Below are 65,752 nucleotides of genomic sequence, written 5' to 3' on the forward strand. Positions count from 1 at the left end.
GTTCCTACTGTGTCACCAGAGATAAATCCATTAGTAGGTTTTAGGCAGTTTTAGTAAAGCATTAGCTACTTTAAAGATTCACAAACTGTTACTACCATCGGTCCTCACGGCTTGAAGTTGAGCTTGCAGTTTGGGGTTTGAAGTTGTTTAATTCCTCCCTGTTCCCCGTAGTGTTTTGCTCTGCTACCACTTGACCCCCATTTCCCTGCAGTAATCAGGTCAGCACACGGAGCAGCGCTGCCTTCCTCCCACCAGCCCTCCAGTCTCGGTGGGTCCCTAGAGCTTTCGCTGCTTATTCCTTCCATTTTCCCACTTTGTATTGTTTAAAAACAAGCAAGCAAGAGCTCCCTGGAGCCAACCGCTCATTTGCTGGCAAGGGCTGCCTGTTAATCAATTAAAGCCCTGCAAATGTATTTGCAGCAGAGTGGATGATTAAGATGCTTTCTGTCTCTAATGCATACTGGTGGGAGGCTTGCCTGCATGTGAGGGACAGGTGTGTTGGCCTGGAGTTCCTGCAATTCTGCTTTTGCAGGTATTAGATACCTGTCTTGGTATAAAGAAGCCAGTTGATAAGAAAGGTGAGAGAAGGGGAAGAGGTTTAGCAAACGCTGGTGTTTGCCTGATGGAGATTAATACCTGAGCACACTTGCCAGGGCAGGGTCTGGCTGATCCGCTCTGAAGCAGCTCTGAGGGAGCATCTCCCCAGGGACCATCATGTGCAGAAGGGACCCTCCCTGAGGCACAGGGGCATTTGGGAAATGGAGTGATGTGGAGGATATTCAGGAAAATCAACAGAAAAGGTGCTGATGAAGGCAGCACAGAAACACCATCAGAAGTGTATTTGTACCCAGGCAAAAATTAATCAGTGTCAATAAACTGGGGCTCATGCTTGTGTTTTCACTCTCTGCTGTCAGAGCAAACCTCAGCTGTCGGAACCTCCTGACCCTTCTAAACATCACTTTAATTTTCACCACTGGTCTCCATTTCCAGGCACAATTTTTGTTCAGAGCCTCAAGCAGGGGAAACAAAGTGACACAAACCACTCCCGTGCTTGGCCAACGAAAGGTGCTGGGACTGGTGAGGTGTGCATAGTGCCCTTGTCGGGTCTGGGTGTCATTTTGGGGACTGCAGTGGATTAATGAAAAATCTTTCTAAAACACTGTGCCATAAACTGTAGTGCAGTCCTTGTAAAACGAAAATTTCATTCATACTTACAGTTATGGAAGTGATATATCCAATCCCTGAGCTGACTAAAAAAATCCATCACCCTAGTAAGTTAAACCAAACAAGTCTTTGCACCGGCACGATTTACTGAAATGTGATTTGATAGATAGATATTAGTGTTTTAAAGGGCTGAGAGTGATCGACTCAGGTTTGATATTTAGTTAGAACTGGGCTAAAGCAAGATCCAAACCTGGCCCCAGGGTAGGAGCCCTATCTGGGGAGGACTTTGCAGTGTGGTGCTTTGGGTACAGAATTATTTTGTGGATGGAAATGCTGGGGTAAAAGGAAAACAGATGGGGAAACAACTGAATTTGGGAGATGGAAACTCGAGGCATCTGCATAGCTGGGAGTCATACAGTGCAAAACTCAACGCAGCTGGTTTATGCAGGTGTGGGGAGATGAGTGATCCCCAGGAGAAGGGACTTGGGGGGCCCTTGTTATTTTAATAACAAGGTTTCATGCTGCCACTTAGTTCATAAAATAAACTAAAAGTGCAGTGGCCAGAGCGGAGCCTTGCCTTACAGCTACCACCAGAGAGCATCCTTGTATATATTTCTGTGGAAACAGCACCGAGCTGGGAAGTAACCCATCTTTCACCAGCCTGTCTCTTTTCAAGTGCTTCCCAGTCAGTTAAAGATACAATAATTGAAACTTGTCTATCCATCATGTTAGCAGACAAAACAACATTGTTTCTCTTCTCTTTTTCTCCAAAGTGCTATAGCTTGATCCGTTTAACAATGTGAACAAAGGCGCTAAGTCAAAAATCCCACTTAAATGTTTTCAGGTATAAAAGCACATCATCTTTGGGGAGGGAAGGTGCAAAATTCATTGTTTAGAAGCATTCTAGGGGAACACTCAAAAGGCAGAAAGAATACTAAGAATACAATATGAGTGCACAAAATATATTTCAGATGATTAAAAAACCTGCCAAGAAATCTGAATGATGCCTGCACATCTGCAGTCCCCTCATCCCAAGCAGCTGATGTATGTGTCCAGTGAAATGGGTTAGGGGATTAAGATTTTACTCCTTTTTGTGCTTTCTTGGAGTATGAAAGCGTGCTAAAACTAGGTTTGCACTTTGTTAGTCCCTGTAGATGACAGGGAAAGGGAGCAGGGATGGTCCGTAGCTCTGAAGTGCTGTGTAAATGATTTTTAAAATTTTCCCGAGCATGCTTTTTACCCTTTTGCCATCCAGGCTCCCCAGAGGTGGGGCAGCTGTCTTGGAGCTCTTCCACAGTTTTCTAGGTGCCCTATGCAGTCCTCATAAATAAATTTTTCTCCAGAAATCCTTGACTGGGCTGTGGCAGGTGTCTGTGTGGGTGGGTGACACCCAGGACAGGGCAGCTCCAGAGGGCTGGGGCAGGGGCAGCTCATGGGCTGCTCCAATGGGCCATGAGCATCTTTGCTTTGCAATGAATAGCTTTCCTTGTTTCTTTCTCTTCTCCCAGGGCTTTGCTGTTGAGCTTTTAATTTGTTTCAGTCAACAAAAAAATGCAGATTTGTTGGCTACAGGTCTGAAATGTGGCAGCTCCTCCAGGCTAACAGGGCCCTGTTGTCCTAAGAGGGCCAAGTAATGAAGGGTTCACCAGAGCTTTCTGCTTTTTCAAGCCAAGCTCTGCGTTGCTCCCAGGTTCTTGTTTTGCTTGGTTTTGCAGCAGTGTTGCATTGGGTTTGTAGTTTTACGTATACATTTATACAAACCGATTTAGCAGAGGATGCTGGAACAGGTCTAAGGTTACCCTGTGGAAGAGCAGAAGACAAATGTCTTGATGCAAATCATTTCCCTTTCTCAGTTGGTTGGGGAAAAGGGAAATAAGTAAGTAGAGAGAGGCACCAGCAATTTTATAACTGCCTGAGCACCAGGGGAACCAGCACGCTGTGAGTCACAGCAACACTGCTGCTTCCCGCACTGCCATTAGCGCTCCCATTTGCAAACATTAACCAGTGGTTTTAGGGAGGTTTAAAATTAGTGGTCTGTTAGTTACTGTGCTTCCCTCTCTGTGCAGTCCACTGAGGATACCACTGCCGTTATAGCTCATAGACACTGTCCTCAAGATGACTTACGCTTTTCGTTCTAGGTGATTACAATTCAGTTAACTAAAACACAGTCATTAACTAAAATGTGGTCGTTGCATCCTCAGTACCTCATACCTGTCATGCTTGCCACCTCCTCCGGGTGTTGTTCAAGTTCATTTGTGATTTTACTGAATACCTGGTGGAGTGGGAGGGGGTCTTTGAGCTGCCCTTTCCCCAGTGTGGTCCAAGCTATGAAAATGCTTCAGCTAGGCTGAAAGCAGGGTTTTCTTTCAGCTGAAGTGTTTGAACTGTGAAGACACAGATCTACCACAGACCAAGCACACTTCCAGAACTCCTCATCATGCATGGTTCTGGTCAGATGAGCAAAGATTCAACATGTGGCTGCTGTATTTTAGGCTTTTCTGTCTTCCTTACAGAAGTTTCATCTTCAGATGATTTTCTGAGTTAATTCCAATTCTGTTGCAAGAAACTCATAAAGCTGCTATTGCTCAGTCACTCTTGGTGTTAATAAAACAGGAGGATAAGCAAAGTTCACGGAAATGGATTACACTGGAGAAATGGAACAAGAAGTCATTTCTGAACACTGTGGGGTTTTTAAATCTTCTTAGTTCAAAGATGGGGAAAACAACCTGTGAAACTTCATCCTGACAAAGATAGCTGCAGATTTAAGGCTATGGAAAAGAGTCATCTCTCCAGATGTAGGTTGGCATGTGGGTTCACAATCACAAATATGAGTTATGATTCATCCCAGTGTACTGGTGATGAGGGGAGAGAGTCTATATCAGGACAAATGCTGAATGACAAGGGACAGCTCACAACTTAAAGAACATGGAGGAAGAGGTCATATGAGTTTGAATGCCTTAGTATTGCCAGGCACGTGTTCATTTACTCAAAGAGAAGAAATTTCAAGTGATTTTCAGAAGGGCCAATATTCATTTGTGAGTAAACAGTTTGTTTTAGGCTCAGAGCAGCATCCTACCAGCCTGTCAGGTGCTGTTCCAGAGCACGCTGCTGCTTCTGCAGCCTTGGGTGCCTTCGGAGGCATCACACAACCATGTCTGGAAAAAATCGATCCCACCCAAGAGGCATCTTGTGCCAAGTACATGGTAATTTTCAGGAAACAAGTGAACAGTTACAAGGCTCCTTAAAAACAGATTGTGATGTAAACGTAAACCCCTGTGATTCAAACTGTGGAACATCTAATTATTTGGGGCATAGGAAGAATTTTCTCTGATATTCACTTTTTGCTCTAACTTTAATCTAGAAGGCTGCTGCCTTGCACTGGAATGCTGCTTTAGGGCTAGGTTACAGAGTGTGGAGAACCATCAGCTTTGGCATTTCCAGGAGTGCAGCACTGTGCATGCACCATCAGCAAATATGCCTCTGTGCTACCCTTTGCCTTTTGTTTGAACTTACAGTCTGAAGGTATTTTTTCTCACTCTTGAATCCCATGAAAGATAGAAGTCCAGAAGACAGACACCCTTTTTTGATGCTCTATCTTCAGAGCACCACCTTTGCATGCCAGCAGCTTAGGCAAGCGGTGTCAGCCAGCTGGGACTTGTGTCACCCATAGGAATGGCCAGCTGGAGAGAGAAGAGGGAATATAGCTAGGGAAGAGTTGGAGCCATTTCATCTGGGAAAAGAGATGTAGGTACTTTTATTGGTGGTGGTATAAAGCATCTGCCTTCCTTTTGTCTGTCCTGGGTCCTGAGGTTGCTCTGAGCTCTGGGCAGCTCCAAGCCGTGGCCGCCATCCCAGGACTCTGCCATGCAGACTTCTTCTCCACCGAAGCAAAGGGATTACTGGCTGCTTTGAATACACTCATGAGAAGCAGAGAGTTAAACCCAAACTTCCATCTGTTCATAATGAAACATCTTCAGCAGCTGAATTTGACTAATTTAGTGATTACTATCAGGAGAGAATGGTCTCTCTGAGTCCTCCAGCTGTTCCAGCATGGAAAGCCTCTTGCCTCCCTGTAAGGGGTTGCAATCATTTCCTCTGTGTTTTTAATCTATTTTTCTTACACTAATTCAGCGAGTCCACTCTGGCCAGCTGTTCTTCAGGCCTCTTGGCCCACATTGCTTACACAAGGCTGCTGGTGACGAAGTTGGATCAATCTTTCCAACAATTTTGCATCTGTCATCGGTTCTTGGAGTTGTTCCTGTTGTTCTCAATATAAAGCTGATAATTTAGCAACACCAACCCACCTCTCCCAATGATTCACTAGCCTATGAAACCTTGTAACTGTGCTCCAGTTTCTCACTTGCCAGTCTGGCAATAGTCATTGAAAATATTGTACAAGTGACACTTCCAATAAATTAGCAGTAACTTAAAATCTTGGTAGCAGTTTACAGATAAGGTAGGTTTTGCCTAGCATGTTCTTGCATATCTCTCTAAGCTCAGATGTGACATTATCTGAAGCTCATCTTCAGTGAAAGCTGCCTGTCTTCCGGTGGCGAGGGAAACTCTGTGTTGTGGACAAGAGACCCTGAAATGGTCCTTAAGATGTCCTTGGGGTTGTTTAGCCTGGAGAAGAAAAGGATATTTGGGCCTTTCAATACTTAAGAGGGACTTACTGTAAAGATAGGGACAGACTTTTTAGTAGGACTTGTTGCAATAGGACAAGGCATAAAGGATTTAAACTAAAAGAGGGTAGATTCAGACTAGATATAAGAAATAAATTTTTTATGATGAGAATGGCAAAACACTGGAACAGGCTGCCCAGACAGGTGGTAGATGCTGCATCCCTGGAAACATTCAAGGTCAGGTTGGACAGGCCTTTGGGCAACCTGGTCTAGTTGAAGATGTCCCTGCTCATTGTACAGGGGCTGGAGTAGATGAGTTTTAAAGGTCCCTTCCAACCCAAACCATTTTTCTACGATTCTGTGTCCCCAGAAAGACAGGATAGATCAAGAGGTCCTGGTTCCCTTTCACTGGCTTCTTTTTGCTCACCAGTGGCTTCTTTCCTAGGCCCACTTTGTGGAAGCAGAGAGAGTTCAAGGCGTCTGTTCAAAATACCCCTGACTGTAAATATTCTCCCCTTTCTCTTTGCTATTTATCAAACCTCGGAGGTGGTCCCTGATTTCCTGGTCTGGTTTCATTCATATAATTCTCCCCATGCTGTGCCATGTTTTCTGCTTGCAGTGTCCTGTTGTGCCCCTTTTGCTTCCTCTCTGGTTTTGGGCCCTGTTTTGCAGAGGCTTTTGGCAGATATCACAGCAAGGAAGCTCCAGCTTTGCTCTCTTTCTCATTTCCAGCTAGAAATATGGATGAGCATGCAGCAGCTTCTGTTTTTCTGTGCATTGATGTTCTCTTCCCTTCCAGTCAATGGGAAAAGTCTGGCTATAGCTTTCTGGATGCTGTACTGTGCCTTAAACCCTCCCAGAGATGCTGAGGCATTGGTCCACGCTGTAATCACTGAAGGATTACAACCAGTGTCATTCCACATTAGAGGGATTATTAAGTAAAATTGGCTTATAGGATCCAGCATGCTGGCGGCTTACCCCAGCTGAACAATAGCTGCATGTCCCTTCTGCACGCCCGCCCCTGCTCTGCCTTCCTGCCAGGCTTCCTATTGATTTTAAATTTTACTATGGACTTTTAAAGCACTCAGGGGCTTGGGGTTTTCCTGCACTGTTGATTTATTGCTTTCCTGGGAGCTAGGACAAGTTTCAAGATCTTCCTCCATCAGCCTGTTGTCAGTGCCGAGGTTTTGCCCACAGATTTCAGCAATGAAAGGCCCTGGGTCTGGCATCCCTGGTGCTCAGTCAAAATTTGAAGGCAGTTTGTTGTGACAACCTGATTCTGCTCATTATAAACTTAATTCAGAGCAGACAGAGGTGGTTGCTGCATCATATTCGATTCCCTGCTATGGCTGGCACCAGAGTCACAGGCAGCGTGGGGTAGGTTCATGAGAAGATGCTGCCCAGCATCCCCCAAGTTTTGGATAAATCATTAAATGCTGTTTTGGCCTTTACATTGTCTCTGACTGCCCAGCATGAGCAGTGTGCTGAGTAGCATGGAGAGACCCTTTTCTGAGCTCATTACTTCCATTTTTCAGACCTTCTGGAGGGAGAGGAAAAGCATCAGGCTTTTTCTGCCCGCCAGTCACTGGATGAAAGAAGTCTTTGAAAGCTTCAAAAAGGTTAATGTTGCCAGGGAAGGGCTGATTGAGGATGTGTGAGGCTTGGCACTGTGAGAGAGTGCTGTGCTGCAGTGGGTACCCAGAAAAGTAGGTAAAAGTGCTGCTGCTCTGGCTCAAGTTTACCTTTAATGAACTTATGGTCCTCCCATTTACATCACTGGGATGCGTAACTTGGTTTTTCTTATTAATGATGAAATAATTGGTTACAGCTCAGGGTCTGTGTCCATTAGCACATCTGCTCAAAGACACTCGTACTTTCTGATACATGCTGTGCGTACAAGCAACGTATTTGTTCCGTCTCTGGGTACACACATTATCTAATACACCTCATCTCCCCATTCGAATTTTAAAAAGAAAACTAATAAAGAAGATTATTTCACCATGACAATAACAATGCTAATTGATCACCCGCACAGCAATATCCTGGGGATGCTTCTGGCTGTTGCCTTGGTGAATTCTTAATCAAGTATGTTAGGGCTCTCTATTGTAACAGAGTTCCTGCCTTGGGTAAAGACCCCCTTTACTTGGCCAAGTTTTAAACTTTCATCTTCAGTATTAGCAGAAAAATTGTTAGAATTAAGTGTAGCCCATTTTTATTCTGACTTGCTACTACCAAAGCAATAACCTCTGCTCCTGGCTCCACTACCAAGCCAGATTCTGTGCTTGATCCAGACCTGATCCATGGTCTGTGCTCATTCCTGTTTTGTCTGTGTGTGACCCAGGAAGGTTAATTGCCTGTAGCAGATGGGTTGGGGAACTGGAGGGAGAGCACAGAGAAAGTTTAGTCACTGCTAAACACAAGCAGAGATGCCAGAGCAAAGCAGGTGACCTGCTGGAAGCCATGGAGGAAATGTATGACAGTTTTAAGTCTTAGTTATGAAAATGATAAAACAGGGTTAAAATTAATAAAAACCAAAAGAGAACTGAGATGACTCAGGTCTTGCCCAAGGAATTTAATTTAAAACTGTAACTTTGAGAAGGGCTAGGTTGTTTTGGTCTATGTTTGTGTAAGCAGCCAGCATGAGGATTATTGCAAGCACAAAACTCTGCCTGGTATTCTTCCAGAGGGAGTGTGTGAGGCTAGAGCTGCATAAGTCTCCTCTGTTGTGTTGGGGAGCTCTGCTAAGCTGCCTGACACTGCTTCATCCTTCTGGACATAGGGAGCAGCTTTCCATCATCTGCAAAAAATTAGAGGTTATATGAAAAGCATAATGAAGAAGATCAGTGTAAGTAAATTACTGCACCGATGTGTATGTTGTAGAACATGTGCCCTGAGCAGTTGTGAGGCCCTCCCCACAGGTCAGGTACTGCAGGGCAACTTGTGCTGCACACCTGTATCTGAGTGGTGACCAGACACCCAGCACCTGTCTCTCTGAGACACCCAGAAGTCTCCAGCAGATGTTTCATACCCTCCTGTGCTGTGAGAGGTATGGGCAGCCGTTATGAATTGAATCTTGAACCTAAATGGAGCCCCACAGCCCTCATTAAAACCTGTACTCGTGACAACTTCTGGATGTGCTGTCAGTTTTGTCAGCTCACCACAGTGCACACACATCACTCCGAGCCAAGTGCACGTATCAGCCCTCTGGAGAAGTGCATGTGCTGCCCAGCCATGGTGGGGATGCTGGAGCATCCTGTGGCTCTGAGGCTGGACCAGAGACAGAGTTTGGAGAGGGGACAGAAGTGCACAACATCACCCTCCAAGCTTCTTGAGTCTGGGGTCTCTGAGGAGATTTTCTGAATGAGAACTGTATCTACTAGGGTCTGTTCCCGCTATGATCAAGGGAAAAAGGCTTGGTGTCCTTGTGGTGTAAATAGGTGAAATGATGCATGTACCAGGCTAATCTCTTCTTCTTGCAGCACTAGTCTAACAAAGAGCAGTTACTGCAGTCCAGGGGGCAAGTCATCGCAAGACTTTCTTCATGTCTTAGCAATTCTCATCAGTCCATTGAGAAAGTCCCAGGAAAGTCCTGAATTTCATCACAGAGATAATGATGGTGCTTTCCCTTTTCCTTCTCTAACTCTCTCTTACCCTTCCCCTTCTGCCCAGCCCTGAGTTGCTGCTCTTGGAGGGAGCCTCTTCCTTGTTTTGCCTTATGCCAAATTTTGGTGTGTCTTGTGGGCTCAAGGAGTGGTGCTATTGTTTGCCTGGGTGCTCTCAGAGGGAACGAGTGGTGCCATCAAAACCCAATAGTACATGTAGCTACAGCATGATTGCATCTTGCTTGTTCTCTGTGTTACAAACCGTATGCAAAGGGTGAAGCAAATAAATGAATAAATCATTGGCATTGTAACACTGCAGACAACTGGAAACATGATATAAATACTAAAGGCTGGATCTACGCTTCCCAGCAGTGTTTGATGTGGGCCACAGAAACGCTACCCCACAGGATTTCGGGTCCCTGAGGACTTGATTTACGCCAGTGCTAGAGATCAAAAGCCAGGATGTGGTGTTGCACAGCTATAATAACTGCTGTCCAAAATTTGTTCAGCTCCAGGTCTGGTGAGACAATGCTAAAATGTAGCCATTGGCAGACCTGGAATTAAATTACTTGTGTTGGCTGGCTTAGGAAGGGGACTCACTGTTTTCATCACATGCCAGTATTGATTTAGCCATGTATGGAGGAAAGTAAGAGGCTTTATAAGGCTTTATGAATTGGAACCTGAGCCCTGCTAGATGTGGCATTTATCCTTACAAAACTCATCTTCCAGTTGTGAAAATAAGCAGGGCTGGATTCTCATCATGCAGCCCAGGACAGCTGTAACAGCTGATGAGAGCTCCGGATACTCCGACCAGAAAAAACTCATTGCATAAAGCCCCAGACTGCCAGATGTGTTGTTAATAGGTTCCTTTATTTACTTTCTTATATTTGCTTATGACAACCATTAAGCACAGCCTGGGGACTGGCCCTTACTAGGATGGAGTGAACCTCTGTTTCTACCCAGACAAGAGTGTCTGTTATTTGCTGGTTAACCAGACCAAGGGCAACCCTTAGTTCTAAGGAGACCAAATTGTGGACATGTCTAGCGTGAGGCCAACCTGCAGATCCATACGATGTTCCTGCACTCAAGATCCCCAGCACAGCGTACTTTCTGCGGGTCTCTCTTTGCTGGGTATCACAACTTGGGAGAACATTGTGAGATTTTTTTCTACTGGCAAATTTGAATCCCTGCGTATTCTGGATTGTGCCCTCAGGGAAACAACATCTAAACTGTAGATCACCACGTATTAGTCTATGGTTTCTATAAATATGAATTTAAATAGTCTGTTATCTCAAAGCACTGTTAATGTTATTATTCCCACTTGTTAGATGCACACTCCATACTGAATATGCTCCAAATCCATTAGCTTCCATTTTATGTTGCATAAATTTGTAGTCTGCCCTTTCTAAAGATAAGATGAAACCTGACTTTAAAATCTACCAAACAATTGTTCCAATGTAGCTTAATTAGGAACTTGCAAGGATTTTGCAAGCCTTTGAGATGGCTTGAAATGCTTGAGTCATTTTATTATAGGATTTGGAGCTAATATTCCAGATTAATAATACATATGAGCATTTATTAAATTCTAGGCAGCACTTATAAACAAAAAAAATGGTTTACCATATCCGTAACAGTGTCAAGGAAGAGAAACTTGTGACTCAGACTCTTCTCTCTTCTCCTTCGTGCTGAGTCACAGCTGAAGTTCTGGGGGAGGCTGAGCTCCCTGGGAGGAGGACAGGCGTCATTTCATGGGCTGCTCTGTCACTTCTGAGTTTTCTTCTGAGGACAAATAGATGGCAACCTTTAGATTGGGGTGCTCCACTTGGGCTGTAGAGAAGGAGTCTGCTGTCTGGAAGGCAGCTGCTTTGTACCTTCAGTAATGTAATTTGCTATTAAAGTGTTCAATACAGGCACTAAACTTTCAAGAACCAAGAAAACATCCTTTGCTAAAGGAAACAATAACTATAGCTTGATGTGTTTAGGAGGGGAGATGATCTGAGTAGACTGATTCCTGATTGCTCTGCTATGCCACAACAACCCGTAGGGCTGATTTGGTACAGATCTCTGATCTCTCCAGAACTTGCTGGGTTACACACAGCAACTGATGTACAAATGAATGTGGGCTTTTATGTTAGCGCATTAAGACTCAAGGGTCTCTGGTTTATAGACCACTGCTAGGAACACCTTATTAACAGGCCAGAGTTTATATGCCACTAGAAAGAAGCAGAACAAGTTTCCCTACAGGGAGATTTAAAACTTTCTTGACTAAGTCGTCTTAACTTCATGAGATCAAAATTTCTCCAGATCTAAGTGAGAGGAACAGCACCAAAAATACGATGTACCGTCTATGCCTGTAGAGATTCCTAACCAGGCACTGAGATGCACCCCTGCCTGCTGGAGAGAGGCAGAAGGAAATAAGTAATATGTGCCAGACAAAAAAGGAAACTTCTAGCTTGAAAGTGGAGCCTTAGGAAGCAAATTGAAAACTGGTGTAAAAATATGGCAGTATGCGGGACCATTGGAGAGGTCCAGCATCAGCAAACCTGTGCAAGTGCAATTAATCCACAGGTTGTTCTCCAATGCCTGCAGGCACCTTCATTAAAAGCGCAACACGAGGCTGGCTAGGGAAGGGCAGGCTTTTCCATAAAGACATCACAAGGCTTGCAATAGTGACGAATGCAAATGTATTTGGAGAGCCAAATTCATCTGTGTGTAAAGGCTGTGTATAAGTCATCAAATTAGAATTTGTGAGACACATCAACCGCGAGCTGGCTCTCTCCATGGGACTAAATTTCCTTTAAACAGCTTTCACGTGGTGCGCAAACTGGAAACAGGCGCGTTAGTGATGCTCACAGCGGGGCCTGCAGAGGAACAGCAGCAGTCAGGATGACTCAGAATAACAAACCTTGTCATCCCGGGTGAGCGTGAGCAAGCGGCGAGCCAGCACGAGGAAGAGCTGGGGAACACCTCTCAGAGAGCAGCAAGGCAGCAGCTGGGGCTGGCTGTTTTCTCCTGCAAGTGAGATAAGGAGCCGTTTGGAGGAAAGACTTTTATTCTTTGCTAATTCATACTCCGAGGCTTGCACAGTACATCAAAGAGTCCCTGTCTGAGGGCTGTTCTGAGTCCAGAGTTGGGAAGGGTTGGTGGAAGAGCCAGGGCACAGCACCACTGCACATGCTTCAGCTTGTTTTATTTGTGCTGTTCAAAGCCTTTCCAGCCCTGTCTCTCCCCTGTTGCTTGCTCTGTCTCCCATCCAGTCCATCAGAAATGTCTTGGAGGGTTTTCATCAAATGATGCAAAGGGCTGGGACCTGCTAAGCTGGTCAAAGCCTTCTCCTGAGGTTTGGGAGAAGCCAACGCAGAAATTTGGTGGTATCTAGCGCGCAGTGAAGGTGCACTAGGGAACAGCCATCTTGAACTTTGTCTACTCAATTAACATTGACATCATGAAGGAAATGTAGGTTCTACTGAAGATGGTGCCAGGTGTCTCGTTTTAGTACAGCTAGGTCAAGATCTCCCTTTTTATGTCTGTGATCAAATTCTTTATTCAGTTTCTGGGTGTTGCTTTTATCCTCTTGTTATATTCAGCTACAAGATCAGTGGACCTGACTGTGTCAGTTGCCTTTCAAGTCTGTAAGTCAGGAGATGGTAGACTCAACCCAAATGCACTCTCCCCAGCTGGATTGGTACTTGGGAAGTATCCTCCTTCTATCAGGATTGGCTTTGAGGTTCACTGAAACCTTTGGTGTGGCCTGGTGATTTCAGTGTCTGCCCAAATATTTAAAACCAAGTTAAATAATTGTAACATCCAAGGCATAAAACTCCTGATCACCCACATTCTTCTATCTGGCATGTCTCTTGTCACAGCTGGATGAGTCTGGTGAGCAAATCTGGTTTAGTCTGAAGATGAGTCTACATTGCATGAAGGACTTACCTCTGCTCCTGCCCATTCAGCATCACCCAAGACAAAAATCCTTCTGCAGCCATCCAAATCAATCTAATTATAAGCAACATAGAATGGTGCTTTAAATAAATCTCATTTGCATACCGAGAAAAACTTCTCAGCTTACTGAATATGGAAATTACCAGTGGAAGATTATTTATTGACTCAGTATCAAAATATCAGAGGTTGGCTGGTGCCTTTGGGAAAATCTATTGTGATACAGCAATATTTCTCACTTTCCCATATATAATATGATCTGCCAAATTTAATCCAGTTTTGTATTTGATGGTCCCCAGTAGCATGAAAAGGTGAAGCTATTGTCATATAAACAATGCCAAGCATCATCCCCCATGAAATTTTATGCGACAGTTGAAAGGTGACGAATTATCCCAAAATAGTTTGGGGGCTTCACAGTTCAAGCAACCTGGCAGTTTATAACAATGCAAATATTTTGCTGCTCACTTTGCTTCTGTTTTCTCTTTTCAATCATAAATTCAGTACCAGTATTTCAACCTAGGAGGCGAGAGAATGGAGGGGTTTCATGCCATGCCACGTACTATTCTCAGTAACAAAATGCTGTAGAGTGATATTGTGGAGGCAGAAGCAAGTATTTGCCAAGGGCAAATCCTTCGCTCTTCACTCACTGTTGATTAACCCAAAGTCTCATCTGCTGCCATTATAGGGTAATTTTGGCTAAATGCGGCCAAAATGAGGGATTTGTCCAAGGACATATCATGAAGCAAATTGCAGGGGTTTTTACCATGCAAAAAAATAGCCTGCTTTTTTGCTTTTCCCCTGCCTTCCTTGCTCCTGAGATGCTGTCTTATTACGTGGGCACATCATCACTAAGGGAACTCCTTGTTTTTCTTGTCATTATCTGCAAAAGGAGTCTGATGTATGTGTAGGATGTTAAAAATGTGTACATTTATTGAAAATTGCCTAAGATGAGCTACTGTTGAGAGTATTTGAGTACAGCCTACAAAGTGCTGCTAGTTCCCACTCCAAGGAAAGAGGTAGTTGTGTGTTCCTGGTTCCTCCAGTTTCTCTCTTGAGCAGTGTTGCTAATGGTCACCCACCTTTGACATCTGGGATCTGGCTATTTTTCTTGTGAAAAATCCCTTTTTGCTCATATCTGTGCGGGGGTTGCGCAGTTAATTCCAGTGAAGGACAGTGGAGTCAGCAGGATGCAATGGAGAGATCCTCATTACAGAATGGTTGCCACTGCTGGGCTTTTTTCATTCCTTAACCAGACCTGCATCAGAGATCAGTGTTGTCTATCAGTTCAAATTTGTCAGGTGCTGCACATCTGCAGCACTGAGTACATAATTTAGTAGACTGAAGGGCTTCCAATTTGCCTGTAATTAGACCAGTTATCAAATAAATGTTTTGTTGGTCTCCATGACATGTGTCACGGGACCAGGGGACAGAAGGACCAGGCCTCTGCACAACATGCACAAAGATCTCATTGTGTTTGGAGTAGGCACTGTGTGAACATGGGACAGAAAGTTTATTTTAGCTGATACCCAATGCTTATGAATATCCCCTTGATGTGCTTTTATAAGAAAGGATGGCAGATTTTCTTGAGATACTGGTTACCTTCTTATGGGCTTGAGGGGAAGGCAGCTTTTCACTGAGCTGCTTTGCAGTCAAGGTAGGAGTAAGGGGTGCATTGCTTTGGATGTTAAACAAGTATAAATGTAAATCTTTGTTACAGGCATGAGTAATGTCTGTAATGAGTAATGGGGTTAACGCAACTAGCCACAAAGAGGAGGGTGAAACTGGTGAGCTTCTAAACCTATGATGTGCTAGATGCCAGTTCTTCGCTGTCAGGTTACCAGCATTTAATTTGAGAATTGCCAACAAGCTGATGGAAGAGTTTTCTGTGGGTTTGTTGTTCTGAAAAATATTGTGAGTTTATCTTGAAAGCAGTCCTGTACTTTTAGTTCCTTCGCAAACTGTTCATTGACAACATTCCTATGTTTGTGCTTTCTTTGCTTAGTTTCATAATTAAAGAGTATTTTTTTCTAGTCTTTCACAGTTTGCAAAGGGATGGAGTGAGGACCAAATACTTGGTTACCCTACCGCTCATGCCTGAGCACCCTGTGGTGCTCCTCATGGACCCTCCCATGGTATCATGGCCAGGCTCTGTGAGGGCTGGCAGTAGGAGGTGGGGGCTACAAAAGCAGGAGTTCTCACTGCTTCAACTGTGGCACAAGACCCATTTGCTTGCAGGGACCAGGGAAGGTTGCTTGGATTGGGGTGGCAAACAGAAAGAAGTACACCTCCAGCCCAGGAGCAGACTGACCCTCAGACCCCTTGCATTGAAGGCACAGGGCTGGGAACTAGGGGTATGAAATGCTTTAGTTTCCACGAAACCAAATACATGTTTGTTATTTAAAATCATTCTCCATCATTCTGTTTGTTCTGTTGTTGTTCTCAGGAGATTACTCCCATCTTGGACTTAAAGATCTGGTGAAAGGGAAGGATTGTTAATTATATACTCAATACCCTTTTCTCATATGGCAGCAGCTGGCCTGTGCTTTGATAGCACCAAAAGACCCCTCTGGCAGTGCTTTCGGAAGGGGTTTGGTTTGGCTTTTCTCCTCCCTGAGGAGGCAGTGGCCAGTCTGCTGCGGGCACAGGAGGGAGGCAATGCGCAGTCCCTGTGCCCTGCAGCTGGCATTGTGGTGCCTGCATATGATGGGACATGGCTGAAACCATGGAGCCTGTTGGACCCAGAGGGTTCATCTTGTCAGGATTTATGCAGCTGTGAACATGGGCAGAGTCAGGCCTCTGGCTATAGAACCATTAAACAATTTTCATTCATCATTTTTGGCTGGCTCCAGAGCCCTGTTAAACAGCTTTTTCCATTAGCTTTAATGGGTGCAAGGTTTAGTTTGGTGCTTGAAGCTGGGATGCAGGGAGGGTAATGGGGGGTCCTGGCTGCAGCCATCACCTCTTGTCACTGCTGCCCTGCATCTGCTCAGCCATGACACCTCGGGCATTTGGGACATGGTCTCTGCACCAGCCTGTGTCCCAGTTGCCAGCCCACTGCAAACAGCCTCCCTTGCAAGGGACGGAAACCAGCCATGTCTTGTCCTTGTGCAGGACTGGGAAATCCTGGAGGCACTGGGAGACCTGCTCCCTGCCCATGGGGAGCTGGTGGAGACTGAGCTGCAGCCTGATCCCAGCAAGGCCCAGACTGGCTTCACCCAAGCGCGGTGCTTTGGAGAGGATGAGTCTGAGCTGATCCAGCCCAGAGGTTTCACTGCAGGAAGGATTCTGAGCAGCTAATGAAATGTGGGGAGTGGGCTGGGGGCAGGAGGTGAGGGTCTGCAGAGTGATTGCCTGATCAGAGCAACTGTAACCACCAAAGACTAAGCATCTTTTCCCATTTTAGTTATGAAAATCAGACCAAAAATCCTGAAGGCAAAGTTAGCGTTAGCCAATTATGAGATGTCTTCAGCTAAGCGAGCCAAATATCTGTTCAAATACCGATATCTTGTGTTTTCAATGTAAAATGGGAATAGCTGTGCTGTACAAAATATAAGACAAGAAAGGCGTATTATTGTTTTAATGCAACCTTTCCTAAAAAAATTTGTATTCACACTGTATCTTAACAGAGGGATGTGGGAAGCAGACAAAAATTTATCTTCTCCAGAGAGTAATACATCAGTGCCTGGTTCACAGGAACATTTTTCAGACATCTCAAGAGCACCATGCACAAAAATATACATACCATGAATTTCCTGAGCAGACAAGGGCTAGCTGGAATGACGACAATGGTAGGAAGAGCACAGACCAATAGCAGAAGCCTGGCAGAAGAAATCAAGATTATTCCACTGGAAATGCAGTGAAAATAGCTAGGAAAAAGTTTGTCTGCTCATTAGGCAAATTATTTGTATTTCCTTTGCTGCCTGTTCCCAACATGCCTTTCATGTAGAGTTCAGGTTTTAGGATGCTCAGTGCTCATGAGGAACCCTCTCTCAGGGAAGCACCTCACTTCCCCTGGGTTTGAAGAGTCCGGCTTCTGCCTCCAAGAGAAATTCGAGCTGGTGGAAACTTTTGGAGGGAAGTATCATTGTCAGAAAGAGGCCAGCTGAGGTCTTTTAAAGAGCATGTTGCAAGAAAACACAACTCCTTTGTGGGACTCGCACCCCTCCAGCCTAATTTCCCCTGACAAGACAGCGGTGGCAACAGGGTTGTTGGACCAGTAGAGTGATGACTGTTTTCTTTCCCTTCCTGTAGACTTTAACAACTGCTCTCTCCCTTTTAAACAAATCCACACAATAGGAGACAAGTTGTCAAGAAAGATTAAATCAGTCTTTCTACGAAGTATTCCAAGTGCAGACTCAGCTTTCTCATCTGAGAGGGCTAATTTGTCCCCAAAATGGTTTGTGCCATCACCTAGGATGGTGGAGACGTGGTGCTGGGATGGGAGGAGATGGCATCCCCCTTGATTAGCAGGCCATAGGCGGCCTCAACACACTTCCATTGTGATCCTGTGATGCGTTTTGGGTACTGTCTCCCAGATTTTAGTGGAGCTTTCTTTTGTTCCCAGTGGCATTGTTCACATCAGGGCTCAGTAACGCCAAGGCATTTGCTGGCTTGCCCCAGTGCTGCCTCCAATGAGTTGTATTGAAGCAAAACCAGTCAATAGTGCAACTCTAGAGATTACTGAGACATCCTGGGCAGGCAATTGATGCAGGCAGTGAAGTTGTGTCAGGTCTGGGAAAATCAATGCACAGGAAGGGGAAGTGCTCTGCAAATCTGATGACTTTTTCACTTGGCCTTTGCTTGTCCAGGAGAGTGATCATATTGAAGGGGCCTAAATCTGGAAAGGCTGGGAAACAGTTATCCAAGATAAATATTTAACTCTTTGTTGCATTTTTCCTCAGTGGATATACAATGTGTTACAAAAGGTTTTGGTGTGACTGTCACATTGCAGGTGAACCCAGTGAAACCTTTCTCGGGCCTGTGCAGGGAAGCCTGGCTCCACCACAGCAAGGGCAGGGCGCAGGGCTCTGGCATGATCCCTGGGCCACAGCCTGAGTTTGTCACCCTTTGCACCCCTCTGACATGCAGGTCCCAGGCCATCTCTCTCCTCTGTTTTTTTTCACTGACCCTTCTGCAAACATGAAGACATACCTATAAGCATTAGTCTTATGGCATCGTGTACAGGCTTTACTGGGACACTTGATTTTTCCTCTTGTAGTGTAATTTTCCTGCTTTTCGCCCTTCTAATAAGAGTTATGATGAATAGACAAACATTTAAAAGAAACTAAGCATGGGTGGTTGACTCGTTTGCTTTGTCGTAACAAACCAGGAAGGACCAAGCTTGGTGGCATGAGGTGTGGAGCAGCAAGTGGGAGCTTCTCCATGAGAGGTTTGGATGTGTAGTGTGTGACAAGAGTGATCAATGGACAGGGTAGCCTGAATGGGCAGCAAGGTGGGGTGGGAGAAGAGGAGGCCAGTTTACTAAGCTGTGTCCCTCAAGGGCAAAACAGTGTGCAAAACCAGATGAATCTCCTGGATTATTTCTTGGGAGGGTGTTTGAGGGATAGGGAATATCTCCAGACCCACGTGGGTGGTACAGAGGAACCTCCCCATGCCTCAAAAGCCAGCCCAGGGTGTCTCCATGTGGGGTTAACCTGGGGTGGAGGAGAGTCAGTGAAGCTGTTCCAGTGTGCATCTTCACTGTTGCCAAAGAGGACTGGAGGGTACGGCAAACGTGCCAGCACACTGGATAGCTGGGAGCTGGTTTTCTCCCTGGAGAGGCTACAAGCTGCCTCCTGAGCAGGGAGGGCTGGTCCTCCAAGGGCTCCTGGGCTGCTGCAACAAAGTCCTTCTGAAGAAGGATGCCCACGTGCAGGGCACCCCCACAGCCCACTCTGTCTGTCCCAAATCAGTGGCTGATTGCCACCTCGTGCTGTCTGCTTAGTGCTTATCAGGGCAGCTGTGTCTCTAGGCTGTAGGAAAAAATGATTTTGTAGCACAGTGACGAGTCTGCAGGAAGTGTGGTCTGAACCTGGCGGTCAAAACTCAGCAAAGGGAAGAGAGTTTTCAGTCTCCTTTGGATCTGTGTGGGCATCCAGGAGCTTGTATCACCGCCTGATATGAGCCCCAGGAAGCAGAGGCTTGCCCCATTGTGGGAGATGTTTCTTTCCCACATGCCACCTCAGTGATTTGGGCTGTCACAGCATGAGCAAAGGCACAGTTTAAGTTGGCTGGAGCACACTGAGGCTCCTGCGAGATTATCTGGTCAGCAGCAGCTCAGCAGGGATCCTGTGATAACAAGGATGCTGTGATTTGCTGCTCCTGCTGCTGGATATCAGCATAATTTTAATGCCTTGAGGACAGTGTTCGATTAGGGAGAGAATTCCAGAAATGGCAGGTTGTACTCAATTGGTGATGCAATTAGTAATTTAATTATAAATTGCCTAATGCCAGAAGTATATTGTGGCTAATAACAGTCTGTGCCTTGAGAACACATTTAGATCCCAGCTCTGACCCTGGATAGTGCACAGCTCCTCCAGCAGGCAAAAAAGCCCAAATCCTGGTGGACCTTCCACTCAAAGGAAACCCTGGCTGGGTGTATGGCTGGTTGTGTAATTCCAGCAGCATGGGCTGGCTTAGTATTACAATGCTCTTCTTGCTTCTTCCTTTTCCTCCTTGAAGTCCCAGCTGCATGGCACACTGCCATCAACCCCCTTCCCCTCCTTTAGACCATGGACTTTCTGCAACTAGGGAATGTTACTGACTGTGGGTCTGTGTTGTATGCTTTCTTAAGCCTTAAAGACTGTGAATGCTTCAATTTCTACATGGTACATTGCAGAGATGGCGCCAACCAGCTGGTCTCCACCATTAGTATAATGAGCAGCGGCAAAGGTGTGATAATCTTCCTTGGGGCAGGAGGGGAGGGAGCAAGGAGACCAGTAACTGGAGAATGCACCTAATAGTGTGACTTGGGCATTTTTTGGTGCACTGATTTTACAGCAGGAGATTTATGCTTGTATGGACACTCATTGAAATAACTGACTCTGGCCATATGCCTCTCGTTACAGGATTAAGGTCGTGGTTGAAAATTCTGGCATGAAGAATACTCCTGTTTTATTTAGCTCTAAGAAAAAATATTTTTGACCATATGAGGAGACATGAGAGCAAAGATGGCACTTCCTTGCATAATTATTAAATTATCATTATCTCATAAATGCAAGCTTCTAAATAGCGTAATTGGTGTCTTTTTAAAGCAAACATTTGTTATATCTTACTCCAGAGTTTCCAGTACGTGGCTTTAAGTTTCTGTAGCTTCATATTCTTCCTCCAGTCAGCTGAATAATTAAATAGCTGAGTTGGAGATTTTATTATCCAGAAAATCTGCAATTTAGCATTTGTTGCACAGAAAATGGACACGTTTCTTTTTCAGATATATTTGGACGCAGTAGGGATCTGAATGTCTAGCGATTTCATTTATAGAAGTTTTCCAAGTGTTAAGTGATATTAAATTAAGTGAAATGAAACACTTGGAGTCTAAATAGTTCACATCTCTGTATAAATGGCTGCTTCTGTTATTGAAGCATGCGAATTGCAGGGTTGCCCCTACATTTTCAGCATGGTGAGTGAGTGAGTATTTAACCCTGGGACACCTACTAAAGATGATGAGTGTCAGTGTGCCCATGTACTACTTTTCCATCTGCGCAAGGTAAAATGCAGGCAAACCGCCTTTTCATTTCTTCACCTTCACAAAATGCCTCGCAGCTTGCTTTCTTCTGGCCTATCTGGAGCTCTGTGCTCTTGACATTATAGAATAATTTTTCTTTCAGAAATTATTTGTATTACAAGGCCTGGCACTGGATCTTCGATAATCCAGTGAGCAATATACTGAAATAGGAGCTGATATTGCAGAATGGGTTTGACACAACCCCATTGCCTTTGTCTTCAGAGAGGGACATGCACCAATGGCAGAGGCAGGGAATAAGTGCTGCCCAGGACAGGGATGGGATGAAGGGTTTTCGCTCAAGCTTTGGGTTTTATTTTAAAAGCTGCCTCAAGTGAAGCTTATTAAAGGCTGAAGGATGGAAATGAAGGACTAGACTTTGGGGAGCAGTAGGTACACAGTTGCTCTCCTTGAGCTAATGGCTGTGTCACAGGGGAGGTTTACAAAAATTAGTACTTGCTGGTTTGCATGTTAGAGAAGTCTTTGATATTTGGCCCTCAAAGGCTGAACCCCAGCATTAGCAGAGGTTTATGGAAGCTGCAGTGAAATAAATCTTGTTACTTCACAAAGCTGATTGAGTTTGTCTTGATTTTAAACAGCATGGTGTGTGGTACTCTGTTCAGGCTTAATCCATAGCCTATTAAATTCACTAAAAGACTTCTGTGGATGTAGGCAGGCTTTGGGTCAGGCATTCCATGTGATAATGGTGCCTTTTTAGCCCACTGTTGTCATTCAGAACCTGTTTGTTGCAAAAAAACCCAACAGAATTGTAGGACGTATAAGCATCTCTTGTCACTCTGTTAGCTCTAATGTTTGGGGAGTTACCTACACTATGTTAGCATGTAACAGACAGGGAACAGTCTATTGAGAACAGTATATCCACAGTATAAACATTGCTTCCATATACAATGACTGAACATAAAAAAACCTGTCTTGATTTGTTAAAACTGTTGTCAGTTAAATTACTCTTCATTGACCACTGAGTAGCCTTTTGAGAAGGGTACTGATTTTTGAGTCTGAGCTGAGCTCCGCTCCATGTTGGTTTATGAAGCAGGCTTCCTCAGCAAGCCTTGTTGGGACGTCTTTTGAACAAACACCAACCAAATGGTGCCCCGTGGGTTTCTTCACTGGTTGGAGTCTTTGAAGCCACTCATGATACAAACTAGTGCTGGTTGCTCTTGGCTCGGAGATCAGGGTCTGTCAGCACCTGACTCCCTGGTATGAGGCAGGTTTGCTCGCAGATGGAAGAGGGCATTGCCTGGGACCTGCTGGAGCATCCAGCTCATGGCCTACCTGCTTGGAGGGGAGGGAGGCTGCAGTGGTGGCCATCCTCAGCCACATCTGCAGTCTGAGCCAGTTCTCTGGGAATCTTGCCCCTTCACAGAAATGGTCTTCATGACTCAGCCTCTTTTTTTGCATCCTTTTTTCACTCACCAGAACCTGTGTAACTGCCAAACACTCTTCTCAAAACCTTTGGGTTGTCCCCACACATAAGATTGTTGCGGTAAAAATAAGCGGTCTTAAAGTTTCCATAAACCGGTTGCTCTGGTCCATAGTAAGACAAGGAAATGCACTGACAGAGGCAGAGCCATGCTTGCGTGAACTTGTGTGAAGTCTTTTCTTCACCACTCTGGAGGGGTTTTTTGTGCTTAAGTCCATGTCCTAGGAGGATTTCCAGTCCCTGATATATTATCTCCTTGGAAAAATGAATCTCTCCTCCCCTTGTATACACAGGCCTCTTCAGTTCATCTGGCTGTTAAGTGTGGTCCGTCTGCTACAAAAGCATACCTTTTTCTCTGCTCAGATGTCTGAGTCCCCAGAAATCTCGTGTCTACCCTTTTTAGGGTTTGGTGGTGTCCAAACCTCCTCCTTCACCTTGGTTTCTCTGTTCTGTGGTTTGGGCAATCCTTACCTGGGCCACCCTGCTTCAGGAGAAAATTTGCTGATTCTTAGACAGAAACCACTGTCCCATGGTTTCCTCCATTGAATGGGAGTCACTAAGATTTACTCATGATTTGTTATCACGATTTTGAGAAATGCACAGCACTGTCCTGCGAGCAAACACTGACCACAGACACATTTCCAGTGAAGGAGCTGAAAAAAGTCCTCAAGTAATTATCTGTCTATATGGAAATATTATTTTCCCATCTCAGAAGCAAATCAAGAGGGAGAAATCAGGGTGCTTCCTGCAAGCAGGGTGGGGACAGGGCAGCCACATGTCCAAGAGAGCTCACAGGAGGTCTGGGGTAGCATCGTACCCTGAACTTGAGGTTGTCCTCAGTACCCTGCCTCCAACCACACCACCTGCCTGCTTACAGTCCAATTGCCTTTTGGAGATCACTGGAAACAGCATTTATTTCATTCCAGCACATTTAAGTGACTGAGAAGTCTCCGAAGAGAGTTAAACCGTTTAATGCGTCTCACAGGACCTACTGGCAGGTTTTTGCAGTCTCCTTGGGAAGCCGTGGCTGCCAAGGGACTGTGGGAAGCAGGTGGGTGCCAGATGGGGGGTTCTCTCAGCCTGGGCTCCTCCCTGGGGACACCAGCTCCGCTCCCTGCGGTGCCACCACCGACCGCTGCTCGGGAGCAGGAGGTGAGTCCAGCTTTGTCCCCATGCTTTTGCCATGGTACCTACTGATTTTCTTGTTTTGCTTGAAATGATCATAATTTGTGTAGAGAACACTGGCTGCGTGGATATTTTTAGGGGGATAAAATTACAGAGGTGAACTGGGAGAATGGATTGAATAAAGGGAGTGGTTTTCGGCTGCTGTTCCCTTGCAAACAGCTCCTGCTTTATTTATAGCTGCACGTATGTGCGTGTATCGCTGTGTGTTCACCTCTTTCCGAAAATCAGATCAAATTTTTCTGGCATATATGATTCCTAGTCAATGTTTCCTTATTCATCAAAGGACCGTTGCATCATATTTCTTGTCTAAGTCATACCCAGAAATGCATGAACCAGAGATTTTTTGAGCTGAATTAAGATCAAATGAGTAGGAGGTGCAGCTATGAGACTTTGATGTAGACAAACCAGGAAAGCTCTCTCCATAGTGAGGAGCTAGGAGCCACTCTCTCCTTCCCAGCACAACTCAACTCCCTGTTCTTATAAACTGCTTAAATAACTAATAGCTTTAAAAGGTGCACCCATGAGCACCTATCGGCTTTCTGATCACTTCAGAGCTGTCCATTTGACTTGTAATGAGTTCTTTGTGCTCTGTCTCCATAATGCTGCTACGGGAGTTGTAATAGTAATTAATAACATTACAACCTAACATGTTTTATGACCACTGCTAAGGCTAGCCAGGGAGAAAATTGTATTTGGATTTTGGCCCACTTATTTTAATCAGGCTTCTGAAGCACTTTTAACTTGTTTAAATACCTGTGAGCCTTCATCTAGAGTAATGGTTTCTATTAGTCATGAGAATGTATTGCAGTCAGTGACTGATCTATAGAGCAAGTTGCGTGGCTGGGGAAATGGGTTGAGCTGTAAATACCCATAACGCTGTGGTCAGCAATGGGCCCTGAAGGGCTGTGCAGGGCAGAGATTTTGCTGGTGACTCAGGAGTGCCCGTGATGTTTCTTTGTATTTTATACAGAACTGGGAAAAGAAACTGAAAGAGAAGCCCACGGTGGCAGGGGTGTAGGGGAGCAGCTCAGGGTTTGCTTTGCTTTGCAGGATTTCAGGTCAGGGCTGGTCTGCAAGGGAGGTGGGAGACAGCACCATAAGTTGAGTCAATCACAGATCTCTTTGCCATCCCCAAGTAGCGCAGACACATTTTTAAAAAATCCCAAATGGTGCTCCGACTCATGCTGGCTGAGGAGCTGCTTATACTTGAGTATCACGTTGAAAACCTTCATCAGTCAACATGCAGATGAAGCAGATAAGCAGAGTCCGTCTCTTTGGACTCCTTCAGAAGCCAAACAAACAGACAAAATAATACGCTCTGACCTGCAAAAATTGAGTTTTCTTGCTGTTTATCTCTTTCCTGGAAGAGGTGACCTTGCACATTTGCAGTGCTTGCTGCCAGGGCTGCGTCTCTTCCTCACTGGCTTTCCTGTTCCTCTTTGCTTCTCTTCTTTTTGCTCCTCTTGTAAAGCAGCTGGGGCTGGGTAAATGCTAGCAGAAAGGCAAGGCAGCCTTATTTATATGGTATTTCCCTGTCCCAATTGCCCAGGGCACTGTGCAATTACAGAACTCAGACACTTGAAATAACATCTGGCTAAAAAAGAGAAGCAAAGTGTAACTTAAAGTTCACAGTTCCCCCCCAAAATAAAAAAACAGTTAATGGCTTGTCTAGAAAAATCCACCTCTTTATTGGCTTTGAGACTTCAAAGAGGCCAGGCTAGGCAAATGCCCTGAGATGACCACTTATACTAGCAGTGCTGCAGTTGTGCTGTATCTTGAATTTCTTCTTCTTTTATTTATTTAATTTTTTTAAAAGAAATTAAATTAAGAGAGCTCTTTGGTGTATGTCCTTTTGGTCCAGTGCAACTTTCCCCAAAGGAGTTGCATGATCTCTTGCAGGCTGGCTATCACAGCTAGGTTTGGAGAAGAAAAATTTGTGGGAAATTTTGATGAAGAAAGAGCCAATATTTTGCACGATGCTCAAGGCCATTGCCCAGAGTCTGTCCTCTGCCTACCTGCTCACAGCTTTCCTGGGGCTGAGGGGACAATAGGGACAACAGCAAGAACATAAACAATATGGAGACAGAAAACAATTTTCTGGTCCCACTTGTGTGTTTGTCTTTACCCACTGCCAAACACCAAAGGGTTGCAAAGACCCTCTGCTCAGTTGGATGGTTGCAATGAAATAGGAGAGATGGATGTTGGTGGTGGCAACAAAGAGCTTGGACTGTCCCAGCAACAATTTCTGCTGAAAATCAATGTGCTAGACTCAGTAAATGTTGCCTAAAGGGAATGGTCTGTTCTGTGTTCAATCCCTGCCGTGCTGCAAGGTGGGGTGAGCATGGTGGGTTGGGCATCCCAACAGCCCAGGGGGCTGATGATGTCCTGAATCTCTGCAGGTTTTGCTTCTTGTCCGAGGGGTGTCTGTGCAGGGTGGGGCAGGGAGGCTGTGGCTGGGGAGCCCCGATAGCACCTGGTTAGCTGGGGAAGTGTGAGGCTGTAAGAAAATAGCCCTGGAGGGCAAACGTTAGAGATGAGAACTGAGAGTCTAAAAAGAAGCTGGAAATGGCTCATTCTGCTTCAGCTGGTGGGCCGGTCTGAAGCCAGGAGGAACTAGGAAAGAGCTTTATGAAGGTAGCAATGACTGCAAAGAGCACAGGGCAGTGTTTCTTGTCCAGGAAAGTAAAATAAGTGCCATAGCTGGAAAGATGATCTGCAGGTAACCCCCTGTACAGAAGGGATGTCAGCTCCATGGGTGTCAAAATCTGGTGGGTGGGTGACTTACAGACCCGAGACAAAATTTTAGGAGTTTAAGATGATCCCACTAGTAGCAAGTGAGTGGATTTTGCGTCTTCGCTTTTTAGGAGGGAACAAAGCCCATTTAGGTGCCTTAACCTGTTTTATCTTTTTTCCTCCTGTCAGCATTTTGCAGTAGTTTTAATCACATGGATAGGAGATAGAGAAGAATATTCACTAGATTTAAAAAATGGGCCCCATTTTGTTTCCGTAAAAGTGGCAAATAGTTGTTGCATCTTACTCAGGTCAGCAGTACAGTGAGCTAAGAAACATAATATTTTCATATTCTTACTTTGATAAAGTAGCTTTTGTACTCTTTAAGGGGGAGGATGGGTTGCCAAAGCAAGAGTTAAGCTAAATTTGATATAAACCCACATGGTTTGTCTTTGGGCAGAGAATATGCCCAAGTAACAAAGTTGAAATCTCAGTTTTATCCAACATGGTGTATCCGATAGTTCTAGTTCCAGATGCTGCAACACTGGTTCAAGCCAACCACAAAATGTGGATCCAGTCGTTTCCTGTAGGGCTTGGGTTCACCTTTATTTCTAAGCTCTGGCTGCTCCAATCCTGCCATAGAGAATGACAATCCAGCCAAAATCCAGTCAAAGCTGCCTGGGGAATACCAAATTAAAAAATAACTCAGTTTTTCCAGTTTTAGATGCTGCAACAATTCAACACAAATAAATGCAATGAAGATGATTAAAGTTCAAATCGAAACTTGATATAATTTAAGATCTGCCATCATATCCACATAGACCCATAGTAATTATGATGCACGCAGAGTAATAGAAGCCTAATGGTTGCAAAATGTTCCTTGGATTAATTGGCTTTGGCAGCTTACACACTCACATGATTTTCTACATTTTTGCCCATCCTGACAATCATTCTGTGCTCTAGGCAATCTTTGCGTGAGCTGTCTGTCTTTATAACCATCACATTATTCTGGCTTTTTGAACATCATAGTGCAGTAGTTTGCCTCTCAGCACCCAGTATGGTTTAATCATGTCCTTATTTGTGCACTATTGTGCAGGGGATAGCTGTTTCTTTCCTTTATAGGGAAGGCAGTTTGCACAGCGAGGACAAAAGCATTCCTGGAGCCATGGAAAGTGAGTGGTGGGGCCTGTGAACAAGGACTCCGATCTTACTTCGTGGGGGGGCCAACACTCAGGGGTCACCACAGAAATAATAGGAAATCTTAGCACAGGCTAGGGAATGAACACCAAACCATGGCAGTCCCATCCACATGGCAGGGGGGGATTTTACAGCGTTATAACTCTGACTTGGCAAGAGCTAAAGCCCTTGCATTGAATTAGATTACACTTAAGCATATACTTAAGTGCCTTGCTGCATCAGGGTCCAAATTCCTCAGAATAAGGAAAGATGACTTGCAACAGACAGGCCACAGTACGGCATATTAAGCCTGTCTTTGAAAGTTAGAGTTATGCAAGTAAATTGGCACCAGTGTCAGCACTAAAGTAAGCCTATAGTAGGATAAAGCATTTCAAATGACTGGTGGAAGCACTGCTTTCTGGAGCTCTTCACTGTGGGTTTCACAAATGCCGCGATGTGGTCCTACCAGTAACATGCTGTCGCTTCAGAAAGAGTGAGAACATTGCTGGTATCTTATGAAACATCTTGAGAGAAGTGAGGAAAATGTCCCCAAATCCATGTACATGCAAGTGAACGCCAGCTCGGCTCCTGCTGGTGATGTAGTTTTATTTATGCTGCTATTAAGCTCTGCAGCACGTGGGGTCAGGCAGGGGGCAGCGGGGCCTGAGCACCACTGGGAGCTGCAGGGAAATTCTTTGCCCTGCATGCAGAGCAACGTGTGCTGGTGGAGCCAGCTGAACTTTGAAATCTGGGCTTCTTGTTTGAAGCTCAAACTTGGAAGCAATGCAACCTTTTTTTGGTTTTGCTTCTTTTTTTTTTTTTTGAAAACCATGCAAAGTGAGTACTGTCTGCTCGCAGCTTCAGATAAAGTCTAGTAGGTAGGCAAGTATTTGAAAAGTCTCTTGATTAAGCATCAGTTCACACACTTGGGTCTGCTCCCATAACTAAATACAGGGGTATGACTGAAGCTGCACCATTCCTTTGCAGTTGCAGACTTGAAGCAAAGCAAGGGCTGGGTGAGAGGGTCCTGCAGCAGGTGCTGTTCTCAGGGTGGGGAGAGGAACATGCCCTTGGTGGGAGAAAGCCCTGGCTGGTGGGACTGGCAGTGCAATGGGGCCAGGTCTCCAACACACTAACCTCTAGGTGCCAAACAGCCTCACACCCCAGCCACCTTTCCAGCATTGCTAACATTTGTAGAAACTTCTTAAAGCTCCCTGGTCCAGAATTTGGGCTGGAATACTCCAGAATGTCCTATCCTGCACCGTCTGGGCTTCCAGCTTTCCTGCAGTCACTAGCACAGTGCAGACAGCTTTAGGAAGATGATGCTGTAGCCCCTGTCAGCACGCAGACATGGTGTGAGTATGCTGTAGCTGTACCATATCTCCTTCTGTAACAACTCATGGCTGCAACGGGACACAGAGGGCACTGACACCCTGTCTTCTGAGTGTCAAAGACTAGCTGTGGGCCGATGCTCTCTGACACAAGTTTTGCATGGCCAGGGGAGCACGCAGGGCTTTAGTCTGCACTTGCTGTGCTCATTCATGCAAAGCCCATCAGCAGGGCTGTGTTCATAGAGCAGAGTGTGTCCAGCCTGTGCTTCAGCGGAGATCATAGCAGGACAGACCATCATAGGACAGACCGTCACAGACCGCAGCCCCATCACCAGCTGGAGCTGCTCCTGTGCTGCAGCCCTGCACTGCGGATCAGCTGTGGGCACCAGAGACAGGGCAGGATGAGAGTTTCGAAGCAGGTACTATTTTGGGTTATGAGTAGCACAAGCCAACGGGGCTCTACTACCTGGAAAGCTCCAGGCTGCGATCCAAATTACTCATCAACTTACCTGGTGAAATTCAGATACCTTCCAAGAAATGCATTCATTTTCAAAAACCAGCGCTGAAGCTGAGGTCACATTTCTGACGCACCCAGACAGTATGGTGTGTTGTCTTTTTGTGACAGTCCTTTAAAGAATGATTAAACCAACGTAATAGGCAGGCGCGGGTACTGAGGTTCAGTCTGTCTGAGAAAGAGTCAGAAGTTAATTTAAGTGACTTGTACAACATGTCACCTAATTCCAGTGGCAGAAAAGCTAATTAAGATGGAGTTGGTCCAAGACCGCAGTGGCGTGTCAGTGGTACGGAGAAAACACTGCCACAAAGGCACAATAAAATTGCAGTTACACTAACGAGCCAGTCAGCACTGAGTATTCAGAGTCTGTGAGGAAGTGCTAAGCAACATAATTAACTAGATACGTTGGTGCCATTGATAACTTCATGAATATTTCATACTCTTTTCCCACCAAACTGTACTGACAACTCGTGACACAGAACTAGCTGGAGTAAAATGCACTTAATATGCAGTTGCTGTAGCTGTAAATTCATCATCAGACATTATTTCCTTAAGGATGCTCCTCCAGTAGCCTTACCAGCAACTCAGCAACTCAGTCAAGATCCACAGGCCAAAAAGCGAACATAGCCCTTCTCTAATGAGTATTTTAATGGTCCTGATAACATGGAGCAAGTCAGCAGTGTGGTTCTGTAGCCCTTGTTAGGGAATGCTAAATTAGCAGTTCCCTGGGGACAGCAGCTCCAGCTCGAAGGGGTCGTGCCTGGAGAGCAGATGCACCCGTGACTTTTTTTGCTTTGATATGAATTAGTAACTTTGTGCAAAATTTGCTTGCTATGGTAGGGGGATGATGTGAGGGAGATTGTGTGCATGTGTGCAGGATTTGGGGTTGTTTTCCTTTGTTATCTTAATATCTAGTTCACTGAAAATCCCCTTTTAAAACGACCCCAGGTGGGGAGGGCAAGGTGTGGCAGGCTGGGCAGCAGGGGCCCTGCTGCAAAGATCTCTGTCTCTGCAAGAAAGCTGCTTAAGAAGTTTCTGTAGCCTCTTCCAGGAAAACCAGATGCGGAAGATTGAAGTATTTCAGGTACTTGGTCCAGGGAAATCTGTGAGAGCCTCCTTTTTACATCAGCCCGAGCTGAGTGAACAAATGAAGTCTATCTGGGTGTTTCATTGCAACTCCCAGCATAAGTGAAGCGAAAGCTATTTTACTTGGATAAAATCTGTAAGAAGACACTGAAACAGTGAGGAGGCGGCTGCTGTTGGACATACAGCAGGAGCCTGTGCGCCCCACCATGGCAGAGGTTAAGCAGGGTCAGTTTTGAAGAAGAAAGCTGAAAATGTGCTTGGAAAACTTGTTGCAGCTCTGTAGAGGAGAGCTCTGTGTTTAGACTGCGGGCTGGGAGCTGGTGCAGTTACAGTACCTGTCAGTGACGTAGATGGCCTGACAAGCCACAGGACAGTGGCTGTGGGTGGTGGGGAGCCCAGTGACACAGCAGCTCCCACCTGCGGGTGTGAGTCAGAGCCCACAGCCCCCGTCTGCGCCTGTCTCGGGATGCTCCGGCTGTGCCGCCTGTGGTCTGGTGAACCAGCACACGCGCCACGGCGCAGCCCCGCTGCTCTGGGAGTGAGTAATAGGATAGCTTTTCCCTTCCTTTTGTTTGTTTTCACAAGTCAAACATGAGACTGAGCTTTGCTTTGGAGGGGCTGCACCACATCCCTGGACTCCCCCCTGGCCATGGCTCCCGAGGGGCTGCTCCTGCGGGTGGCATTGGGCATCTCTGGGTGTGCAGGACTGTATTTGCCCAGAAAATCCACAAAGCCATGGGATGTGAGACCCATATGAGCGCAGGCACTGACAGCACCGAGGACTTTGGCACCAGTCTCCCAGCGATGCTTTTAACTTTGTTCTCCTCAAGCCCAGTTCCAGGAACTGGCCGTGCCTGCACCAGGCAGGCTCCAGGTCTGGGAGCAGCACGAAAAATAAACCACAGCCTTTTAGTAGAGAAGAAGTAATTGTAGCTTCAAATTGAAAGCAAACTATATGTTTACATAAACCTCTTGTTTTTAAGCCAAGCCTGTGATTCAAGGGGAGGGTCTGGGTTAGTGAGAGTGAAAGCAGATACTTTCCTGTCTCGTCTGAGCTCCTGGGTTCATCCGTCCAGTAAACACACCATGGGAGGCTGGCTCATCCTATGCTCACATCTCTTGCAGCCTGCCATAGAATGGGTAGTAGTGATCTCATCCCCATCAGCAATGTCTCCGAAAGTGCACTGTCCCCTCTTTTTCCGTCGTTGGATTTACACACGGTGCAAAGTTGCTGGAAGCAGAAAGGATGTGCATGAAGTGAGAAGTCCCAGGAGCCCTCTGGGCTCTGTGGCCATGAACACGGGAGGCTCCATCTAATGCCCCTCATTCGTAGTCTTTGCACTGCTCTCTTCAATGATTTGGGGGGCTCAGACATTAGTTATGTTGTTTCCAGCACGCAAAGTGGGTTACTAAGGAACACAGAGAAAAAAATCAAAACAGAAATGTTTTGCATCACTGTTTCCCTGTATGCCTATACCAAAATTATTGCTGTAGAGGAGCTGGTGCTCCTCAGGCTTGGTTGTGGAGCTGGTGAAGGGCTGGCAGGAACAGGTGGCAGGGAGGATGTGGACGGGGTGTCAGAAAGTCCTTTGGCTGGTGGAGCCAGGGAGTGTTGAATGGGTGACCTGGAGAGACAGCAGGAGCATCTCTGCGGAGGAGCAAGCTGGAAAATCAGCTGCCATGGAGGGTCCTCCAGGACCTGGTCCTGCCTCAGGGCATGGCACTGGCTGCCTCATCCCCCCATGTCCCTTCCAGCCCTCCAGCTCTGAGTTTCTGCACTGTAAATGCTGCTGACACTCCCATATGGCAGCAACCATTACCCTGCGCTAAATCGCGGGCAGCAGCACTTGTCTTGCCTGGAAAGTGGCTCCTGCAGCAACGTCCTGCTCTCCCCACACAACCGCCTTCACTTGGGCAGTCTGTCTCCATCAACAGAGTTAGGAAACTGTAAACCCCTACAAACTGTATATTCCCAGGGAGGACAAGCACAGTGTTTTGGGCGGGAGGAGGTGTCGGTTTTGTAGGAAGGGCTGGGATGCTGCCTGCACGGGGGGCTCTCAGCCCTTTGCAGCGTAGCCAGGGACAAGTGGCTTCACATGAGCCTCTTGCTTCCACTGGCAGCTTGGGAGGCTTGGGTGAAACCACAAATTTGCATCTTACAGCAAAACTGCGCAGGGTTGTGCCCTCCCGTGGTGGGGACCCTTGGGGCTCTCTGGGGGACGCCTCGGCGTGTGGAGGCTGCACCAGCTCCCAGATGGGCACAGGACCAAGGGGATGGTGTCTGACCTGGTGTGGTCCACAGAGACGTGGAGGTGGGAGCTGGGGATGTGGCTGGCAAGGATGCTGGCGTTTTTAAGACAAATTTGAACCACCTTGACTGACATGTACTTTGCCTCTCTATACAATGCAATTGATTTAAAATTTGATGCATGTTTAAGCAGCACTTAATCAGAAGGGCCAAATGTTAATACTGTATAATTTATTTCATCGTAGTTAATTTTCAAGCAACACACTGACAGAGAATAATTTTCCATCTCTCTGTATCACTTGTGCAACAGGAGCAGCAGCAGCATTGCCACAGATATTGCAAGTATCTTCTTACATTTTATTCAATCGAGTTCATTTTTGTCTCTTTAATCATAACACTATAAAAACAAGATGATATCACCACTGGTAATTATGTAACAAGCCACTGGGCAAGAAAGAGCACATTTAAAGTTGTGGTATAAGCAAAGGATATTTGGGGGAATTAACGACCTTGAGTATTGAAGCTGAGAGTGAAACACATGTATGGGGTTACAATGCATTTAAAATACAGGAGGGAAATAATAAATCAGATGAATAGTTGTAAGGAAATTGAAAACTGTGGAGAGTAACAAAACTACATGGAGATTGAAGGACTTATGCCTGTTGCTAAGAATGGTAATGAGAATATGCAATTTGAATAGGTCTAAACTGCCCTTGAAATATCGTTATAACTTATTTGAAAAGGCATTTACCATTTGTATGATTTTCCCAAAAGTAATACATTTCCTTGCATCTTTCTTCATTCAAAGTATCAGAAATATGTCTGAAATAAACCCATATTGGAGTTGAAAATAACATAACGTTTCAGGAAATAAAATCAAAAGCATTTTTTTAATCTGTAGGGCTTCCATGGGAAAGTATCGCAGTGTAGAGACACAGTAGCAGCATCCAGGTTAATTTTATTTTCTTTTCTTTCTCCTATAAATAATTGACCAAAGGAAATGAAAAGCACTGGTCACTCTACAAAGTGAACCATCGCAGCAGTGCTTTGCAGAACATCAAAATTCTGAGTAGTAACTTTGTTAGTGCTACTTATATCTCTCTTTATCGCAGTTAGCTGGGATCAAGTGCCTGGGCACATGAACTGCTCTATCTGCTGCTATTGCCCAGGGTGGGTGTCAGTGCCGTAACTGGGAACGCTGGGGAGGCAGCGGGGAAGCCAAAGAGATGAAGTGATTTAGGACTCAATCCAGAGGTTATCTAAGTCATGGGGAGCCATCACATGAGCTCCCACAACCTTCACAAAGACACAGCCCTTTGACTGTAACCACATCTGAGCAAGTGCAACAGGCATTACTTAATAATCTTCAGCAGAGAAACAGAAGCAGAAATTTTCTCTGAAAGTATGTGCCAATCTCCCAAATACTATTTTCGGCAAAAAGGCCACTTGACAGCTACTACCACTGCAGACAGAAGAGGAAAATGAAGTCTTCCTCACCTCTCAGTACAACAGTGCAACAAGTTCTGGTAAATGGCTCTGAAATAGGGGCTCTGGCTTGCTCCATGGTTTGCTCCTTTTATAAATAACGGTTACGTTTTGATCATTCTCGAACCCATGTTGTAAGCACTTTCCAGACAAGGATAGCTGTGTCTTAGAGATTGCTGCAAGTCATCCACAGGAGAGTGGTAGAGTTTATTTTTAAAGGTGGCTGCAAGCAACATTTTAATGATGAAAACTTCTTAAGAAGGCCCTGGTGTTTTTAATGCAGCCTCTCCAACAAGGTCCCGTATGGACGGTTACTATAGTGGAAGATGTTACCTGTTCCAAAGAAGGCACAGGTTGCTTCTTTTTAACCACTATTCGTCTTTGTATGTGTAAAGCCCACACTTTCAACTGGCTATGAAGAGGCAGAGGACCAGAAGAGAAAGTAGAAATAAAGGCAGACAGAGACACATTTGCTACCGTCCAAACAGGTGGCATTTTTTTTCTTGCTTCTTAAAGATTCAATGCACAAAAGTCAGGAAAATCAAACTTATGGTTCCCCCAACAGCTGTAACTCTGCTCCTGGCAGAGAAAGAGCAAGACATAAATATAACCTCATACCCAGCAGTACATGCGACATATATGCAAGGAGGTAAGTTATGGGTGCTACGGGAACCATGATTTTGAATGTCCTGACTTGTGAGTTTAAATTCTCAAGTCCAATATTCTGGGTAGTTTCTTTCTTTCCTTTTTGCACCCTGTAGTTATAAAACGTATTACAGCCCTCGCTGTCCTTATACTGACAGAGCAATTTGGATCCTGCAAGCAGCTGAAGACTCTGTTCTTTATGAGACGGTGATCACAGTTATTATCCACAGGTTCTCAAGGTTGGATCTGGCTTTCCTTGGATCACGACCTTTATGCTGATCTGTGCCATTTGCGTCTCAAATGAAAGATGAGACAGAGCAGCACGTGTCATTAGTAACCTGCATGGGAGCCCTTGATGGCAGTCAGCACTCGCTGCCCGTCCGTGTGTGTGTGCTGCGCCTGAACCAACCCACGTGTGGGCACATGTGCGGAGGTGACAGCCCTCCATCAGCTGGATGCCTACATGGCAGTGAAGCAAAAGGCATAAATGAGAGATCACCATGCCTGTTTGCTTCAAATTTCAGCACATGTACCTTCAGCAGGGCAGAACTGGCTTTAGTTATGACCTGGAATTTTGCTCTGTCATCTTCATGACAATAAATTTGCACATCTCGTTTAAACTCCTACTTTATTTTCCCAGATGAGGCTTTCAGACATTTGGAAGATTTTCACTAAATGTCATTTAAAGAGAAAGTTTGCTGTGCTTTGCATTTTAAGTGGACTTGATATCTCAAGGAGTATGTATTAAAGACTGTCCGTAAATTCCTCGAATAGCTACCCTGTTATCTTATTAGTGATGCTAATCTACCATTAAAATAATTTCCACAGAAATTTCCATTTAAAAAACTAATATAAAATAATGATTGCATGGCTGTCCATTAAAATAAATTTATTAAACTGTTGGGAAAACTTTTCAGCCCTGGGTACAAAATCTGGTCTCCCTTCCAGCTGTGGGCATCTCACACTGAGAAGGGCAATGGGAGGAGGATGAAATCCAAAAAAGAGGCTGCTGAACAGCTGGGATGTAAGTAGGATTTTGCAGACCTGTTTTGGCAGCCCCTTGTACACAAGCCATTATCCTGACCGCACAGTAGGTGTATATATACGAAGGCAGGATACAACCCTAAATACCTCAATCATTTCCTTCTGCTGTTGTTCAGATTACCAGGTGAGCCTCTCCCATGGATAACTAGATATTTTCTGGTTGTGGATGTAAAACCCAAGTTCATATTGGATCTAAGGAGATGTCTGTGTTATTCTATCCTTTAAAGTTTGTCTTTTTGAGTCTTGTTTCTGTTTCCAGGACTGCTTCAACCACCTTCCTGCTGCATACCCACTTTTAGCCAGAGCCAAGTAGAGGTTACAGAACTTTTGCTTTGGTGCACGTTTGGAAAAAAATTAAGTTTCAGTTGAAGCTGAAAGCTCTTTAATTACATTAAAATTCATTGCCAAGAAGATCAGATCCACATGTGTAAGTGCTTTGCTGAATAGAGAGAGGTTCAGATGTGCTCTTAAAGGCTCTGTGGATTTGCAAGCAGAGTTTGTAAAGTTGAGCTTGTGCTATATCACTATGTTAAAGATACAACCAAGTGATGGGCCACCTCTATATGTTGTGCCCGACTGCAAATCTTCAGTGCTGACCTCCACGAATATTTAACCATACCAGACTACTGAAGGCCTATGTAAAAAGGAATAATGCTGTGTAAATAAGCTCCATCTGCCTTTTTTTGCAATACTTTGCACAAATTTAACATGCAAGTCAAGTGTCACAGTAGCTGCTAGAAATATGTAATGCTGACAGTATTTGGTAATAAAATAATAATCTCTGCATATATCTCTGATGGAAAGAGATTCACACCCTTTTGAATCCCTAATTGTGTGCCACACTACATTAGAGACAGATAGTTCATTGTCTCCTCCTTTCAGAGACAGAAAATTCAGGGCAATATGCAAGACGTTCCAGAAATAAGCTGGTTTAATGAAGCAGCAAATTAGACCCTTCTATCTCTTTATTTAACATGTAGTCCCTTGAATTTACCAGAGTTCATTACAGAGGTGCAAAATATAAAAGAAGCCGCAAAATTCATTTCTGATTAGAGCTAACGATTTTGAAAATGGCTTTTCATATTTTTATAGATAACAGCTATTATTTGTTATTAAATTTATGTCACGTTTGCTCTAATGAAATTATATTCTCTCCTTTCCGTTGTTTCTATTGTTTATGGTTTGGGTTTTATAAAAGGAAGAATCATAAAGGTGCTATATGTTTCTCGCCAACTACGGTGTCTTTGACGTGGCTTCTGATAGCTTACTCCTGTGACTCATGTCAGCAGAATGATTTTAAAATTTCCTTCCCAGTTTAATCCTTCTATAACACTTGACAGACAACGAACCCAAGTAAATTAACTGATATCCTTTTTGCCCATAATTTCAGTTTCAGACACAGACTGAGTAATGGACTTGAGGCTGTAAATTTAAGGGAGAAAAAAAAAAAACACCTAACAAAACACCAACAACATTTAACCAGCAAAATAAAAACAATAAGAGCTCCTCTTTCCGTGGTTTGCTCTCCATCCTGCTCCTGGCAGGTAAATAGGTGTAAACTGGAGGAGGTTTACATCCACCCCTGCTGCACATCCCAGCAAAGCCCTGAAAGCACCAATCAGGGCTGAAATGAGGAAATTGGGGGATGGCGACATTAATTTTGCTGTCGTTTGTCAAATGTTGTCACGTGTGGGGGTAGAGGAGTTCATGTCGAGCAGCTGGAGGTAGAACAGGGACCTCTTGGGAGTCCCCTTCCAGAGCGCAAAGAGCTCCTGGTCCTGAGCCTGCCCTGGGCTGCTCTCCCCAAAGGATCTGATTCCAGGTGCAGCTCCCACCCCTGTCTGATCCCTTCCAGGCTTCACAGGGCCCTCAGGAATGAGGATCTGCAGTGGTGGCCCTGGAGAGACCTGGTGCTCCTGGAGGTCCAAACCAACAGCCCTTCCCCCTTGCTGTGTCCAAAGGAGCTGTTGCCTCTCTTCCCACCCTCCTGTCCTACCCCACAACAGGTTTTCTGATTGTGTGGGCTTTGTCCTAGGTACCAGAACAGCTTTCTGAAGGAGGGTTTGTGTCTTGGTATGAGTTTGATAAAGTGATTTTAAAATGCTTAATAATAATCAGAGGTGCTTAAAAGAATGTATTGTCAGCCCGTTAGTTCACTTACCCACATAATACAATTTCTCTGCTTTCTTTAATATTTGTATTTATTACTAATAGTTAATGGTCCTTATTCTGGAATAACAGACATGGAGTCACTGTTTCTGACGTAGGATGTTAAGTGAACTGCTTGTGTTATTTTTGAAAAGGATCTCTTGTAATGTTATTTATAATGACTAATGTTACTTTGCTCTTTCTTTCCAGCCTCTCTCTTGTTGCAGTGTTTCTTCTCGTTCTTCTTAATGTGATGAAACCCGAGTATGAATGGGAAACGTTCATTTGTAATGTGGCCGGTCCTGTGGTGTCAAGTCGAGAAAGTTTGTGGTTATTATTTCCTCCTATGGGGAGTTTGTGGATGACCATTTCAACTTTGAGAGAAACAATTTCTTTGGCAGACTGTGTGCAGTCTCTGGGCAACTGAGCCCAGAATTTCCCCAAGTTTATCCTGTTAACCGGCAGTGCCCTGGGTCAGACGGCCCCTCCATCCCCGGGAGATGAGGGATTACAGCATTTATTGTGCAGGCTTGTTTTGGCTGGATTTCTGATGAACTTAGAGATTGGTGCTTGCGCTTCTTTGCTTCTAATTCTCATTGAACAAAGGACACATGAGGCTCCCATACCTGATATGTGACCAAGTGATCTCGCTTGTAAGTTTGTTAAATACACAACTAGAAATCAGCTGTAGCAATCTCCCCACAGAACTCAAGCAACACAAGGAAAAACTCATTATTCAATACCTTATTTCATGCTTTGGAAACAAAAGCAACAACCTTAGCACTTCCTCCTCTTACAGCCATGTGGTTTCTGTCAGTTTTTTCAACTCATAATGAGGTTTTAGTGTTGGAGAGAGATGGTTGTGCTAGAAAGACCGAGAGTGGACCTTTCCGATTAAGAAAAAAAAAAAGTATTGAAGTTCATAGAAAAGCTCCATTTCTGTATGGAAAACAAAGCTAACACCACCTTCGTATAGGTCTTTGGTGTTGCCCCCCAGCTCCAGCTACGTCAGGAATATGTTTGTGGAAAATCTAGGAGATCTTACTGAGTAAACTTGCCAGTGATTTGCTTTACGCCAAAAGAAACGTCATCCCATGGATGCTTGCATCAGCCTTGGTTAACTAACGGATTAGGTTGGGCTGGAGACGCTGGGAACACACAGCTATTCTCCTTCCCTGCGTCACTGGGCAGAATTGCTGTTGCCAACAGGCCAGCAGAGAGAAAGGCTTTTTTCAGAGTGATTGGTATCATGTCGCAAAGTGAAAAGAGAAAAAAACCTCCGTGGCTGTGCATCTCCTGCAGTAGATTATATCTGAAGGCAGGAGTGCAGTAAAAGTATGTTTTCTGCTAATAAACTGAGCAAAAGTGACAGGGAAGTCAGTGCAACATGGAGCATGCACCTTACTTTCTGCCATTTTCCTGATGATCTTGTCTTACCCAAGGCATTTTGCAGATGGGTGCAGTTATCTCTTATTCCTGCTAAGGATGCAAAGTGAAATACAAATTTTTGAAAGGTTAGGCTGCTGTTAAGCTGTAATTACTCACGGACATTGCTGCTATGGAGGAATATAGTAGTAGTAATAAATATTTGAGTTTATTATACAGCAATCTTAAAAATAACTTGATTTTAAAAAAAAAACTATTTAGAGAACTTCAAAATGTGGATTAGTTTCTCTCAGGTATGACTAGACACTCTGTCAGGAAGGGCTGGTATGTGGCTTGAGGTGCAGAGATGGTCGTGTGCTGTACTGTATCCACCGTGCAGCATTCCACAGCCCAGATCCAGGTCTGCTCCTGCCTGTATGCGACCCAGCGCCGAAGGCAGTGGTTTTTCTTGCCGCAGTCCAGCCTCTGAAAGGACCAGTACCCTCATGCCCTGATCTCTGCAGCTCAGCAAGCCAGAGCATCCTACCCACTGCCTTACTGATCCCATCCTGGCCATTAGAGAGAAGCACCAGCCATAGAGATTGGGACCGAAAATACCAGTGTGCAAATTGCAGTAGCAGTGGTTCAGTACTCTGCTTTTAATTTAGCTGCTTCGGCCACTATTAAAACACCACAAGGACTGAGGCAGGAGCACGCAAATACCTCGGGGCTTGCTGGCTCCTGGCGCTGTGCTGCTGAGCGATGCCTGCCCTGGGTTGCTGCAGGACTGAGCTTGTGGTTCATGTCAGCCTAGGGCTGGCCTGTACAGCCTCACAGGAACCACCATCAAAGCTCAGCCATGTGCTTTAAAATGATTAATTTCCACACTAATATACCCCTCATGAATACACCCAGGGCTCTAATCTTAATAAATCACATAAAATGTTATGCCCTTTGGAAACGCAAATACAACCCAAGTAATTAGGAGCTGCTTTCTTTTTTTCCTTGACGTCCAGCTCTGCCTATTGATTTGCTGTCTCTACACGCAGATTTTCCTAACACACCTTTGCCTTTGGAACCATTGCAGACGGCCAAGTGAGCTCTGACGCTGAGGCCACCTGCTGCTCCCGAAGCACCAGCGTGTGTCTGGAAGTGTTGAAGCAGATGCTGGAGGTACAAAGTGGAGACGACAATTACTCCCTCATTTCCCAAAGGAGCATACGAGAGAGGCCACTGACCCAAGCCTAATGCTGCCCTGAGAATAACCCCAAAGGGGAGAAATACCATTGGCTAGGACTGCGGAATGAGGCATCCTTCCCTTGAGGACTTAGGGGTGTGGGTGGGTAGCAGCTGGAAGTGGGGACATGGACTAGCTTGGGTCCCCCAGCACTGAGCAAAGAGCTGTGGTGTGGCCCAGCGAGGCACTGGGACAGCCCTGTTCTCCCCTCCGGGACCTCCACGGAGTAGCCCAGCCTTTGAAGCTGCAATGGTTGGGGCTGACGCTGGGGGAAAGAACTGAGGATTTGGTTTGTTCTTCTTCAAAGGCTTTATTCCTCTGACAGCTAAGCTGGAGTCAAACCCAACTGTCCGCTGAATCCAGCCCTTTTATTTTTCCCTCTTTAAGTTTTGAGTTTGCACTTTACATACAGTAAGGGCAGGCTTAAGCTTGACTGTCAGAATAAAAGCCTTTTCTTTTTATATCACTTTCTCGCCACAGTTCAAAACACCTCCAGCCCAACTGATGTCAACTTCAAAGGCTTTCCAGCACTGCAGCCACAGCTTTTGCCTTCTGCAGCCTATTTCGATGTCTCTCGACGGCCTGCGGATCTGAGGATGATCTGTGGGGTTTCAGTTGTTTAAATGAGAGCTGTCAGGGTGCAGCAAAGACGGGGGCTGTAGATAACAACCAGCCATGCTCACCCCGCATCCAGCAGGCTGGGAACTGTGGCAGGAAAGCTGAGGTGAAGGGAGCTGGTGTTTCTTACACAGGGGGATTGCTTTGTCCTGCTACTGAGGGAGTTGTGATGAATTTGTCCTTGTACATAGAAACCTCAAGAGCTTTTCCAGTTTATGTTGGATTAGAGGAAGAAGCATAAACAACCAGAGCCATCCCAAGGCCAAAAGAAAGCCCCAGCTCTCAAGGGAAGGGGAGCTGATTCCTGGATGCTGTTGGTTGAACTCAAGTCAGGGTTGGCTGTGGCTTCGGCAAAGCTTTCTCTTCCCATCCGCGTTCTGGGCAGCTTTTCTGGTAGAGGAAGTTGTTTAAGATGCTGATAAAGATGATAATGCATGGAGTGCTTTCTTTAAGTTCCTGATTTATTGAAACACACACTTTGTTTTCCCCTAGGTTGTGTTTAATGTTAAGCAAAGAGTACTATTCATTTGGAGAAAATTATGTGCCTGATTGAATGTGTTGCTTAATTTAGCCTTATTTTCAACAGAATATCCTGTTTATGCAGTTAAGGAGAAGTAAAATCCATGCCCATAAAAATTGCTCCTGTTTTTTTAAAAATCCATGCAAATTGCTGGCCATGTCACACCAAGCTGTAATCAGGAAGGCCAGAACAAGGAGCAGACATGAGGAAGTTTCAGCTACTAACATTCAGGCACACAGGAGAATGAAGCGGCAGGAAAAGGTCAGCATAGGCTAACAGTTATGCATTTTCTTCAATGGAAGATACACTCCTCTATCTTTTCTCCTAGGCAATTATCGTAATTATGTGAACAAGCCATTTAGCAGATTTCTGACTGAACAAGCTATCAGCATTGGCTACGAGAGGTAAGTCACTTGACATTATGCCAGTTAAACACAAAGCACTTGCTGCTTAAAATGTCATCTCAGACAAGGCAATGAAATGAGCTGGAACTGTCCCAGCTCCGACTATTAACCTTGGCAGGATGAAGTGTGTAAGGACACCACAACAGCAGATGTGGAGGGGAACTGAAATAGGTAGAAGAGAAAAGGTTTTACTTGGGGATTTAAATACTTGAGCAGTCCATTGAGAACTGATTCGTTCCCACTCTTCACCACGTTCAGCGATACAAAACTAAGGGATTGCTAGTTACATCACTCGCTGGAATTTAGAGTAAACTGAAGGAAACATTTCATCATCTGTAGTGTAATCGCTCTGCCTTGCCAGAGGAAGTTGAGTAACTGGGTTTAGAAAGAGCTGGATTTAGAAAGAGCTGGAGCGGTACCTGCCTGTTCCGCTCTTGATGCATCCGACAGATCTAAAGACAGTTGGTTGTTCATGTAACTGTACGTTGAGGGACCTCAAGCAGATGTCCCAATGCTTCTCAGAACAGAACCTTTGAACCTCCAGCACTGCAGGACAACCCTGGCCAGGCAATGACAGTCATAAGAAAGGCCATTTCTGATTTATTCATGGAGCTGCTACCGGGAGTGATCAAGGGGAGAAGATTTGCTTTAGGAAACGGTGCTGTTCCTCAGAGAGCAAGTAATGGACTGAGCTTAGGAAACCATGTTTAACTGCTTTCCCGCTGCTGTCATGTCACTGAAATGTATTGGTCACTGAGGAATTCCTAAATTAGATGTGCCATGATTGGAATTAATAGCAATGGAAAAGAAACAGCACTCTTCAAAATATGAATTATAGCTCTCTGAAAGAAGCAACCTGCTGGTTATATACAGCCCTGAAACCCATGAAGTTGGCTGTAGGTCATCTTCGGACTCAGCAGTTTTTGCATTAGGCTTTACTTAAAGACCAGGAGTGTTTTGAATATTCAGGGTGATTTTTGTATTTTCAAGCCCTGTTTTCAAAAAATAGCAGTGTACTGGGAAGGGACTTGCTATATAGTACTCAAAAATCCAGCCTTTAGGCTGAGAGACTGGAGACTGCTCTTGGTCAAACAGCCAGTCCTTCTCTGGGAGCAAAAGCCCACTTATCCTAATGATCCCACCGCATTGTTTGAAAACTTGGGTTTGCAAGTCTAGTTGCTTGCCTTGTTTCCAGCAGGGTTTCATCAGCTGGTATTACCCCAGCACAGGGTTAGAACAGATCTATTGAGCCTAAGTGTATTGTCAAGGCAACAAGAAACAACTTTAATGTCTTATTCAGTCCACCACAACCATGTTACCCTCGGGTAAAGCTGTTTCTGTGGGACTCTGGTCACAGGCGGGACAGGAGATGTTGGCTTTTGGGGAAGAGAGTGGCATGGAATATGTCATTGCCATGTGTCCCTTGGCTGGCTTTGCTGTTTTGGTATAGTCAGTAAAAGGGGAATGTGCACTGTGTGACCCTTGGCAGTAAAAGAGGTGGTGCAGGTCCCCGTGCTCAGCATGTGGACATTGGCTGAACAAGGTTGGTCTGGGAGAGACAGACAGATGAGTCCACCTGGGTGTACGCAGCCCGAACCCCTGGGCCATGCCTGAGGAGACCCAGGAGACAGAATTAAGACAATATGCAGCACTGGGCAAAGTGGTTTTGAGATGACAGAGCTGCTGCTGAGGGTGCTGCCAGGCTGTGTGGCTGAGCACAGGCAAACTCTGCCACGCTCCTTTTTGCTGTTTACTTACCCTCTTCCTCCTTGAGCCATCCTCATCCTCCTCTCCCTCCATTCCTCCCCATCTGTGGTAGGGACTTCTACCCAGAAAACGAGCTGTTTGGAGGACAAAACGCATCTTTGCAGTGCTCAGCTAACCACTGAGGCAGGCAGCCAACACCAGCCCGCATTGCTGGGGATTTGGTTTTGTTTGATCTTTACCATAAAAGCAACCAACTTGAATTCCTGAAATAATTAGCTGCCCTTTGCTCTAGTGGCTCTTCAAAAGTGAGCTGGCAGAAGAACAGAGCTTGAGAGTAGGAGGGCGAGGTGGATAATTCGTCCTTTGTAGCCGCTTGTCTTCAGGAGGTGATGCAGCAGGTCATGATCTTCCCTCGAAAGCCAGGGCTTGGAGGGCATGTTGAGCTGCAGAGGCAGCCAGGGCTTCCCTGCCTGCCTCCTGCCCACAGCCACCTCCTGCCCTGACCCTGGGGTCTGCATGAACCTCTCGGTCAGACTAACGCATCCAAGCCAGCAGTCGCAGGGTTTGCAGGGCTGCAGCCCAAGGCACTGCCCTCACTTGCATGTGCAGGACTCACCCTGGGGACTGCTGTTTGTCAGGGTCCTCCATATTCAGCTAAAAAATAAAACCAAAATGCTGACTTAATGGGCTTTTCCTAAGAATAGCCCAAATAGATCTGAGCTCCACATTAGCATTTTATTTTCTGCATCCCAAGAAAAAAAAAAAGCTGCCATCACCACCACCAAGCCAGGGGTGGGGTTCTTTTTCTTTTCCAGTCCAGAGTTGTTCTTTAATGTGGGCATGTGAAGTTAAATGTTTGCCAGTTATCACCCTATATCTGGTTGTACCCCAGCCACAGCTAAAGTAATTCAGGAGAATGTGATTTACTAAGTGCTTTGGGATTCTCAGAAATGTAAGTCACTAGAGAGACATTATAATTTTCTAAGTTCATACTTAAGGGAGTAGTAAGTCAAGTTTCCATGTTGGAGGTGGCTCTGGTGAGAAGGGAAGCATTTTTCAGCCATCCCCACAGGATTTTTAATGCATGCTTTTTGCTAACATGCTATTTCACTGGAATTTTCACCTTTCTGAGCAATCACACATACAGATGAAAAGGAGGAAAAGGAATTTAGTGGTACTTCAGGCCCGGGATGCACCTTGGCTATGCTGTGCTGGGAATACCCACTTTTTAATGGCAGTGACGCTGAAAGATGAAGCAGCACAAAGCACAGGAGAGAGAGAAAAAGACAGAAATGAGAAAAATGGGAGAATAAGAGGGGAAAAAAAAAAGAGGAAAAATAATTTTAAAAAAACAAACTACATCTCATGGGGGTCCTAAAAGCCAAGACAGATCAGAAAGTGGATGAGATCCTTCTCTGTAAGTGTGCTCCATGTTTCTACCTTGGATGACCAATGTCCAGAGCAGCTTGGAAGGCTGGAGAGCCACAAAGGTGCTAATCCCCATTAGCAGTGATGAGTGCCACATCCAGCGGGATGTACGGAAACATGATCCCACCTACACTATTGCCTCTAATTCCCTCCCTGCAGATCATACCCCTACATGCTGTCATACACCTCAGACCTACCAAAATACCTCATTTTAACAGGAGAAAAGCTACAACCACCACATGCTTCAAGAAGACAGCGGGACAAAATGAAAGTGCAGGACAAGAGATTTTAGGGGTGAAATTCCCAGTGGATTCTGGGAATTTGGAACACCCAGGATGTAAAAACCAAACAATTAACTGCTGTTTCTGGGTGTAATTCTCTCCTGATGTGCAGGCACCAGGGTGGACTGCAGGCATGGATCCACTGACAGGGGACAGAACTGTCAGGGACCAGAGGGACCCTTGAGGGCCCTGGCAGGGAGGAAAGGTGGGCTGGTTCATTTATTACATACAGGCTTACAAAACACATTCAGCATTAGTCTAACCAGCTCCCATTGGAGCATATGATAAATCACCTGTCTGCAGGGGAAGCAGAGCTACGACGACACACTTCTGAATAACTCGCCTGCAGTTCCTGCATTTGGTAGATTTCTGTGGCTATGGAAGCATTTCCATCTCCTTCCCTCATGGTCCAGTAAGTCCCATCTCAATGAAAAATTATTTCACTCAGTAGGCTCAAGCGTGCAGGGAGAGAGCATGGCTTCATCAGCCAGTCCCTTATCCGCAGCTTGCAGCTACTAACCCGTTTTGGTGTGTAAAGGAAAGATGTTTCCTACCAAAAGCAATCAGTAAGAAGAAAAAAGGTTGAAAGAATGTTTCCCTGAAGCCCAGCTAGCTCCCCAAAACAATACTGCATCTTCTCGGTAAAAATTCTACACTTTTTAAAAGACATATCCGAAAATTACAGAAAGGCAATGAGTCCCTGCCCATCACGCAAATCCGCAGTTCCCACTGAATCATTCAGAATTGTGCTGCCCTGGACTTTAAAAACACAGTCACACAGATGTGTAAAAGTCTAAATAAAATCTACATGTGAGTCAAAGGAGTAATTTTTCTAGAACAACTAGAAATTTTAATTTTTGTTTGTATGTCTGCAGTTTTTTCTTGTTCTACTGCTGCCACTGTTTCATGAGTAGACTCTGTAATATTCCATTTCAATCCCTCTGAGCTGATGGGAGAACGTGCACTTCGCAATCAAAATGATTCACGCAGCTACATGATCCAGTGCAGAGTAAGGGAGTAAGAATCCCTAATCTAAAACACTAGCACTTATCTGTTAAACGCTCTTTTTTAACATACTGCAGAACCATCATCTTTTTCCTTACATAAGGTTCTTCATGAACTACTATGACAACGGCAGCACTGAAAAGCAGAGTAATGAGACACAAGGAGCACTAGGAACATACTGCTAGAACAGCAGCTCATTACAACTATTCTTATCTGACCTCAGAAATAAAAGCTCTTTGAGATGCTTTTTTGATGCTGAAGATTTTTGCAAATCTGTTTCATTTTTATTAGTGCATTCACAAGGCTGTTTCTGTTTATATGCTCTAGCTGACGTGGTCTGCAAGAATATGTAACTAAGAATTTAGCTGTGTGGCTAATTGTATGGGGTGAGAATATTCCTGAAATCATGCCAGAGACTTTACAAAGTTTGTTGATCTATTGGAAAAGGCTTGGAGATGAACTACCATAATAATTTGATGGTGACAAAAATGTTGTTTCACAGTAGAGAAAGAGGGCTCAGTGTTAATAGGTATTGTGGAATTTGTTCCCAGCTTATAATTACATGCAGAAGGTGAAAATTCCTGATATTAGAGGACATAATATCATCTGCTGGTCCAAATCAGTGAAATTCAAATAGGAAACAAGGTTTTAAGAGTTGGAGCAGTTTGCTGAGGGAAGTGGTGAATTCTTCATTGTTTTAAGTCAATGCTTGATTTCTCTTGAGGTACGTGCTAGTTTAAAACACAACTTATCACTCTATATTTAGGATTCACTAATGAAAATTATATCTTGATTTAGTAGGAATTCAGATTATAGTGCCTCTTCTAAGCCTAAAATCTGTGTGTCTCTTCAGACTTTTAAAAAATCAGCCTGGCTATTTGATGTCAGAAGAGGCCAGATGTGAGCCTAAGGTGCCACAATCGTGACAGAAGACCGTCATGGCTCACACCGAACTGCGGACAGCAAGCTGTCCCCTTCATGGTAAGTGGTTTCTTTGTTCTTGTACAATGGGCTGCTGTGTGGCCGTGGGTGGCCGTGCTGCTGCTGCTCTCCACGCTGCCTCCTCGCCCCCGGTGGGGCAGGTACCTGCTGACCTCTCCGGATTTCCTACAAGTTCACACAAGCAACAGCCTCACAAGCAACAGCCTCATGGACATCTCTGAAGGCAACTACGAGCATGAGACTTGTGTATAGCAGTCTAAACTACCTTTTATTCTCCGTACGTCACAATTACGCAAACAGCTGTCTATATGATCTAGCGTCATAGCGGTGCGTGCCCAGACTTGCTGAGCCCTTTACACTTCAGATCCCAGCCGGGTTTTACAGTCTCAGTGAGAGTTGCAGGTATGAAGTCTCTGTTTCCCAGCCAGCCTGCTGCTGGTAACTTCTGAAGACACTGGCCAACTTCAGCCGCATCAGAGAAGAGGGGTAGAAGTAATTTACACAAATCTTTGCAACTTTAAAAAAACATAAATGGTAGCTGGGTGAATGCTGGAGACCCAAAGTAATGCCCGTAGAAGTAGAAAGGGCCTCTTCTGCTTTCTATACAATTCCCAAAACAGACAGTGAAAGACTGAGAAGGGTCTCAGGCTGATCGCCTGTGAAAAGGATGATTTGGACTGGTTTCTGTTTCACTGAATATTACTTATTGATAAAGCACAAATGCTGGGTGAGAGAAGGACAGCATCTCAGCCCAGGTTACAGTTTAGAAATTAGGATATTCTTCATGAATTGTGTGTTCAGGTTACTCTAGGCAACTGATTTGAGGTCTTCCACACCTTGGGTGAACTTCCACACGTAGGCTATAAATCTGCATAAGCATCTGATATAGATGAGTATGTTCTTCTTGTATGAGAGTCAGCAAAATTGCACCACTTTGCCGAATTCAGACTGTTGTTGGATACAGTGTGAAAGATTAAACAAATTAGATACTGTCATTATGAAGAGAGTTTTTAGGACAAAAAGTTAATTCTCCTGTTTCACATTATATGCTTTTTCTCATTTCTTTTATGAGAAAATTGTCTCTTTAGATAGCTGATGTATTCATATTCTTAGTCTTCAGAAATCTGTAAATTCTGTAGTGCATTATCACTTGAATAGGCCAAATAATTATTTGAATGCCTACTCATAGACAGTTAGCTTTCAGTAAAATTGAGGCTTTGAGAAGAACCAGAGAGCCCTACCAACTGCACTGAAAGCTAAAAATAGGTATTTCACTCTAGGTTCTTAAAGCAACTGAGGACTTCTGTATGGTTGTTAATGTACTGTGTCAAATCTAAAGTATTGTGACTAATTTGGAGTGATATTTCCTAATTCTGATATTAGAGGTTTTTATGGTAGAAGAAGGTGTTTAGTAGATTTGTGAAGCTGATCTGAAAATGGGGCTTCTTGAGTTCCCTCTTGGGGAGAAACGCAACCCTACGCAAGCACAGCCAAAGCTGCGGCTGCACCCAAGCCTTGCCTACAGGGTGACTACACTGGATCTTACTGCTGGGTGCTTTTAAATGGAAGGAAAAAAGTTCTTCTGAGGTAGATTCATTTACACTGAGATAGTATTGCAGATGTCAGTTTGAAAAGTATCTAAGTGGAGGAATGGAGAAGATATCTGTGTAGTGATAATTTAAGAGGCTGGAAAGCTGCTTCTGCACCAGGTTGGGTTATACACCACAGCTGTCACTCATGTCCTGGGTGAATTCTAGGGCATTTTTGGTATTGTACCAGCAAAGACGGAAAGAAATACTAAGAGGAATGTTACGTGTTTCAGAATTAATTGGTTCAGTAAAAATCCAGTTATGCAAAATTCCTGAAACTAAGAAAAGTAATATGAGGCTATTCTTCAAACTGGATCAAAAGAGTAAAATGACTTCTGCAATTCTGGTGCATTTGTGAGATGGGCAATATGAAGATTTACATTCAAGATACTTCATGGCTTTTCACTGCTTTTGTAGATGAACAGTTTTCTAGGAAGTAATGATACTGACATTTGGAAATTCACCTCCAAAACTTTTTTTAAGAACAGCAACGATTTAACTGGATTTAATTTATTTTGTGTTACAATTTTGTAATCCCCTAAAGGCCACATAGATGTGCAGGATCTCTTCTAATAACAAACTGGTTCTAGTGCAAGTTGGTAGTAGGAATATTTGCATTAGGGTGGATGTTATTAAGTCTATAGCATACCTATTATGATGTACAACACTGACCTTCCAGGCTGATGACTGGCAACCTTCCATAAATGATACATTTTATGTAAAATGGCTTTTACAAGAAATTACTGAGTCTACATAAAACTACACAAAATTCTTACCTCCCCCTTTTTTATTTCCCCTCAATTCTTTAGTGCTGTTGAAGGATCAGGAGGTTTAGAGCTGAAAATGATAATTGTTTTTTTAAGTTCTGGGTACCTGGAGATTATGAAAATAATCATTCATCTTTTAGATTCATTCTTAGTTTCTAGGATACAAATAAAAATTAAAACAAGCTAATCTCGTCATCTGGTTTAAATAGGCGACAGCTCAGGCCAGCTACACGGCTTTACAACAGATAAGGATACGTCCCAGTTATTTGTAATACTTTCATGGCAAAATCGGCTTATCCCAATTTGCTCTTAAAGCATCCTTGGAGTAAAACTATCTACACGGCCAGTATTTGTCATGAGTGCACTTCTACGAAATAACCATAAGCACCCAAAAAGGCCACATTTGTAACGAAAACACCTCCAGACAGACTGACCCCCTGAGGCAATGCTGCTAACGAATCAATTCCACAGCTCCTGGCTGGGACTGAACCAAGCAGGAGTGTGCCAAGACACCCGGTGCGTTATACGCTCCCCTTCAGCTGTGCTTAAACTCATCTCAGCCGAAGAATGAGACCGTTGGAGGACTCATGGCAATGTGGGCTCTGCGAGGGCTCAGCCTTCCTGTTTGGAAAAAGAGAATCTGAAAAACAGGGACCTACATGTGAGAATGAAACACACCGGAGTGGGAGGAAAAGGAAAAAAAAGGGAGTTAGGAGGGAAAGGTAAAAAGAAGTATAAAGAGCTGGCAAAGTAAGGGAAATAGAGATGAAAGGTAAAAAGAGGTATAAAGAGCTGGAAAAGTAAGGGAAATAGAGATGAAAAACAGAGAAGCAGGGAAGGAAACCCTGCACATATTTTCATGTCTGTCACTGGACTCTGGTGTCCTCTCTCCACAGGGGACGGAGGTGACCAAAGGTAGCACCATTAGTTGTTAAACCTTGGTTTGTGTTGAATTTAAGCTGTGTACATCTAGAAAGAGGAGCTCACAGAGACAAGCAGACCATGGCCTGCTGCTAGGGCTGGAAGGAGCTACTGGTGCTCTGCCTCCAAAATGGGGGGCCCTGCTCCCCCTGCCCCTCCTTCCCCCTAGATCTTCAGATGGGACCCAGCCCTGCCGAAGGAGAAAGCTCTTCTTCCCTGCGCCCCTGGGTGCTGCGGGAGCTGGGAGGGCTCAGGCAGGGGCAAGGGTTGCCCATGGCAGTGAGGAGAAGCACAGGCAGGAGGGGGGACATGAGTTCAAAGGGGGTTTGGGCTCCAAAGCACCCTGATTATCAGACAGGTCCATGAAGGAGTGAGGTGAAGAAGTACATGAGCATTACTTTTGGCTCAGCACTGGCAATTCTTGGGCTAAGCGCAGTAAGCAGGAGCTGAGAGCAATCCTTACGGGGCCTGTAAGGTGAATTTGCTTCGATGTTCCTCTACCCGAGACAAGGTGAGGTGCAGCCTGTGTGTCCCCCCACCACAGTCATGCCCACAGCACTGCCGCAGCTCAGCAGTGGCTGGGTCAGGGGCTGCAGGCACTTCTTCATGGAAGGGAGTGGGGGGGAACATCAGGGCTGGGGCTGGCAGGAGAACTGCTGGGTCTGTTGCAGGCCAGGGAGCTTGAGGAGGACAAGCCGAGGGGATGCGTGCACCAGAGCCGAGACTGGCCTCCGGGCCGACTCCAGTGGCTGTGGGCTACCACTGACCCATGGTGGGATGTGCTCAAACCCACCGTGGGATCCCCCCCAACTGCTGCAGGATCCTTTCTGGACCTGCTGTGTGCTGCCCCTGACATGCTGCAGGCTGTACCCCCGCTAGCCCAGGGATGTCCCCAGTGTGCTGTAGAATGTGCTTCCCCAAGCCTGTTGTGGGTTCCCCCTCGGCCTACTTAAGGATGTCCCAAATATACTGTGAGATGGCCACCCCCAGACCTGCTGTGGGCTGCACCTTACATTCACAGGACACCCCCTGACCCGCCCTGGCACGTCCCCTTGCCTGCCATGGGATGTTCCCCGCGCCGTGCGCTGCCCCCTCAGCCACCCCCCGGCCGCCCTCCCCCGCAGCCGCAGGGGCTCGTCCCGAGGCCGCGCACCTGGGCGCGGTGGGGTGCGCGCGGTGGGGTGCGCGCGGCGGGCCGCGGCCGCGGCGCTGCCAGGGCGGGGGTGACTCACGCTGCCGCCAACGGCAGCCCCCGGCTTTATAACGGCTGGGGCGGCCGCCGCGCCCGGCTCCGCTGCGCCGCGCTGCGCCCGCGGGGAGCGCAAGAGTCCGCGGCCGCGGGACGGCACCATGCGGAGCTTGCGCGGCGCTCCGCCGGTGCTGCTGCTGCTGCTGACACTGCTGCTGGCCGCGGGGCACGGAGCCGTTATCACCGGGGTGAGCGCCGCCGCACGGCACCGCGCGGGCCGGCCGGGACCGACGGCACCGACGGGACTCGCCGCGCCGGCACCGGCAGCCGCTGGCGGGCTGGAGCCGGGCGGGGGCTCGGCGGGAAAGCGTGGCGTGGCGGGGGACGGGGGGGCTCTGCTGGGGAAGCAGGGACAGGAGCTGTGTGGCTTCGGTGATGGGGGGATGTGGGGGACCGCCCGGGATAGGAGATGCCAGGATATAGCGGAGCGCTCTCTGCCGTGAGAAATGCCCGGAGCTGGGGGTCTCTCTGGGGTGAACACTGCCGGGACTCGGGGGTCTGTCCGGGATGCGTGATGCCAGAACAGAGGAGTCTGGAGTAGGGTGAGGGACGCCCAGAGCTGGTGGTCTCTCTGTGATAAGTGATGACCAGGACGGGGAAGGGAGGGCTGTGCCAGGGGTTAAGAGATGCTGGGTCTTGGGGGTCTCTCTAGGATAAGTCATACCAGGACATGGGGGTGTCTCTGGGGTGAGGGATGCCCGGAGCTGGGGGGTCTCTCTGGACTAACTGATACCAGAGGTCGGGAGTCACTGTAGGGTGAGTGATGCCAGGATATGGGTGGGTGATACCAGGACTTGCGGGTCCTTGGGGTGAGGGATGCCACAGTGTGATGTCAGTCTCTTTGGGTTGGGGGATGCCTGGTGGTGTCTCCAGGCTGATCTGTGGGTGGCAGAAGCTCCTGCTGCTTCTCCAGGGCTGGAGGTTTCCCCCACACACACCCCCCTCCATGCAGCCTCCAGCCCCGGCTGCCCCCAAACGTGCCCCGGGAGGGCCCGGCTATGGGCACCACACTGCCTGCTTGTGCACCCTGAGCTCCTCCAGCTCCTCCCGTCCTACTGCTGATAAGGCAGGCACTGATATCACAATCTTTGCAAAATGCTGCTTTTTGCTTTTGAGTATGACTGTGCTGCTTTTTTTCTCAATAGCCATCCATTGCAAATGAGTCCTCTGTTGTTGTTGTTGTTTTTAAGCTTGGTGTTTGCTTTGGTTTTGAATTTATTTTTTTTTTTTGCAAAGACATTATTTAACCCAAGGCATTGCATCACTCTTAAGTAAAATTATTTTTTCTAGTGTTTGCTTTGGATTAATAAACCAGCGCTTGCATTCCTTTGAGAGCTTACACGTCTTTTGTAACCATCAGAAGTTGTACTCACAGCAGCGGATCACTCCGTGGCTGTCCAGGCTCCCGGTCCCTTCGCTAAAGTCTACGAAACAGCTCGTAAGCATTTCTTCAGAGGTCAAATCAGCTCCCAGGACTGATCAATTTTCAGAGCAGAGAGCGTGGAGGAATTTTTTAATATTTGAGAATTTCAAGCTCCTTTTAAGTAGAACTATTTCCAGCAATGGGTTTATATAAGTCTGTTATTCGAGTTGTGGCTACACCTTTAAAGCATAATTAATCCATTAAATAAAGTAATTATGAAGTGCTGAATAGTAGATCAAGGACAAAGTGGGTTCAAAAAGTAGAAATAGATTAGAATTAGAAAATGTTATTTTAATAACTGTTGCAGTGGATTTCTGCTTAAATAACTTGGATGCATTTTTGGCTTCTGATGAATGGGCAAATCTCAGATGAGAGCTGATGTAGATGTTCCTGTCCCTATTCTCTGAGCCTGAAATGTGCTTTTCCTTTGCAAGGACTTGATTCAAACCTTCCTCACTTCAGCGGTGGTTCATGTGCTGACTTTAGTTGACTTTAGAGCTGGTGTTTTCCTCAAGTTGAGTTTTCCACAAAACTGTGTTTAAATGGGGTGCTGAAAAGGAATGTCCTTCATGTTGTGTCCTGTGAAGATTAGGAGTAGCAGTATGAATTACACACTGGAGATAAGATGTGGGCAGGAGCATTTGGGCTGAATATTTTCAAAACTTGTCATACGTTTTTAGGAGTTCTGCCAGATGTATATACATGTGTGTAAGTTTTAAAAATAAATTGTTCAGTGCAGTGTATGCTGGCTAGGATGTACTCAGACCTGTTTTGAGGCTCAGTGGTACTTCACTCCAGGACCAGTCCCATGGAGATAGACGGGGTTTGAGATACAAGTGAGATAAAGAGGAGGTCGGGTCCTGAGCAGTGAGGAACAGCAAAGACTGTGGCTCCAGCTGAGCAGCAGATGCTGGTGTGCTGTGGGCAGCCAAAACCACTAGATCAGCAGATCAGCAGGTTTGTTTGTGATGGGGGCAAAATTAGACCATTAGAGCACTTTTTTCTTTTTCCTTTTTTTTTTTTTTTTTTTTTTTTTTTTTTTTTTTTGAAGAGAGAGCGTTTACAAAGTAAACATAATCTACCTGGCAGGCTGTAGCAGTAGTTTTATAGCCGTATTAGTCTTATAAGTAAATACTCCGTGTGTTTGGGCTCACCTGTAGCAGAGAGCTGCCTGCTTCATTAAATGTGTGTTTAGGACTGCTAGCCGTTTGTGTTACACATACTATTTGTGGCTTGACCTTAATGCAACAGTTGTGTCCTAAATTACTGGCTAATCTGTAAATATGTATTTTGATCTGGCTTCTGCTGGTTGACTTAGTATAATATTTACCCAGCAGAGTACAGTCTAGTGGCATTTACAATATAAGTCCCAAGGTGAGATTTTTTTTTTTCTCAAGAGAATGTTTCTTCTGATGCGCAGTCTTCCCCAGAGCTGTTATCATCTTTTATATACATTTTTACAAGTTGACTATTTATGTACTGCTCACCAGTGCCTTTGGTCTATCACTCCTGCTGTCAGACACTAACAACAGAAGTGAGTTAATTAAGCTTACTTTTGGGGTGTAATCAGAACCTCTAACTAATGGAATTTCATCAGAGAAAAGAGACTGGTTTTTGCACTTAAGTAATACAATAAAAAGTCTGATAAGCTTTTGGTTAAAAAAGTAAGCAAAAGATGTGCAGTAACCTTTTTTTCAAACCCTAGAATATCAATTGCTCTTCATGGTTTCTGGTTTTTAAAACATGCCCGATAGTTTGCATTTTGGTTTGTGCTTCTCTAAGCTGTATTGGGTAAGTGGTTGAAATATTTCCCTCCCCCTTGCAGGGAAAATGCTACCACAGTAGCATTTTTTTGGATGTGGACACTTACACAAAGCTTTTTCTATTACACATTTAAGACCTCTTTTAGTTACATATGACTCTAGATAACAACCACAGAATCCCTGTTTAAATTTGTTTTAGCTACTTCCACTTGAACTTCTCTGATGAAACTATCATGCAGTCTTGCATTTGCAAAGGCACTCAAACATAAGATATTATTATAAGAAAGTAGAAGGAATAGTTAATTAAAAGTATTTAAATTAACAGATAATTTCATATCTTAGCTTCTCCGGAGGACAGGATTCCTGACTATTTGGTGTACTCAGTCCTTGCGCCTGCCTGAGCTCACTTGGGCTCCGATCTGGGAAAGCAGAGTGGGACATGCCATGGTCCATCAGTGCTCAGAACCTGGGACTGTAAATCGCTGACAGTCCTGGATTTGGCCCTGAGCAGCTCCGTATGTGCTCGTGGCTTTAAACATCCTGGGCTCAACACTGAAACATGCCAAGAGCCTGGATGTTCAGATCCATGAGAGATATGAGTATTGCAAATCAGCCTTAAATCTTGTTAGTTAGCCTTAATGAGCCATGATAACTTGTGGAGTGTCAGAGGCAGCTCTTCAGCACCTGATCTGTCCTATTCCTGGGATACATTTATTATTCACTGTATATGCCTCACGCTGTGTTGAACTCCAGGCCTGCGACCGAGACCAGCAGTGCGGAGGAGGGATGTGCTGTGCCGTCAGCCTCTGGATCCGCAGCCTGCGAATGTGCACACCGATGGGAAATTTGGGAGAGGAGTGCCATCCCTTGAGTCACCGAGTGAGTATGTCATCAGGGGGGCTGTGGGACCGGAGCTGGCAGGGCAGAAAGAAACAGAAATATATTGCGCTGTACGTCACATTGCATAAAAACTATACCTGGTGAAAACACGTTACAATACCCAGCCATTTGCATCTGTACGGAAAGAGCACTCAAGGTACGTACGTAAGGAAATACATTACTGTCAGAATTATGCTGAAGAGAATCCAAGGATGAAAGTAACACACACTTTTCAGTTTGTTTTCTTATTAGTTTGTTGTTGCTGTTTTGCTTCATTACACAATACAAAACAGCCTTAGCAGCTCCCAAGCCCAACCCTACCAGTGCCTACACGTGTGAGCAGGAGCATAGCGAACACCACCGTCCTCAGTGGAACTGCACAAGATCCCATCACGAGCAGAAAAATGTCACCAGATGGTGTTGGGACACCTGGTGTATCACTGCAGCAGAGTGCTTGTCGTCAAACAGGAATGTCCCATTGCACTCCAGAGGCTGAGAGCCACTGGTGCCTTCAAAAGCCATTGAGAAGGTGTTGCAAGTCAGGTACAAATCAGACACCACCATGGCCACACCACCAGCTGGAGCCTGGAGGGACCCTGGAGGAGATGGCTGGTGGTGGGGCTTCCACCTTCTAGTTTCCTTCTCAGCAACTAGATGACGTTGGCTTGATGCCATTGACAACCTCAGCTGGCATTGCAGAGGCGAGGTTTGCAGGCAGGGCCAGGCAGGTGATGTTTGGGGGGGTCAGCAGGCAGAGCTGGCAGCAAGGAGGCGGCTTTCCTGCCACTGTGCACCTTGCACATAACCCCTGCATCCCTCCTGGGAGCTTCTTTCTTTGCTTTTTTACCTAAAACTCCTATCGCCTCACGGTCATGAAAAGCCAGCACTGGGCACATGGTGTGGCAAAGCGTGCACCAGCTCCTGGCACATGGGCCCTGCCTGCACCCTGGCAAAGCACCCGTCCCAGCAGAGCTGTCACCCACTGCCCGTCCTCAGCCAGGTGCATTATTAGGCCGTATCTTCAGCACGAGAGTCCTGCTGAAATGAACGTTTCCTTGCAGTGAATGCAACGTCTTTAATAAATCACTTGAGCTGTTGGAGGGCTGAGAGGCACCTCTGAGTCAGCCTTACCAGCCCCAGGAACTCAGATTTTAGGTTTTTCTGCAGCACTGTCTGTGGGCACCTGAGAGGTGTGATTCCCGCAGGGAGTCCCCAGCACCCGTGGTTGGTGGCGTCTCCGTTCATGGGGCTGTGGTGGATGGTATGAGAAAGCTCACAGTGTCCCTCGCTGCTCTTCAGACAGCGCCGGGCAGGGGGATGATGCTGGCCCAGGGCACTGCAGCCGATGTGACCCTCCGTGCCCAGTGAGGTGTGACTGCAGTCAGGCAGGTCCTTGGTGTGATGCACTGGGGGAACACATAGGATTTTCTCCCTTCAACTTTCTTATAGAGAAAAATTGCACACTGACAAAAAGTAATCTTGAAATATTAAAACTGCAAGCTCAAAATGCCCAGAAATCAGGAAATAAGAGAGTTAGGGCTGCCTGCCCAGCTGACTTTGTACCTCTGTGCTTCCCCTGCTGCATCCCAGAGGATGCTCAGCGCTCGCTACCGACCAGCGGCACCGCGGCTCCCGGCCACACTGGCCCATAGGGCTGTCCCGCTCGGCTAATGTGCTGGCAGAGACACGGCTCCCGTAAAAGACAGAGCTTGTGATCAAGTTGTTAAAGAGTGTCAGTGCATGTGCTCATCGTGGCGCAATTAGATTTGTTTAACGCAGACTGCGTGTGTGCTCCCTGCAGCACAGCGTGGCTGGAGGAGGGTGGGATGAAATGAGAAACCTCTGCCCTGTGGTGAGGGGATCCTGCTCAAATAGGGTCAGGCGAGATGACCCACAGAGATCCCTTCCAGCCTGAATTACCATGGGCTCCTGTGGTCTCTGCGTCCCGCTGTGTGGCTGACAGGCTGCTCTGTGCCGTATGATAATGCAGGAACCAGGGCAGCGCCCAGGGCAAGCAGGAAACCCCTGCACAGTAAACATCACAAAACGTGATGCTAAAGGCCAGTGGTTTCACAACAACCTCCTTTGTGAAACAGGAGTAAATGGAGAACATGTGTCAGAGATGTAAATTTACACAGCAACATGGACTGTTACATTTTACTCTTAACTGTGGCTTGACTGGGAAATGCAATGGGGTTGGCTCCACTATCTGCTATCTGGCCCCTGCACCGCAACTCTTGGGGACCTCCTGCCCCTGAGGGAGGTGGGCAGCATTCCCCATATCCCCCCCGTTCATCCAAATCCATCTCCCCAACACCATCACCTGTGCTCCCTGTCCCTGACGTCTGTGCTTTTTGTCCCCAGGTTCCCTTCTCCGGGCGGCGGATGCACCACACCTGCCCGTGTCTCCCCGGCTTGGCCTGCCTACGGACTTCTGCCAGCAAATTCAAATGTTTGCCGGACTTCAGAAAAGAAGACGTCTTTTTTTAGCAGGAGCTATTCAGCGCTAGAAAGAGCCACTCGCTGTATTCTTTTTCTTGTCATTGTGATGAACAAGGTACTCACCAGGGGAAGCCCTTCACCATACCTTCCTGCCTCACCAACATTAAAACTGGAGCTGAGATACTGTGCTGTAGTGGCCAAGGTTTTCAGGAGGGCCTCATGATGGTGGATGCTTTCATTTTGGGGTGAGCAAATTGAGATTTGCTAAGCTGGCACTGCTTTCTGAGGGCAGGAGCTTAACGATTTCTGAACCATCTTGTGGTCTTCATGGTTCCATCTGAATCCCAGAATGAAAATGTCCAAGATTATTGTCAGTTGTGGAAAATTTTGGCTATGTTCTTACACTTTAGAATGCCTGAATTGAACTGAGAGTTGAATAACCGCATAGTGTGAAGCATATGATGACTGCCAAAAAACCCCTGTATTTACGTTACATTTCATATCTTTATTAGTATAACTGTATTTGTAAGTTAGGCGCATCTCTAGGGTAAAAGTTGAACCGATAGATGTAGTTTTTACACTTTTTAAAAGTGGCAGGTGGAACCAAAGCATTTCAATATTTAAAGCATTAAAAGATTTTGTTATTTTAGTATTCTAAGATGAGAAGTTGTTGTTACTTGAGTTGGTGTAAAACTACCTGATCATCTCAAACTATGTATTAAGATGTAGTTTATATTAAAAAAGGAACCCTGAAATTTATTGTAATGGGCTGCCTGACTTCTTGTATATGTATCAAATTTGCTGTGTAAAAATTCTGTATCAGAATAATGGCAGTATATTATTTGATTTATTTTAATATTATAACTTTATTTTGTCATTGTGGTTTTCCATTTTTATTCAGTGTAATCTGTTATCACATACTCAATTCACCCAAGCTAGCAGAGCTCCTCACGGATAGCTTAGCAAAAGACTATATACCTCTGGCTGCTTTTGGGGAAACTCAGCAGTTTACAAGGCATGAACTCCTCAACCAAGCTGCAGTCTTAGACGATGAAGGAATCTCGATGTAGCTAATACAAGAGGGTTTTCTTGACGTATGCCTCAAAGGATCAACTTTAGCCTAGCGAACATAAAATTTGAGGGTTTTCTATGAAATACTGTGCAACTTCATATTTACTTGTCAGTCCCTGGAGCTGGAATTCTGAAAGGTGGTGTGAGTTTCACACATTTCTTTCTCTCAGACATGCAAACATATGCTGGAACTGGAAAAGTGAAGTCATTCATCTTTCAACAATCAGTGCTTTGCTGCTGATGATGATGAGGGGTTTGAGAGAAGTTAGCACACCTGTATTAAAGCAAATACTTGTATTAGGGAAGATGAGAAATGTCCCAGCGAGTTTGCTAGGTACCTTCCCCTGGGCTCCAAAACCTCCCTGAGGAGGCAGAAAAGGACAACTGGATCTGCTATTTGCCCAAATCCTCGTAGATCCTGCACATGTTAGAAAAATAGATGTCTTGAGAGACAAGATTGAATCCTCCCAACTCTGATCAGCCCCAGGGATCAGCCCCTCCCAACTCTGGGAGCCCCAGGGCTCCCACTGCAATGCCTATACATTGCACTTCACCCTTTGCACTGGCGATGCAGCAGCTCTGCAAATGGCAACAGACGCAGGTCCTGTAGAAAAAAAAAGAAAAAAGGAGAAAGACCGAGGTGTCACCAAACTAAATTTTTACATAGTTTGCATTAATATGATCAGCGCCTGTATGAGATCTGAAGCCTTAAAGATGCTTACCTCTAACCTGAAGGGCTGGATTGTGCTGGTGAAAGACCAGCTCGTTCCCACACTAATGCAGTGACCTGCGAGCACTGCAGAAATTCCCATACCTGGATTTAAAAACAAATCCCATATCTGGTACTGCCACTGTCACTTAATAGTGGGGCTCCCCAAACACCCTGTGCACCCACCCAGTGTGAGTCTGCAGAAGAGGAACGCACTGGGAGCCTGGGAGTTGCTTTTCTGTCCGTGTCTATCAATACAAAATTAGCTTAATCCCATGGACTTCAGTTTACACTCAAAGGGAAAACCCAGAAAGAAAACAGAAGCAGCCTAAACATGAAAGTGTCCCATCTCTTGCTCCATTCATTTTTACCAAAGGACATTGTCATGGTGTTCAAAATAATGAACCATCACAGGAAATACCAGCCTTGCTTCTAATCTCCCATCAGCATAAATCACCAGTGACTCCACTGAAGGTAATAATCCTGGTTTCTATCATCGTAAGCGTGTGGACAATTATATCTGATGACCGCCTTAGACCTGCAAAACCAAACTCCTCAGAGAGTTTATCAGACAAGAGCAGAGCAACTTTGTAGTTGTAATTTGTGCCAATTAACTTGTGAGATACAGCACTCATCTGGGTAATGAGAACAGCCTCAATTACATGACTTCAAAGTTCACACCATGTATAGGAGGATGAAGTACTCATGTCCCGTAGGTGCTCCCGGACCAGGCATTAGGAAGGTGTTTCTTTGAGAGACGTTATCCTGGCCTTGTCCTCAAGAGGCTTCTCCACACCCTCGCTGCCCAGCCTGTCTGTCTGCTGCCACAGCACAGCTGCTGGGGAGAAGAGCTGAAGGCAAAACCTCACTGTCCTACATCCGCACTCTCTTCACTTGCCAACAATTATTACCATGATTCCTCTTTTAGTAGTTTAATTCTCATTAACTGACACTCGCAATGAAGGTTAGTTGATTTGAGAGATCACTTGGAAAGGAAGATTAAGCTTTTGCATCCCAATTCTTTCCTAATCTCTGCCTTAATCAGCTATCTTTTCTCCCATCCTAGGGGAGATTTCCTAATCCAAGCACACCTGCAAAGTGCCTTTAATTTCTTTCTTTCTGCAGTAGAAGCGGGGGCAGGAAACCCCTTTACCTTTGCTTTACAGTGACAATAGGTAAATAAGTGACCACAAGAAGTATTTATTAATAAAAACGTAAATGGCCATGCATGCCCCTCTGCTTTTCCCTAGAGCCAGCTTTTGACTTGAGGGGCACAGCAAACTGGATTCAACATGGATGATGGAAAAGGTGATCGGCCTGAGCCAACCCTGCTGTGAAAGGTTTCCTGCAGAGCCCTGTGCCGCTCAGTTCGCCTCAGCATCATCCCAGCAATAATCCCAGGCCAGGAACAGCTTCCTTGCCTGCCTGGGAAGAAGGGAAGGTGACAGGCCCTTGTAGGAGAAATCAGATGAGAAAATAGAATAAAACCCGTACAGCCCTGGAAACACCTTTGTGAAAGGGAGAAATCTCATTCTCCAGTACACGTAGCTTGTTAAGAGAGAGCCTGGTTTAAACACTTTCCTCTATTCACTCCACTTAGGAGATCTGTGCCAACATTTGGTTTAATTTTATTAATACTGGAATAACATTATTAATTATTAATAGAAATATGTGCATTAATTTTTAATAGTATATTAATATTTATATTGCGGGTATGCTATAGAATAATTATGATATCCCACCAAACTGTAGGCATTTCCATGTTTATTACCATATATTGGATTAGCAGAGAGCCATTTCGGAAAGGACACCACCACATATAATGAGTTGCTGCCTTAATTTTCTTACACGCTTATTAGGAAAGGTGAAGCAAGGTGTTTTGGTTTTGCAGGTGCACAGCTCGTTGAGCAAGCACACACCTGTAAGTCTTTGGGGCTGGAGGGAAAGCTCTGCTGTTGAGCTGGAGAAAACCCAGTTGAAGCTCATCCTCATAAGCATGCTCTTGCCCACAATTCCCCCCTGGGAAATTTTGTCACTTTAAAAGAAAAATTGTTATAAAGTTTTTGAGTGAGAGAGTAAAACAAAACAAATTCTCCTGATTGTGTGACAAGGGGGGACTCAGACCTGTATGGGTGCTTACCTAGAAGACAGCTCACCCTAACCACAACCCTGGTATTATAAGAAGAGTAGCTGAAACGAGGGTAGCTGATGCAAGGCTGAAGGTTGTCTTGGTGGTTGAGAGCACAGTATGGAGCAACACATCCTTGTATGAAGACATCTAAGGTAGGACACAGAACTAAAATTGGTTTTATTTTCTTGTGTTGGGCTGAAAATTTGGGGCTTCTTGTTATCCTAGGATTTTACTGTGTTAGGAAATTTTATAGCATGCTATGTAAAGAGAGAGTTTGCTAATTTGCCTCATCAGCACAATATGCTAAGTATGACCACTGGCTGAGGTCCTTGCTGATGCATCCCCTGCTCCAGTAGCTCTCTGATTTGTTATTATTGCACAGATGGATATTCAAAAGAAACAGAAGGTGCTAAGAATCCCTTGATTTAAACAAGATGTCTCAGGAATTTGATCTTGACAATGTGTAACATGTTTTCCAGAAGGAATTAGAAAATTGCAGGAAGATAAAAGGCTGTGCAAATACAAGAGAATTTTGATAACAGCAAAATCAATGTGCCTTTCTCTACTTCATAGATACGAAATGCCAAACCAACAGGGGTACAGCTGTTAGACTAATCAATAATTCTGAGCACGGGAATGGAGATGAATTTAATGCACATCAAACATACAGCAAATCACATGTCATTTCTCAAGGAGGGTCCTGGCTGGATGCAGACCCAGCCCAGTGCAGTAGGATACATCTCAATGATTTGGCAGGGCAGATTCCCCTGTATGTTCCAGCCACGTCAGAGGACGGTGGTAGCCTTTGGCAACTCTGCTGGGTCATCAGGGCTGGGAAAGGCTGAATGGGAAAGGCTGAAGCTGAGTAAGCCTGGTGCACTGAAGGGAGGGTGGATGCAGCATGTTTTGTGACAGGGATCACAGTGCAGGGTAACAGCAAAGTGTGCAGAAAAGGAGGAGTGAGCAACATAACCACATAGCACACATGTAAACACCCCCATGCCAGGGGTTTCCCGAAGGTCTGAGCGTAAGACAACTTAGTACCGGGGGGAGTGGGTGTGGTGTGAATGAATGCATGCACAATGTAAAAATGACAGAAAGTCTCTGCAAACCCCAATTTGTGAAACTGGGTACGTGTTAATTGTGTGCCAGGAGTGCCCAGAGCATCTCGGATCGATGCTCCTTTGTACCATGGCACCAGATATCAGCATGTTACTGGTATGTCCCTGTCCGCAGGTGACAAATCTCATAGACCACATAAAACCTGTGTCTGTGCCGTACACAGCATGTACCCACACCGCTGCAGCCTGAGCCATCCTGGGATGCCTAACTGTCCCTGTGATGTGTCCCAGCTGGTGCCATGGGGACGATGGGCTGTAGCTGTGTCCCTGCCAGCTCCCCACAGACACGAGTGCGGGGACCCCCGTGGGGCTCTGCATTGCTCCGCATGGGCAGCGTATCTCTTCCCAGGCTGGGAATCCTGCCCGGGCCTCCAGAACCCCAGCGCCGTGCCTCTACCACAGCATTGCAACACGTGGAAGGGATTAAATCTGGTTTTAAATGTAATGCGGCTTTGTAAATCCCAAGGCTGTAATGCAGTTCAGAAGCAGACTGAAAATATGGCCTGAGTCCAGCCAAGTGAGTAGTGCTGAGCCTTCTTTATTTACTTTTTCTCTTGTACGTGTGAGTGCACTCAGGTCACTTAATACAGACATTTGTGGGCTCTTTCAGCACAAGCGGCAGCTGTGGCTCTTGCTGCAAAGAATGCGCAAACCAGCAAAGCTGCTATTAATTTCAGGTGGTGTGAAGCTGGGCCCACTCTTTATTTACTCCTCAAGGCTACACTGGACCCCAGGCAGAAATCTCACTGCATCCTGTCAAATTAGTAGATTTGCTTTTTTTTTTTTCCCCCGATTTCTTCTCTCACATGGGTGAAATCTTGACAGGAAGGTACTTCACCTCTTCAAATTCAATGGCAAAAATTCCTGACTGCAGTGGTGTCATAATTTCACCTCCCTCCTCATCCTGGTTTGAATAAACTCCCTAAAGTTGCTAACAAATCTTTAACACATTGCAACAGAGCCTTCAACTATTTGGATTTAGTTTACATCAGCGCTTATGCTCAGAGAGATATTGCACAAGTGGAGGGTAACAAAAAGTCTGTCTGGCTGAGAGTTTAGGATCTATTGGGGAGGAAAATTAACACTGGGACCTCTGTCCCCACCAGCAGCTCTGTGGGCAGGTCCTTCATCACCCTGCCGGCAAGCACGTTGGCAATGCTCACCCTAAACGAGTCCCTCTTTGCTTTCATGCCATGGCTCCAAGCTTTACCTCTGCCTGTGATTCTGCTGGCTCCTTGGCTCGGGTGCCCATGTTCTCCCCTTTTAGTCACACTGCAGCTTGGCTGAACATATTGCACATTCATCCGCCTTCCTCCACACCCAGATGTCTTCTGCAGCTCTGCCGGAGCTTGCTCCCTGGGGCAACTGAGCTGGTCCCTCTGCCCCAGGGCCACTGCAGACCCATGGCACCCAGGGGACTGTCCCCTCTCCTCCCTCGGCACAGCACGCCGGGGGACCTGCTGTATAGTGTGAGTGTGCAAGGCCTAATGAGGGAGGAAAAGAAACAGAAAAAGCCCTGTTGATTTACTCGACTATCAAGCTACTCAATGGTTTCCTTTCCATCACCCTCCTGCAAGCACTTGGTGACAGATGGGGACAGATTGAGTGGTTTGATGGAGTGAGGTAATATTCCACTAAATCATTCTTCTTTCTCCCTCTGTCATAAAGCACCCAGACTTCCACACTTCCTTCTGAATCTTCCTGTGTTTCTCCCTGTGGATTTTTTTTAATGACAAAGCCATTTTAGCTCTACCTCTGCTAAAATTTCTGAGAGAAGCAAGCACTGGTATTTATAAGGTATGATAAAATGGGTGTTTTAAAACAATCAGCAAAAGGAAAGGGTGAATTACCAGGAGACAGAGGGGGTTCTGGTGCTGTTTACTGGTGTTTCAGATTTCTTTTTCTCGCTGCGTGCTGGAGCCGAGCCCCAGCCCCGGTGCAGGGCCCCGCCGGGCAGCAGCAGGCAGCCGGGCAGCAGCAGGCAGCCGGGCAGCAGCAGGCAGCCGGGCAGGTGTGCCGTGGGCCGGCGCACAGGCTCCCGCTGCACGTCTCGCAGATGGAAATCCATTTTTTTCCCCGGATGATCTGTTCCAATGGTTA

General features: G+C 45.6%; 1 protein-coding gene across 1 annotated transcript; it reads left to right on the top strand.

Annotated features, from left to right (window-relative positions):
* The first annotated feature begins 52,214 nt into the window (after window positions 1-52,214).
* Window positions 52,215-58,668, top strand: PROK2 (prokineticin 2). Its single transcript, XM_065642827.1, has 3 exons — window positions 52,215-52,301; window positions 56,053-56,178; window positions 58,543-58,668. The coding sequence occupies exons 1-3, from the start codon at window positions 52,215-52,217 to the stop codon at window positions 58,666-58,668; spliced, it is 339 nt and encodes a 112-aa protein (XP_065498899.1).
* Window positions 58,669-65,752: the final 7,084 nt, after the last annotated feature.

Source organism: Caloenas nicobarica, chromosome 11 (genome assembly GCF_036013445.1).
Source record: "Caloenas nicobarica isolate bCalNic1 chromosome 11, bCalNic1.hap1, whole genome shotgun sequence".
NCBI classification, from domain to species: domain Eukaryota; kingdom Metazoa; phylum Chordata; class Aves; order Columbiformes; family Columbidae; genus Caloenas; species Caloenas nicobarica.

Bases quoted from the DNA above. Each gene is read 5' to 3' on its own strand.
- PROK2 (XM_065642827.1), top strand. From the start codon at position 52,215: ATGCGGAGCTTGCGCGGCGCTCCGCCGGTGCTGCTGCTGCTGCTGACA. The intron at 52,302-56,052 runs GTGAGCGCCGCC...GTTGAACTCCAG, and splicing joins ACGGAGCCGTTATCACCGGG to GCCTGCGACCGAGACCAGCA. The intron at 56,179-58,542 runs GTGAGTATGTCA...TTTTGTCCCCAG, and splicing joins GCCATCCCTTGAGTCACCGA to GTTCCCTTCTCCGGGCGGCG.